This window comes from Gymnodraco acuticeps, unplaced genomic scaffold, assembly GCF_902827175.1.
Source record: "Gymnodraco acuticeps unplaced genomic scaffold, fGymAcu1.1, whole genome shotgun sequence".
NCBI classification, from domain to species: domain Eukaryota; kingdom Metazoa; phylum Chordata; class Actinopteri; order Perciformes; family Bathydraconidae; genus Gymnodraco; species Gymnodraco acuticeps.
In genome coordinates this window covers 420,843-492,931 of record NW_022991091.1, presented here as the reverse complement: position 1 = coordinate 492,931, position 72,089 = coordinate 420,843, and the positions used below count along the sequence as shown (strand labels likewise).

General features: G+C 41.1%; 3 protein-coding genes across 4 annotated transcripts in view; 2 read left to right on the top strand and 1 right to left on the bottom strand.

The window, feature by feature from the left end:
- Positions 1-11,589: 11,589 nt before the first annotated feature.
- On the top strand, positions 11,590-14,365 carry vgll3 (vestigial-like family member 3). Its single transcript, XM_034236866.1, has 4 exons — positions 11,590-11,898; positions 12,644-12,998; positions 13,124-13,660; positions 13,773-14,365. The coding sequence occupies exons 1-4, from the start codon at positions 11,794-11,796 to the stop codon at positions 13,811-13,813; spliced, it is 1,038 nt and encodes a 345-aa protein (XP_034092757.1). The 5' UTR covers positions 11,590-11,793; the 3' UTR covers positions 13,814-14,365.
- Positions 14,366-33,949: 19,584 nt separating this feature from the next.
- On the top strand, positions 33,950-59,809 carry LOC117560109 (coiled-coil domain-containing protein 138-like). 2 transcript variants are annotated; one of them, XM_034236882.1, is made up of 14 exons: positions 33,950-34,098; positions 34,626-34,665; positions 35,009-35,114; positions 35,211-35,311; positions 35,645-35,808; positions 40,440-40,559; positions 41,384-41,461; positions 41,666-41,776; positions 42,347-42,499; positions 42,626-42,742; positions 46,396-46,582; positions 49,827-50,000; positions 52,622-52,760; positions 58,780-59,809. In XM_034236882.1, the coding sequence occupies exons 1-14, from the start codon at positions 34,018-34,020 to the stop codon at positions 58,904-58,906; spliced, it is 1,698 nt and encodes a 565-aa protein (XP_034092773.1). In that variant the 5' UTR covers positions 33,950-34,017; the 3' UTR covers positions 58,907-59,809. The 2 variants fall into 2 exon arrangements, with proteins under 2 accessions (XP_034092773.1, XP_034092774.1); XM_034236883.1 differs by having other exon boundaries at positions 58,731-58,909.
- A 9,296-nt stretch (positions 59,810-69,105) lies between these two features.
- Positions 69,106-72,089, bottom strand: part of edar (ectodysplasin A receptor) — a 39,580-nt gene continuing 36,596 nt past the window's right edge. Inside the window, 1 exon segment of the mRNA XM_034236928.1 lies at positions 69,106-71,889. Coding sequence (XP_034092819.1) covers positions 71,504-71,889 — 386 coding nt within the window. The 3' untranslated portion in view covers positions 69,106-71,503.

Genomic DNA, 72,089 nt, shown 5'->3' with positions numbered 1-72,089 from the left:
GACTTTTTATTTAACACATTCTAAACGCTGTAATCAATACTTCAAAAATACAGGAAATACGTCACAGCAGTTTGGTTTCCGGTCGTGCAACATCATATCATCTCGCTGCTAAATTCACCTCTATAGTAAATGGTATATTAGCCTCATGCTAACCGGAGATGACGGATTTTCAGAATAAAGCTTAACAACTGGTTGTGCACAAGAACTTCTGGTTTTTCAGTATAAATCAGCATTTAAACTGACGGTATGTTTAAGGTACATTATGCTATCAAAACATTGATTTTAATTTCTAACACAACTGATCACTGAGGTGAGTTGGGTCGAGTGGCGGGGGAAGCCTCTGGATAGACCTGGTAAGCCCAAACGTGTAGTTCGGGTGAATTGGGAATGTCTGGAGGAGGCCCAAGTTCAGGAGGCCTTCAACTCACACCTCCGGCGGAGCTTTTCGGGCATTCCTGTGGAGGTTGGGGACATTGAACCAGAGTGGTCGGTGTTCAAAGCCTCTATTGCCGAAGCCGCGGCGGGGAGCTGTGGTCTCAAGGTCTTAGGTGCCTCAAGGGGCGGTAACCCTCGAACCTCCTGGTGGACACCGGTGGTCAGGGAAGCCGTCCGACTGAAGAAGGAGGCCTTCAGGGATTTGTTATCCCGGGGGACTCCCGAGGCAGTTGCAAGGTACCGACAGGCCCGAAGAGCAGCAGCCTCAGCCGTGGCCGAGGCAAAGCAGCGGGTGTGGGAGAAGTTCGGAGAAGACATGGTGAAGGACTTTCGGGCGGCACCAAAGTTGTTCTGGAAAACTGTCCGACACCTCAGGAGGGGGAAGCAGGGAACCATCCAAAGTTTGGGGCTCTCTGCTGGAACTGCTACCCCCGCGACCCGACCACAGATAAGCGAGAGAAGATGGATAAAATACATGATAAAAATAAACTTTGTTCAAAACTTTTTAATTTGAAACTCAAGCCAGTAAATATTTGTTCACTCTATTTTACCTTGAATAATGGCAAAATATCTCATCAGATTCCACCCCCACCAAAGAGACAATCCTGACTTTATGATGTCTCATTTTCATAGTAATAGACGGCAAATATATGCCTCTCATGTCATAAAAAACACGGATTCCATGTTTGTTTGTTTTTTCATTTGCAATAGAAAGAAAGAAAGCCCCCTCAGGATACATACATCATTCCCCATATGTATCGAGCGTAAATCCAGAATCATAATAGGAAATAAGAAATGACTGTATGCTGATTTCTTCCGTATGACCCTGACATGTAAGCATGCTGAAATATGTTTGTATGCAAACACAGAGAGATGAGGGGCTGTGGTGGGAGGCACGGGACTTATTCTTCTTCTTCTCTCTGATGGATGGATACTTCACTGATACCCAGATGGAGAGAGATAGATGGAAGGAGGCAGGGAGGACACAAAGAGTATCGGGGGGATTAAAGGAAGAGGAGAATAGAGGGCAAATTCTCAGAGATAGTGGGGATAACAATCAAAGATATGGTAAACAACGACAGGGGATAGGTTGGTTTACACTTTACAGGATGGTCAAAAAGTCTGGGATAAAGAAAAACCATGATCCAACAAAATACTTTGGACTCTGCCACCATGCAGATACATTGTTTATTGTCTCATTAAAGTTAGAATTCTCATTTAAATAATCTTTTTTTCTATTTCTCTATTTCTTGGCCACAGTTACCTGGCCAATATGTTTTGGTCAATAGACCATTTAGGAAATAATCAAGCATATAACCATATAACCACTATGATATCAATAATGTTGGTTTTGGCACGGATCAGACAAAGGAAAGGCTGCTATTTATTGAGCTTTAGAGGTGTTGGTAGGCAGATTATTTAAATGTTTACCTTCAAACAGAGCCATGCTTCCAGTCTTTATGCTAAACTAATTTACTACTTCCCTGTTAGTGCAAAACGGTTCCTTTCAAAAGTACGAGCTAATCCGATTCAGACATTTTTAAATCATGCCGTTTGTTAGGTTTTAGTAGAACTGCCCAAAACCACATTTTGATCAGTTTGGGAAGAATTTTAATAAATATGGAAGACAGCAGGTGTCTGAAATAGCGGGAAGCGGAGGATGGTTTCAAGGAAGCATAGGAAGCAGTGTGATAGCAGCGGGGGAGGATGGGAGTTTGGGATGGGTCTAATAAATCGAGTGAGTGACTCCACTCGTTTCTGCCCGTGGGATGAATTTAGTTGCGCTCACCGGCGCAGTGCAGCATCAGGGAATTATGGGTAATGAGGGATTATTCTCCCCTGTAGTCTTTGCTCATCATCATTGCCACTCACAACCTCCCCAGTCTCCCACAAAGCACACACACACAACTCACACACAGACACTCTCCGAATATGAGGCAGATTTAGGATGTAGATGCAGGTGTGGATTATAAATATGAACATGAAGCAGACACACAAACGGGCTCGCACATCTTGCAGATGCTGTTGGTTTTGTGAGTAAGGTCAAACAGCGAGGTGTTAATGTTTAAATCTGCTGCTGGCGCCAATTTTGGGATGTCACACTCAGCGAGGCACACACACGGTTCAATGACACCCTGTTTTACCCACAGGTCCTTTTTGCCTGAGGAGGCCAATCTGTCTGAGGGTAGATCCTACATGCATCAAACCAGAACCCTCTTCACCCTTCTCTTTTTTCTGTCTCCCTCTGTCTCTCCAGTCCGGGGTCCTCCTCGCCCCGGGGCCAGGCTGTGACCAGGAGGAGTGGGCTGGATGTCCCAGCAGGGGCCGCGGCGCAGACACATTAGCATGAGGGAATTAGAGTTATTACAAGTGGAAGGGCAACAGAGGACAAGTGTAGAGGAGGTGTGTGAAGTTGTGTGAGGGACAAAACAGACAAAGTAGCAAGCTGCTGTTTGGCAAGTTGTAGAAGCCTATGTATTTGTGAGGATTATACAAATGTAGATGGTGTTGTTGTTTTGCATTGTCTCTAAAGTGAAGAAACTGCATAGTCAATTGTATTAAATTGAAATGGATCTTGTCCCAGATTCTATTAGTTTTTTAGACGTATCACAAATCAGTTGGTAAATCAGCATGAGCAGTGTGAAACAAAAAGCCATTATTGACTTTTGAACGAAAACAAGTACAATTTTGCACATGGAAACAACTACCCCTATTTTAAGCCAAAGCATGAACTGTATTTTTATAAACCTGACTATGTAGCTTTCATCCATTTCTATCCAAAGGTAGTTAATGTGAGTTTACCTGTTTGATTCAACTGTGTGTATTTAATAAAGAAATCTTAAAATAAGAGGATTCTTCCTTTACTTGTCGATAACACATTGGGCATGTTTCTCTGGGCTTTGAATATTTTATTTTCCAAAACTTCTTTACAGAAAAATGCACATCCAGAATAGGATTTTTGTTACCTTTAGGAAAAATGTGTAGTCTTCGGTGGTATTGTTTTGGAGATCTTTCGTTTCAGTTATTTATTGCCGAAAGAGAAGGGAATATGCATTAGCTCTGACTTTTTAGTTGTTGTATATTTTGAATTAAGTATTAATCTCTTACCATTAACAGTCATATAGGAGGGAAATCAGCAGTTTTATGAATGTGGAAACAGGTTGGAACGCTAAGTTGCATTATGGAGGGGGGCCCCCAAAGCAAAAATCCCTCCCAGGCCCCAAAAAGGCTAAGAGTGCCTATGTCCCACATTTTTTAAGGTGCAAACACAGCAAAATAATCTTCCTGTCTTTCTCCATTTACTCCTTTGTGTTTTGCATTCAATATGCGTCTTTTTGTAATACCTCTGCTGAGCATTTCATTTGTCACAGATAATATGAATTGTTCTACATTTAACTGGTATGGAAATACATTCTTAATTTCACACATATCCAGAGTATGAAGCTAAATGTCCTGCATATGCAGTATATGTTTTCCAATTAGCTGTGGATTTTTCAAATTAACATTTAAATCCATGTCCAGCTTTTGTTTAAGAGGAAATGTCAGTTTGACCCTCTACGGGTGACACACATCTGTCAAGTGGATTCAACGTGACCCTGTCTTTGAGTCTGCATCATCCCATTAACTTCTGCTGGGTAGTCTGTATCTTTATACGTGAGTTTAAAATGCAGAATAGACCAAGTAATTATCTGCTATTTAAGCAAGGTCAGCATTGTGACTCTGAGGAAACCCAACTGGTCACTTTGTGCCACACACACACACACACACACACACACACACACACACACACACACACACACACACACACACACACACACACACACACACACACACACACACACACACACACAAGCATGCTTTTGTCTTGTCTTTGCAATTAAAACTCCCATTTCCATTTCTAAAATGTGCAATAATGGCTAGCGCGATTAAAAATGATTGTGTGAGATCACTGAGATAATGAAAAGGAGAAGCGTGGCGCGTTGTTTGACAAAAAAAAGCCCTTGTAACTGTTTTTCCTTTGGCTTAACATGGAAATTCCATTTTCATTAACTTTTTCTTATTAGAAAACACATGGATGTAATGATCCCACCAAGTTGTTTTGTGTCCCATTTAAACTGAATTAAACATCAAGACTCATGTTGTAGTTTGGAATTAGAGGCAAGTCTTATGTATTTTTTTTCCTGAATGTGGCAATGAATACACATCTATTGATATTGCATCACTCCATGTACTTGAATATGCACTAATAGCCCTTTAATGAGACTCTAATGTTGGCACTCCTCCCCCACCTCTCACACACTAAAGTAGCAAATGCATGAAATGATCCACTTAATGTACCGGCAGTGTACGTTGGAATTAATGAAAGAGTTTGACCAGTATGTCAGTTATTTAATAGGGCAGATAATGGCTTTTTAAATATATTTTCTTTGGCCTTATCAGAGATTTCTGACAATATACCATAAAATAAGCAGTTGTACACTATGTAAAACATAATCATCCACAATTTTAAACCTGTCACCAAAACCCTTACATACTGATATTGTATTTTGTAGGACTTCCAAGAATATGTTAACAATGATGTGAAATTATGTCGTGGAATTTGCTACCTAAAGAGGCTGTGGTAATTTGTTTGCCTGCACAGGAGCCATGTCATCCTCATCATCCCCCTCATCATCATCATCATCATCATCATCATCATCATCATCATCATCATCATCATCATCATCATCATCATCATCATCATCATTGTCTTCAGGTGGACTCAGGCAGGTGTGCGTTTCTATGGACTCTCCCCAGGGCAACCGCACAGCAAAACTCATGATGCTGCAGTCTGCCTAATGTGAGATATAATCATGAACGGCACTCAGCGTTATCTCACACCTGCCTAATCAGGAAGGTGTGAGGTTGAAAATGGTAGATAATTTTATTTGGCAAGATGCCACATCATTTGCAGTAAAGGTGTTTGACGAAAAGCATTTATGTTTGGTGATGTCGTTTTGTCTCAAAACTTAGAGGGTTGAACTTTCCGTTACCTCTGAGACTAAAATCTGGGACACAACACTTTTTTTTTGGTTTCTTGGGATGTACCCCCGAAACCCCCTCCTTCCCAGAGCAGAATGTCCCTCTAAAATGTGTCTGTGATCTAAAGTAGTGGAAGTTTATTAGGCATGATAAGTTTCTTTAGATCTAAAGCACTGGAGGTGCCCCTCGTTCTTTGAAGGGTTTTTTTACAGCCGGAAAAGCAAACAATTCTCAAACTCCACTTTAATTTCAGTCCCTTTCCCTTCTCCTCCCTCCGTTTCCCCCTCTAAAACATCCACTAATAATCATCTCTGTGCCTCATTAAGAAGCGGAGGAGCAGGGAGGCACAGGCTGCTCCAGATGTTTGGTGGAAAACCCCTGAGGTCCAGCGTCAGTGTCAGAGAGCTTGTGTGTATCCGTCTGTTGTAATATGCATTATCATGTGTGCATGATTGAGTGTGTGTGTGTGTGTGTGTGTGTGTGTGTGTGTGTGTGTGTGTGTGTGTGTGTGTGTGTGTGTGTGTGTGTGTGTGGTGTGTGTGTGTGTGTGTGTGTGTGTGTGTGTGTGTGTGTGTGTGTGTGTGTGAGACACCGCTTTAAATCTGTATGCGTTTGATACTTCCTGCACTGTCTTCAGGCATCTCTGTGAGTGTTCCACTGCCCCACTTCCACAGCAGGCGGAGGCAGCGAGGGACGAGATATCCTCCATGAAAACACTAGATGGAGATAAGACTAACTCTGCTTCCCTGCACAGTGTTATTATCTGTCTCTTTGTCTGCTGCTGCTGTCACCATGAGCGATCTGTCTGTCAAGATAGGGAGGTGGCAGTAACATTTCAATGAGTTATGGGGCTGATATTGACAGTTTGGTAAAATATATCCCAGTCACTTTTCTCCAACTTTGTTCTGATAGGTTTGGAATAGTTTATTAGTTGATCTGTAAATTGACCATGTATTGGCATAATTTTTCTCTTTATACAATTCCAATTCTAGGACACAACATACATTTTTGACAATCAAGACATTTAAAAAGAAACACAAAATACAATCTTCTTAAACCCGTATCTAAAAAGGTTTTGTTAATACTAATTGGCACATGTTCTTATCATGGATCTTGATGGGTACAGCTGCGCTCCTCTGACATAAGCAAAACTCCATGTTTTTTGTAATTCCTGTATAAGTGCTTTTCTTTCAAAATGCTGCCCCACTTCCATAATAGTCTTATCGCATCATCAGCTTGCAACTGAATAATTCACGCTCCCTTTTGTGAAATCAAAGCGAATGAAACATGAGAAAAATGGTGAGATGTTACTCACTTGCCACAGTCTTCGAAGTCTCATCAGATGTGGCACCTGGCAACCAGAATGCAGCGTTGAAGCAGGAAATAAATTATGAATTTTCCTGTTGTCTTTCCTAAACATTTACCTCTCAACAGATCCCAACGTTGGGGAAATGAACTCTGAAGAAAGTTAGACTGAGAGGAGAAAAATGTATCACAAAGTGGGGGCAAAGTATTTCTCTCATTCAGACGCAAGCAAATCTACAAATTAAGAAATCCTTTTTGGCCTCTTTGTTATTTGGGTGTTTTCAGTTGATTCGGCAAGTTGTTGGAAGGGAAAAATGGGTTTAGTTTTTCCATAAGTCTTGATGTTGAAGTATTCCAACTCAACTTTATGCTGAAAAAAAGGACTAAATTAGCACATTTTAGTGGCCATGAATCCTTTTTCACTCAAGAAATGTGGATTTGACACCATATTAAAAGTACAGGTGTTAAAAAAAATCAATTAATGATGGCTGAATTCCATTTAGCTCTTCAGTGTCAGTGTTGTGCATGCTTGTTCACTGTCAGGATTTACTGGGACACCTGAATGGAACAAAGCCATCATTAACGTTATTAGTAACACCTGTGCATTTACTAACACCAGCTAAAAGGCCTATTAGTGTGACTGCATGATGGATTGGTGGGTAGGTCCGGAAATGGGAGGGGTGATTTTCACTTTGTTTGGTATAGCTCTATTCATGTATGATCTAATTATCTTTTTATAAAAACACACTTTACCCCTCTGCAACAAATCGTCGAGTAAGTTTCTCCGGGTTAGTTCTTGCAATTGACTGAATATGAGACAGACGAAAGGTGAGCTCCTCTACATAACAGAAAGCCAAATCTAGGTGAACAAGCAGCAAAGAAGCTCGACTTCACAAGAAGGAGAATAATTGGTGAAACCGTGTGTTTAAAATGAAATTGGCTCTCCTATTTAAATATTTAAAACCACTTTGGAGTTTTTATGTCAGCCCTTTTAATGACCTGTTCTTCTTTGGCTTGACATTTTTGTCAGTGTAATTTGTTACTGCGGTTGAATGGAATTACCCTGTATTTTTCTCTGGACTGAAGATCTCTGGCCAGTGAAAAAAGTCCCAGAGCCAAGATGGGAAGTAGAATCACTTTCTCTGAGAGGCAACCATGGACTGCTCAAGAAGGGCAAATATGGTGAGAGTGGTGCTTGTGGTTAAGGGCCCCTTAGGGTTGATAGGAAAAAGAAACCTCTGCACTGAAGTCTGGGAGCTGGCAGGAAACGGCAGTATGATAACAACAAGCTGTGCATTTCTCCTCACCACATCTTGTTGGCAGGCAGAGAAGAGAGCTAACACACTGCTGGCAGGGGTGACAATTAAGTTTGATGCCGCCTTCCAGACCCGCTTTAACCAAAGCACTCAAGGATGATATAGGGCTAAAGACATTCAGTGCTATACGTTATTATTGTCAATGTCGAGCTTATACTCATTCCAAAATAAAGTTGTTATTATAACTCTGTGGCAATCTTAATGTCAATAGAGTGCCACAGTGACGCACCCTAAAACCCGGAAGTAAGTTAGCATTTTACCATCTGATCGATAGATTTATGATTAGAAAATTATAGAAGTAGGGTAGACATGTGGATATTATCTGGCTGAACAAAATGTGATCTGTCTCTTCAATTTGTGTCAACCGCAGACCTTATTTCGAGCTATTTTCCAAAATCCTATGGAGAAATTGCATTGCTTTTTGTCGAAGGAACCGGAAGGAGTTTACTTCCGGGTTTTAGGACGCGTCACTGTGGCACTCTATTGGCATTTTTTAAATCTGCAGTAAATTGAGTATGTTCTCATTAAACTGGAGAGAAAGGAAAAAGCTGGTAAACAAGACAGTGTCTACAGCCATATTGGCACATTCTGTATCCTCTATCAAATACCAACATCGTAGACTTTAATGTACTTTAAGTAGACATTTATGGTCATAGTAAATCAAGAGTACATTGCATTACTGAACAATAAAACTGTCCTGGGAATCACTTCTTGTTTACTACACATTGGGAAAACATGATCTTTTATAAGAAATGATTCAAAATCTCTATACATACATGCCATTTCTATAGCAACACGTTTGGAATTTGTGACACAAAATGTTCATCCTTTATTCGATGGACATGCGATTATTTGAACAATATATAACACAGTGTCCCTGCCCATTACTCTAATTGAAACCCTGAAACCCCAGCAAATAAATTCCCTAAAGATCAACGTCTCCTAATTAGGCTAATTTGCTTCTATTACAGAGAATATTATGGATGTGAGGTTTACACCAGGTCAGACTGACAGACATGTCATGTCCCTGTCCTCGCCAACAGGTGGCAGCAAACTGCTCAACTCAGTCAGCCAGGGAGCATCATTGAAAGAGGGATAAGCTGATAAGGAGCCGTCACCACTATACATGGCAGTAATCAGGGGGTCCTGGCAGCTGAATGTGAAGGATATAACCAGGGGTGCACATAACTTTTTTGCCCTGGTTCTCAAAGGAGCACCTGGAGATGTTGCTTGGTGCTCATCCTTAAAATGAAATAAACCGTAACTTTTGAGGGGGTCTTTACTTTATTTGCCAGGCACACGGCACTGAACACACATGCAGAGGTGAACACAGAACACACATGCAGAGGTGAACACAGAACACACATGCAGAGGTGAACACAGAACACACATGCAGAGGTGAACACAAGACAACATTAGCACAACCAGTAATCCTACAAGCTGTCATCACTACCCTCCTGACTGTCAGACATGGTAGCTGATGATGTAGGCCTACTACTTTCTCTCTGGTTGAGTCTGATTAGCTTCTTGCATCCACAAGTCAACAGCTGGGTTTGGGTCGAAAGTCTCTGTTGTCATCTTAGAAAAGTGGATGTAATCAAATAAGTATGTGAACATAACCAATAACCTACCATAGCCAATAACAAATTAATGTAACTTATTGTATTTGTGTTGTTCATTCATATCTTATTTTACCTTAACATTTATTTATGCATTTTTTTTTATCTCTCCAGTTTTATCGGATATTTTTGGTTACTGTCCTATAGTATACATTTGAATGATTTCAAACCTGTTTATCCCAATAATTATAAAAGAGTGCCTTGGAAATATGTGTTTACATAAATTGTGACCAAACCGTTTGAACTTAGACTAAGAGTCCTTACCTCACTGAGCTGTAGTTAACTTATCAGCCTCTCAGTCTGACTGGAGAGGACTCTCCCTCCACATTATTGTAGAAACATCTTCTTCTTAAATCCGTTAGAGCAGCTAGCACGGCACCAGATTCTAATAACAACAGCGCTGGTACCGGTGCACCCTCCCTCTCTCCCTCGCTCACTCGCATTTTTGCTGTGAGCTGCGGGCGACAGAAAAGCCAACATCCCCCATTTTCATCACTTACAGCGCCCATCGTACAGGGCAAATTAAACGTGTAACCGGGGTGAAAAGGGTGTTACATTTACTTAATTATGAATGTTGTTACATCAAGGCCGAAAATTAGGATGAGCCCCAACGGTCAAAATGTTTGTTTCCCTCCCAGAACTGCCAGCGCAGCACCTCCCCAGATCTGGCGCCCTAGGCGAACATCTAGCCAGCGCTACGGGCCGGCCCTGAGTTCATATCATGGTTCATATGCAACTCTCTCTCTTCTCTCTCTCTCTCCTCTATTTTCTCTTTTCTCTTCTCCCTCTCTCAATGTTGGTTTCAAATGACCCGGTGCTCTTTTTTTGGTGGAGGTGCGCATGCGCACCAGTTATGTGCAGCCCTGGATATAACACTGCAACTTCTACTGTTTGATTTCAATTAGAGGACTTTGTTGCATGTTATGCTCCTTTGTCTCCCCTCTTTAACTCCATCTGCTAATAAAGGTGAAAATGCACATATATAAACAGTAGTATACATTATTAATACAATGTTGCTTTTACTGTAGGCATTTCTTCAGTTATATGTCTAAAGCTTAAAAAAAGATGTGATTTCTTCTTTTGAAGGTTACAGACCGAAATGCATCTGACCCTTAAAAGCACCTGTTGATCAAAGATGACCTGCAGATGACATTGTGTATAGGCTAGGGTTTATACAGGGTTTATACAATCTGCTCCTAACATTTTAAAGTAGCCAATACGTTTACAGTAAGGTGATAGGACAGTAGCATACAGAGTAGGGGAGTGGGGGATTTAGGCGTGAATTCTACAAGGGAGAGGCTGGTGGATAATTTAAAGCCATTTTGTCAGTATTTCAAATGATTATCAGAAAACTAAATCGACAAAGGATTCATTTTGTTCCTTCTCGAAGCGGCATTCATGATGGTATATCAAATGTGCAATCCATGTAATTGAGCTGAATTAAACTATTTAAAACACTTTAATGTGTCTGTTACATTCTTTCTATGGAGAGGGACTCTTTACCTAAGCTATTCCAAAATCCCAGCCCTAAACTTTGGCATGCTGAGGTCAGAGGTGGCTGAACTGTGAGATCTTTATATGACCCACAGTAGCATATGAGTGCAATAAACTTTTATGAATGACAGGGAATATAACCATCAATGCAGAGTTATGGTGCCTTGCTAAACTCCCATGTACTCCATGCAGGCCCTTCCCCGGTGGGCGTGAGTAACTGGCCCCAGCCCTCTCTAAATATAACTCCCCTCCAAAACAGAAAGAGAGAGAAGGAGGGAAAGGATTACTCATCCAATCAGAAGCGATCTGAAAACTTGTCAGAGAAGAGTTTTTTTTTATTTTCTTTTTTAGGATACTGTGTGTGTCTCATACCGTTTTGATCACTTTTGTGGCCCCGGGTGGTGCTGGTGGAGCGCGCAGCAGGAGGTGCATTGTCTGTATGCAAACTGGACGACATGGCTATTGTATGCGTGTGGGCATATATGGAGGCATCGATGGCTCGGAGGATACAGCCCGTCTGAAGTCTCAGGAGTAGAGAGTCGCCCTTTGGCTGTCACAGCGCGTTTCTCTGTTTCCATCATTACCCGCTCGGGTCCGTCGTTATGAGTTGCCTGGATGTGATGTACCACCAAAGCTATGGAGCGCACTTCCTCCCTGCAGCGGCGTACAAGGCGACGTACTACAACCACCATCACCAGCAACAACAGGTGAGACATGACTTAATTGCTAGGGTGACACAACTATCACAAAGAGTTATTATTATATCTTTTCAGGATAGGCCATTTTAATGTATCATGGAAGTTTGAATTATCTGTCCAAAACAAAAGTTATTTATAACACTAATTAAAAAAAAAAGTTCTACAGAACCATTAAGTGTAAGTCAACTTTAGGATGCTTTAAAGTTTTAGTTTTCACAAAAAATATCACTTTCCTTTAATTTTTACTCCATGATGCCTGACCTCTCTTCAGGACACCACTTTAAACTTTCTTTACAATTCACACACACACCTATTCATTTAAATATAAGGGCTTTCAATGATTAAATTCCAGGCTGATGCTCGGTATTCGCCTCAGGTCAGGCGTGATGACACGGATCTATTAATCCTGTGGTCAGATGGTGATGTAATGACAGCCGGTCAGTCACTCAGGAATGTGGATGAGGCACACTGAGCTTTACAAATAGTTGGAATGCAGTATGGGAAAAAGGAAACTCATTTTCACACAGCTCTCAGGCTGCTTACCAGATAAAATCATTACTGGTATGATACTATTAAACAGTTTATTTATAGTGTTTGGAAAACAGAAGCCATACCATGTGTAAGAAAATGTGGTTCTTTATTATGCCTATTTAATAAACACATATCAATTGGTTGCTCTTAAAAAGTATGCAGTCTCTATTCTATTGAAAAGTAATGGATCTGTGTGTTAATCTCTCTGTGTTTCTTTCTCCAGAGGAGGTTGAGTGTTTACAGTAAGATGCAGGAGTGTATGGAGCAGCAGCAGCAGCAGCAAGGAGGAGGAAGAGTGATGCTTTCCAGAGATCAGGGCCTCCGGCAGGGTCTTGCAGCACCAGGGACTGAATCCATCCGTAGATCCATGTCCGATTCTGAGCTGAAGGATGGTCCTCAACCAGCAGAGGCAGAGTACTTGAGCTCCCGGTGTGTTTTGTTCACCTACTTCCAAGGGGACATCGGGGACGTGGTAGATGAGCACTTCTCCCGCGCTCTCAGCCAGTCAAGCACCTTCAACAGCGAAACCAAACCAATCAGAGTGACTCAGCCTTCAGCCACAGGAGGCTTATGGAAAGGTAAGAGGGCAACACATTTTAAACTTTCTCAAAGAGCTGCTGCCCTTAGTTAACCATTATTAAAGATCTGAAAACATTGGAGATGTTTTTTTGGCAGCATGTTGAATACTTTGTGTGTGTTTCAGATGGTGGGTCTCTCTCTGAGGGGCAGAGCAGCTCAGTTTGGAACAGCACGTATCCATCCCAGGCCAGTCCTTCCCTCCCCTCTGTCTCGGTGTCAGTCCACCCGGACTTCTCCCCCAGCCCGGTGTCCTTCAACCACCCAGATGGAGCTCTCTGGGCCGACCATGTTCTCTCCCAGGCCGGCCTTCCCCCTCCGGCTACCCTCCCTGAGAGCTGGACCTACAGCCTAAATCCCCAGAGCCAAAGTGGCTACCCCAATGTCCACAACGTCTATCACCCTCATCCCCACATCCACACCCGGCACCACCACCCCATGCTCCACCCATACCCCACCCACACAGCCTTGGATCCCAGGTTTAATCCGCTGCTGCTGCCCGCTGTTAGGAACCAGAACCAGCCGAGCACCAGCACAGCGAGTTCCCCGCACAGTGAGGGGGTGAAGACGGAGATGCAGCCCAGCAGCAGCAGCCCCGTCCCGGCTACCTCTGTGACCTGGTCCCCGTCCTCCCTCCATGGGTCCCTGGACGGGTATGACTCAGGTAAATGCAATACAAATTCTACACCGGATTGACTTCTAAGAATTTGTCAAACTGTGTTCTAACTCAATTAGTCAGCCTAAAAATTAATGTCCGTATTTTTCTTCTTCTGCAGCTCTTGATCAAACCAAGGCAAAGTCGTCAGTTTGGTTCTAACGGATGTACGGACAATAAGAAGGATTATCAATTTAAACCAAAAAGGACCTATTATGTGGCTCTATCAATGTATGGCTGCAACACCAGCACTGTAATGTAAGATGTAGAAAGAAGGCTTTCTGTAGCTAAGACTATGAATCCTGCACTGTCCACACAACGTATTATGGAGATGAACTCAGACTTTGGACTAAATTGACAGTGATCTACTGCTCTGGCTGCAGGTCAAGGCCCTGGAAGAACAATTTAAACAGACTACTAGCTTTAAGAATGGAAGGATTCTTCTTCCCTAAAGGCACAAAACACAATTTTGCTTTCGTTCAATGTGAGACCAAATGGTTCTGTTTCAAGAGCTTGGGTTTGATCCACATTGTGTTTTGTACAGTAAATGTTATTGATGGGTTGTTGTGTACAGTTTTGCCATGCTAAGTTGTTTTTGCTGGATGACTCTTGCTAAAATTCTTGCCTGAATGCTACTTTGCTATTTTTGCCTTAAGAGATTGTGAAGTGTAAATATTGGTACAGTTTGTTTAAGTAATAAATTGTTGAACTGAATTTTTTGACTGGAGGTTCTTTTTCAGACCTACATTTACCCATTGAGCCCACAATATGCTGAATTCATGCACAAATATTTACCTCCAAGTAAAACTGACTTTTTCTAGAGAGGGCATTGAACAAATCACTCAACATTAACAAGTAATAATGTGTAAAATTCATTTAAATTCCTGCTCCTAAAAGACATAGATGTGTAATGCAACTCTTCACACATAACTATCCTATTACATCTCATGCAATGATTGGTGCTTTTTCTCTTGTACACTTAAGAAAAACATTGCAACCTATTATAGCCTTTTAAGCCTATTTAACCTCAGTTCCAAGGACCCTTTTCATTCTCCGAATAAATTCAAATGCTAGAATATTACATGTCAGATGGAGACAGACTCTTATCTAAGCTTAGAAATGTGAGAAGGCTGACAGAAACAGCAGAAAAATGAATGTGATATTGGACCAAACCAGAATATGTAATACTTCAACATTATTTTATTGTTATCTACAGCAAAGGTGAAGATTTGTCCCAATTATTCCAAACATTCTACAATAAATGGTGACTTTTTTATTTTTAACATCATATCTAAAACCCAACTGACCTGGGGCTCTTGTTTCAAATTTAGATAGTATCTATTGTTGCAGTGCTCAATATTAGCATTAATGTTTCAGGTACTAACAAGGCTCAACCAGACAGGAGCTGAGTTGTTGTCCACAGAAGGAGGGTTACATTCCAGAGAGTTACTGTAAGATACCATGACATGTATGTTGTCCCTTTCCACAAAACACAAGCATGAAAACACACACACTCCAGACTGAGAAGTACACACCAAAGAATGCATTTCCTGTCTGGACAGGAAGTTTGTCAGAAGTTAGCAGACTACTCATACACTCAGGAAAATCTAAGACAGATTTCAGGTAGCACATTTCATTTTTGGTTAAGTCATGAATATCACATGCATTAAAAAGAAATCAATGCATTGAGACACATAGATGATATTGAGTTTTCCTCTTAAATAATTTGAGAAATGTTCATTGGTATGAGCCTGAAAAAAACTGATACAAAATATACATTTGGTTGAGCGTCAGGTTCAGCATTATTTGTGTGTGTGTGTGTGCGTGTGAGTGGTCTGACCAGGTGGTTTGATAAGCAGCAGCCCACTAACATTCCTGCCTCCTCTCCCACGTTGCTATTCTCCGCAAAACAGCAGGACTTCAAATCTGGACCACGGCAGCTGCGTTTCCATCCAAAGTATCATCCACAGTAATCATGATGCATCAAAGTGGAAAACATCAGTGAAAAAAGATTATTAACTCTAAGAATTGATGATATTTCTCTGATCAATAAAGCAAGCTGCAATTTACTCAGACAGGCTAGAGAGGTTTTTGTTTTTTTATAATAATGATGTAATCTATAAATGTACTTAGAAATGCATTTTTCATGCAGCTATCGAAAGGATTGATTCAATCTTAATTCGCAAAAGTGATATGTTGGACATGCTCAGAGAGACAGTTGTAGCCTCTACTCAATATGTCTGAAAATGTAACTCCAATAAACAGTAATACATTCAGTTTAATTCAAAATGTGGAAATGCCTAACTAATTGTATGAATATAAATTGATTGACAGCACTCATGCATTTAACACAAAAGTCTAGCAACAACCTCGTGAAAAAAGACAATTAGGCAACCCAAGAGTTGTGTTTGTTATGTTGGGACAAATGTTTCAAATTTTAAATCTTAATTTAAACAGAACTGATATCATGCAATCAACCAGATCAAAGACAATTAGAATAAGCATTGACATGAGTTTTTTTATTTTATTTACTGTTCCATCTTTTACTGATTGCCACCCAGAATGCAACGATGCTACTAAACCCTTCCCATAAAATCATCTATTTTTGGTTTGATCTCTCCTGTTGTGGAGATATATCTACATGTGCCCTGTTTGTTTTCATTGCAGCAGTAAAACAATAGGATGTGATTTACATGAATGGAATTTATTCAGAAAACCTGTCAGCAACACATATTTTCATAATTTTGTATCATGATTAATGTGAAGTTCTCTGTTAAATCAGGGTAACAGGCAATGGAAGAGAATAAAAAACATGGAGAGATTCAAGGAAGATTGTTCAGCTCAGTATGTCCTCTTCTCCAGAGCTCTTAATTAGCATTAGCATGTAGCTTCTGCATCAGTATGTAGTGCACTTTTATGCTAACAGGCCTCCCACTGGCAGCATTGGAGCATCACCACAGGCACTTCCACTGCAGGAAGAACACTTAGATACAGCAAGACAGAGCTGGAAGCTATCTAAAAGTGAATTAATATGTAAATTGTAAAAATTTAAGAAATGGCAGAGATTTAGGAAATGTTGCATGTGTAGTTTAGCTTTCCATTAAAGTGCAAATAGCCGATAATAAGGACCTTCAAATAAATGATTGCTGATATTGACCAAAAATATGCAATCGTATCACATAAACGTATTAATAATGTATGCCATGTTCATTTTTAAAGGACCTAACAAGTTGCAAACACACACACACACACACACACACACACACACACACACACACCACACACACACACACACACACACACACACACACACACACACACACACACACACACACACACACACACACACACACACACACACACACACAAACCCTGTTTCACAAAAGTCACCAAATGAGAAAAGGGTGAACCAGGCTTTGGGTCCTCCTCTCCTCTTTGCCATGATTGCCTCTTTGGAACCAATATATTTTTCCTTTTTGTTACAGAGAATGCATTAATTTCAAGAAATGAGCGGAGATTCTTGTATTTCTTTTTTTATTTCCCTGGAATTAAAATCTTCTTCTGACCCGATAAGCTCTGGTTGGACCTCTCATGATCCCGGCTCAGACTGAACTTCCTCTCATTGCTGCGCTCCAAACCCCAGCCTGGTACTTATCCTTTTAATTGACTATTAAATGTTGTATTACTTTCCCTTTTTTCAAAATGTGTAATTGCTTACTCTTTCAGAAGAAGTGCATAGAAAGGCTCGATGGGAGGAAAGTTAAGTGTTTTCCAGTCCTTCATTCATTGCATAATAGAAGTTAAATATCTGAAAAAGCCTCTTAAACTCAGCCTGCTGCACTCTCCTGTTATTGGCTAAAACTGTTTCTGATTGAATGTCGTTATTTGCCTCAGCCTCATCTGGAAATTCTGTATATCACTATGTTGTTATTATCAATACGGTCAGTATGATGTTTATTGTTAGTTGCAGTAAGTTACAGTTTCTGTTTTTAGTGCAAAAGTAGACTAGTGACGGTTACGTTGTTAAAGTGCCTGAGAAATAACCAATTCTGACGAAAATGCAATTTCCTCACACATTGCTTTGGTAAGGCCTCATTGGAATATCGAAAGTTATTTTAGCCAGTCACTGAAATGAACTGAACTGATCTGAAACTACTGCTTAGGAAACAGCACGAGGACGAGAGACAAATGCTGGGAGTCGTAATCCTAGAAGAAGAGATGAAAAGAAAGAGCGGGAGAAGGAGGGAAAGCTGATCAGTCATAACACGGCCCAGCCTCACATTCCAGAGTAATTGAGCGGATGATTAGTCTCACAATCAGCAACACAACACCAGCTGTCTGAACACAAAACTATATAAATACAGAGATCAGGACGGAGAGGAGAGGAGAGGAGAGGAGAGGAGAGGAGAGGAGAGAGGAGAGGAGAGGAGAGGAGAGGAGAGGAGAGGAGAGGAGAGGAGAGGAGAGGAGAGGAGAGGAGAGGCGAGGGAGAGGCAGAGGAGAGGAGAGGAGAGGAAGAGGAAGAGGAAGAGGAAGAGAAAGATCCATAAAGCAATCATAATCTCTCCTCCTCTCACTTCCTTTTCCTTCTTTTTTCCCATCAAACATCTTATTCCATGAACCAGCTTCATGCCTTCAAATAACTGGGGTAATTAGAGATAATTTGCCCTCCTTGTGCGAAGTACTAGGGGCATTAAGGGTATTAGTGAAAGGCTCAGCTTTCACCACTCTGTTTGTGTCAACAGGGCAGCCTAATGAAGCATGCAGGGAGAGTTGGGGAACACTTGTCCTGCTGATTGTGCTTGATTCCTGGATTCTTCTTTGATAAATGATACCTAGTTAGAAAATGACTAAGAACACCCAAGGAGAAGAAAATCGAGTGAAACTGTGGTGTTAGTATAAGAACAATTATATTTGTGTTATCTATGTAGTGTAATAATCATAATTTCTTCTTTAATTTTACTACCAATTATGTAACATGCAATGGACGCTCACACTGGATGGAATTACATCTCATTTAGATTCTATGAAGCTACCTTAGACAAAGAATAGGAGGATAGGACAACTGGAAAATGTTAATGGTGGTGAATTTGTTGGTGAATTTACATAAAATATTTAGTCTGTATCACTCTTTATTTATGTTTAATGAGTTTTATGAGTTTTGAACTCTTGAGATAAATATATTTTTTTAGGCTGCTCAATGCTTCGCTTTGTTCTCCACCAAGTTGCTAATGCCATTTCTATAAAACTGTTGGATTGGAGGCCAAAAGTTCAACACCCAATGGATATGTAATGACAATTTTGACGAGACATATATTAGATTTTTTCAAATTCTTCACAAAATATTGGAAAGCAATTTTGAATTATGGTTTATATTTATGTAAGGATGATTTTAATATGATGTTATATGCATAGTTTTATACCCATTGCCTCAAAGATATATACTACCTCAAGATACCCCTGCAGTAGATTCAAGATTTGAATCGTGATCTGAATCTTGAATCAGTAAAGATAACTGAATATAAAAAGTACCAAACAGTGTTGGTTTGGATGAGACAGCCCTGCCTGCTGTGTGTTTCTCTCACTCAGAGAGGAATGCGCTGAACAATTCCCTGAGTGTGTCTTCACTTTTATCACTTCAAGATGTTTAATTACAACTGAAGGCAAAAAAATAGGCATTTGTAACAGTTTCAACAGGGCTGGTGTTTATGTATGTAGGCCCATAAGGCAGGAGGAAGGGAATATTTGCACAGGTCCATGATCCAGAGCGTGGCAAGGATGAGCTCCAACAGCCAAGCGCAGACTGTTAAATCAAAATTCAATACACACTTACACCACGGGACTAGATCAACATTTACACTTGTTTACAACATACAGCGAGAACATCCACCCATAACACAGGCCGGCTACATTCCTCCGCCTGCCCACACACAGAGCGGCCGGCCAGGATACATAAGAATGCCATTCCTCGCCAGATTTCAGAAGATCTTTCATTTGAATTTTCCTTAACCAACGTCTGACTCCAAATATCGCCACAGGAGAAGGTTGGACACTCAAATTGTAAAATGCTGATGTGAAACTGTTATTAAAGAAGACGGGTTGGGTTACGGGAAACACAGACGAACACACAGAGATGAGTAACTTTATACTTTTTCCTTGCTCTTTTTTGTCTAAACTCCATCTGAGGGAAAGGCCCTCCATTCATAAGCATAACAGGAACAACCTACTGCTACAGCAGCAGCAGCAGCAGCAGCAGCAGCAGCAGCAGCAGCAGTAGGTTGTTCCTGTCAGCTCCGCTCTGGGTAACGTGCCAGTAACCACAGAGGCCAGTACATAGCTGGCCAGTACATAGCTGTCATTCCTCTGCTCACTGAAAGTACATTTAGCAACCAACACCTGTTTCCCCTGCTCAGTCTCCACTGCTCTGCCACAGCTCGACCTGCATCATGGAGCAGGGATTCAACTCTTATGAAATATTCAATATCACTATTTCTGGAATGTAGCTTATAAACCATTTTTAGTTCACACTCTGTAGTAGTTAGCCCACTCCAAGCCAGCAACAACAAATCCAACAACATTTCAACCATTTTAAGATGTTAAAGGTTTCCCTAGAAAGATTCTTAGTGGCTCTATAACATATGTTAATGTAGGTATAAGGGGCTATAATGAAGAGGGAAATAGTCAATATTGAATTACTTGCTACTTGTTGTGAATCAACAGCATTTCCATTCAAAGGCAGGGATACTGTCAGTATGTAACTACAGAACAGATTGCAATTAACATATTTATGTCATCATTACAATTACAAAAAAGGTTGAGACACTTTCAACTATTTAAAATTATTCCATAACACAGTGTTTTATCTGACGTCATCTGCTGGCAAAAACTAATATTAACATTGTAAAAACAGAGTCACTTCCACTGGTATGGGGGGAATGTGCACTATTTACTGTAAGAGGTAGACTGACTTTCCAGCATCCACTTCCTTTGGCTTGCATCAGCTGATTACCAGTGTAATTTGGATAAAAGTACAGAAGCTTTTAATTTTCAGTGTCTTTCATTATTTGATCTGGTTTTCGGCGCGTGACAGTGTTTGCTAACGCTTACAAATCAAGTCAAGCCATTGTGCTGTAAAAAGGCAAACTAACATTATTATTGTCGTGAAAAGAGAGAGCTTTTGGTGATGGTGATGGTGATAGAACTTAATTTACAATAAACAGTGCAATTTCAATTAGAATGCGTAAAATGCCAAGAATTCCTCTGTAAATCCTTAGATTGTGGTTTTTCAGTGCTAAATGGTTTGAAAAGGAGCAGCGGGGAATCTCTGCCTCTGCCACCTGCCTGTCAATCATCCCGGCCTGTGTTATGTGACCCTACCTGTTCTTACTGTCCCATGCTTCCCATAATGACCATACCACACATACCAGAGCCACAGAGGGGCATTCCTGGACCATTGAGTCAGATCATTGTTGTTGTTTTTACTTTACAACTGTTACTAAGAGCAAGTTTCCATTGAGGATAAAAACAACTAAAGGATAGTTTCCTGAAGGAAATCTGGTGTCACAAGCTGTGCAGCATTGAAAATCGCAGATGGGACCTTTACAGATAATCGACAGTAAGGGGTTGTGTGTAAAGTAAACCACAGCTGGACTGATGTTGAGTTTAACACTAACATTTTCACATTCATTTTTTAGAGCCACTTGGACTAAAAGTTATTCATTTCAGTCATGCATGACAAGGAAAACATATCAACTTTAAATAAGGTGACTGGTGACTGGGTTTGTCTAATGATAAATACCGAACATACAGATTAAACTGAAATCGTGTGGGTGTGCGTTTGTGTGTGTGTTTGTGTGTGTGTGTGTGTGTGTGTGTGTGTGTGTGTGTGTGTGTGTGTGTGTGTGTGTGTGTGTGTGTGTGTGTGTGTGTGTGTGTGTGTGTGTGTGTGTGTGTGTGTGTGTGTGTGTGTGTGTGTAATCATGTCAGGAGAGAGTGTAATCTCAGGGATAACATGGTGCTTATCCAGCTGATCCCCCAACTCCCGGGCTTTTGACAGGTTGACATCCATCAGTCTTCACATTAACTTTGCCTAATTGGCAGGTAATTCCCTCTCCCCTACTGTCCCTCCTTTGTCCTTGTACTCAGCCCCTACTGTCTAGGTCTTTATCCCCCAATCTAACCAGGCACCCTGCAGACAGTCAACCCCCCAGCAGGGCTTCTTGTCCAGGCTCAGAGTCCTGGTAGGCCCTGTCACAGTAACATGGGGAAGTGAAGTTGGTACTTCCTCTGTGATGGTGACCCCCATGCTGGGAAGATCTCTACGTGGCTGACAGGAGGGCCGGCCCCAAATAATTTCAACTTGTCAGCATCTGATGCCCACCCACCCCTTTCCAAACACAGATTTCTCACACTACATTATCTAATATCTTTTACTTTGTAAGGACATTCACGAAAAATCCTTATTTTGTCTCGGTCTGACTTGAAGAGTAATCAATTATGTCAGTATGGAATAATAAATGTTGGCATTAAGATAAAAAACTTTTAAAAAATATAGCAAGAACCAAAAACAGATTTTGTTCTGCTAAATAAGCACAAAAAGCTATGTTTTTATTTCCTGCTGCCACATTACACAACACCCGATACATTCAAAGCTTATCCCGATTCCTTAATGCCATACTGTTAAATCTCAAACATAAAAGTTGCACATTTCAGCTGTACTGTAACTCTCGACATTGATTGACAGGTGTTTGCAGAGTCACTATTTAAAGTCAGACATGGGACATACGGAAGTCCCTCCCTCCTGTCATGTCCACCTTCCCATGAGTCCATTGTGGCTGAGGTGGAGGTGGCAGGAGCAGTCAGGAGCTTGTCGGAGCAACAGGAACACACTCTCCCTCTCTCTCTCACACACACAGACAGGAACAACCCTCATACACTCTCACTGTCAACCCCCCAGTGAGTGTGTCAGCTGTCATTAACTTCCCTGACTTCCAGTGAGCAGGGAGCTTCCCCTCGCTCCCACCCCCTCACAGGTGACTCTCACTGGGGGCTCCATGCTGGGAATGCCAGCCTCTCTGCAGGAAGTCTCCATCCTATCAACACGTTTGTCTCTCTGTGTGTGTGTGTGTGTGTGTGTGTGTGTGTGTGTGTGTGTGTGTGTGTGTGTGTGTGTGTGTGTGTGTGTGTGTGTGTGTGTGTGTGTGTGTGTTTGTGAGTGGAGTATTTTCTGTTTAAACTGTTGTTTTTCAAAGTTGTATTTGCATGTACTGTATATGTATTGTTGATAAGCAAAAATGAAGAGCATAGAGAAGATTTACATGTTACGTTTTTTATCTGTGAGTGTGTGTGTGTGTGTGTGTGTGTGTGTGTGTGGTGTGTGTGTGTGTGTGTGTGTGTGTGTGTGTGTGTGTGTGTGTGTGTGTGTGTGTGTGTGTGTGTGTGTGTGTGTGGTGGCAGGGAGCATGTGCAGAATGCGTGTGTGTGATATAAAGGCTCTCTCCTCACGCCACAATGGTGTCTTTGACAGGCGGGAGAAGGGAAGGCTTTGTTTGGTGACACCACACAGTGTTGTGAATGCCCGACATAGCTGCCATTCCTCTCTCTATGCCCTCCGCCAGGCTACTGGCTTATCAGGGATTCCTCTCCTTTCTATCTGCCCACGCACACCCCTCACTATGTGTGCGTCTGTATGTGTAAGTGAGGGAAAGAGTTTGTCAAGCAGAGTTGCTAACACCAAGGAAAATGCAAATGAGCTTTGGAGGAGAATAGACCCTCTGTTTGGATACATATTTCTGCCCAAGTGGACCACTTTGGCTGCCACATGTTTTAAACAATTTCAAGTAGCTGGCTAGAATTTGATTAGATGTTACAATGAAACACACTAAAACAAACTTCGTTTCAAGGCAATCTTTAGGATTGTGAAGATGAGGAAAATAATGACAATATTGCAATCCGATTTTCCTGAATCAGGCCACACAAGAACACAACATATAGTTAAAATATCAACACACAAAATGAAGTTGAAATACATGTTTAATATTTTTAAAATAGAGTCTGAAAGACTTGGGTATATTAGGCCGATATATTTGTTGTTAACTATATCTTCCACTAGTGTCAAACTTTTATCTGGTTAACCACTTTATGAGTTGACTCAACGTAAAACCTTCTTTCTCCTGCATTTTATCAGTCACTTAACACAACAGACGTACACATTTGTTTCCCAATTTTAAATTAGTAACATATAAAAGCAAACCTGAAAAGTAAATCAATCCAGGACCAAACAAGTGCATCTTTTCATTTAAATGTAAAATGCCACGAAATGTATGCTTTTATTCTTTGCAGAGAAAGTAAAATGCGAGCAGCACTCACTGCAGATCACCAGTTCTCCATATTTAATATTTACAGAGACTGACCCCATGAGGACAATTTACATAATCTGTAACACTGAAGCCAAAGAAAACATTTCAACTTTGGACAACTAAGAAAAACAATGTTCAATGTATTATCAACTTTTCTTCAATTCTCACTTTCTACGATATCTGTGGTCTTAAGTATTGCAAATAACTATGGTTTAACTGTGGTTAGGATTAAGAAGCTACACTGCATGGTTAAGATTAATGAAAAAGTGAAGTTAAATTGCCTGATCTGGTTACATTTGATTGGAATTGTGTCTCGAAATGTGCCTTGAGCCATGAATGATGGTTAGACAGACAACCTTCTATTCAGCATGCCAACCATTGCCAGAATGTTTTACTTCTGGGACATATCAACCTCCTTGGATGGTGGGTGGCCATGGCTGCTGCCGTATTTTGGCAAACTTAATAATTTAGTTAAAGACATGAATGCCAGTTCATGAAACCAGATTTTGAGCTGTGATTGGAGAAACATTGCTGATTATGCAAGCTAACTCCTCAGGCAGGATGTTTCAGAGTTCATGTGTTTTTCCCCCATCTTCCATCCTCCACTCTCATCATTCTGTTTATCTCATAGTTACACTGTGAACAAGTATGTTGGGGAGAAGCTCATTCATCTCTCTGGTCTCAGTAATCAAACAGGTCCTTCCAACTAGCATTTGCCAAAAGGCCTGATACCCGACTTAAAGTAGGTATGGTGCCCACATGTGATCAACACATGGACACACACACTGTTTCACAGATGTTTCTCTGTGTGTTCAATGCCAGGGTGTTGTTATGTGTTTGATGTGTATAAGCTTTGATGGGCCTTACAGAGGCTTGGCAGCAACAACCCATCAGCACTTTAAGGCTGGAGTGCAGGACATTTACATAAATTAATGCTCATTACGTTCGAGCCCTTTCTGATTAAGCCAATCATTTCCAGGGAAAGCTCCCTGCATTTCACAGTTCCGCACTCCAGCTTTTAGACCAATATGTGTTGGTTTGTCCAAAATTGTCCTTAAGATCCTTCATTATCATATATAATATTAGCATGAATGATGGTGGTTTTGCCACCTGATCCGACCCTTGTTTGTGTGTTTTTCCACATTGTGCAACCCATACTGTCCATTCAAATCCATGTTCAAAGACAAAAAAGGCACCTAAATGTAAACGGTACAAGTGCACCATGTGAAACTACAGATTTGTAGTTTCCATTTCTGATGGACAAACAACTGAAGAGCGGTGGGTTGGGTGTCAGCTTATCTCCATCTGGTGGTGAGACAGATCAGATTGAAGGGGAGGCTGTAAGAGAGGCTTGGTACACCCAAAACATGTGTCTTAGCTGGAAACAGCTGCAGGGGACTCTGGAAATACTTCACCCCTTAACTTTGTTTGGAGTCAGAAGGTAATGGCTGGTGCAGAGTGTCAAGGTGAAGAATTTAGCCCTCTAAGAAGTTGTAATTCAAGCATCCTCAGACTAGAAAGGAACATGACCAACAGGCCAGAGAGGTTGTGGACTCAGAAGTACTTAAACAAAAGCAGGAATTTGGACATTAAAAAGATTAGGAAACACAATTGGTTGGTCATTAGGAAATGGCAGTCAAAGTCAAACATTATGCTTCATAGTCCTGAGGCAAAGAGAAGGATGGAGGATTGTTGGAAGTCGGAGTCTATCTCCATGTGAGCAGTTGTCCAGACCAAAATAGTACAGCGTTAAAGAATGCAGCATTGGTCTGGGTGTGTTGCTTGTAAGTATAGATCATGGTTTAGATGCAATACAATCCAAGAAGTCCAGAATGAGCCATGGACAAATTGAAGGCTTTTCAGACAACAACACACTAAAGAGCAGCCTTATGACACAGGATTTGACAACCCTGAAAAGTAATTTCTGAAAAGTTTTGATGGAGGAGGATTTGACCCAAATACAAGAATCAGTGCAGTAGGGGAATGTCAGGAATTAACTGAGACCCAACTGTTGTAATGGAAAAGAATGGCAGTGTCTGAGATGAAAGGAAATGTTAGAAACTGCCAGGCATGGAAAATGGGCAAATAAATGCATGTGTTGACATGAGAACAATGGCCATAATCTTTCTATCTTCTGTCTTAACAATTGAAAGGTAGCAGTCATTTGCCATTGACCTTATAAAGTCATGTACTAGGAAAGAGCAGTTCTTCTATTTATTAGTTTTCCGCAAGAGATCGCCACCCTGTAAAAGCAACAATGGTCAACCTTGAAACCTTAGAAACAAGTTTAGTAGAGGCTGTATTGTTTGCTTCAGTTCTCGTGTTGGTCCAATCCCTGGTTTTAGAGATCACTGAAACATGCCAGCCGTTTTTTGTCACAATAACTTTGATTCCAATAATTATAATGCATGGTTTTTTCGAAACAAGTAAGCATATTGAAAAAAAACATTGTTTTCTGGAAGGTAGATTTGTATTGGAGCTGTTTAAATGAAATTAATCAGGAGTCAAACTAGAAAGCTTTGAGATCGACAATATAAAATGTAATACGGTCCAAAATGGTTATTGGTGCATTTGTTATACCGCTGCATAATCAAATCAAATGTCTTAACCTTTCTTTTTATATTCTTGACATACAAATATGACAGCAATATCTCATATTTCTTCTGTGATTCTGAAATCACAAGGAGACAGTAAGGGTTTGAGGCCATAAAATGCCCATTCAATCATTCCCAATCCCTGATTTCACCATCCTTCCGCATTTCCTTTTTTTTTTATTTCAAACGCACAAAAGAATAACATCTCCTTACTCTAGAGCCCTTCTAAGTAGTTGCCAGTTTTTCTGCTGGGATGTGGGAGGTTTGAGTTATTCTTGCCACTTTCCTAACACTGTGCCTTTAGGGAACAATTAGGTTCCTTTTATGTTGTTGTAGCTTGTTTCATCACACTCCTCTGCTGGTCCTCCTTTTTTTTTACTGAAATACACACACACACACACACACACACACACACACACACACACACACACACACACACACACACACACACACACACACACACATACACACAAGCAAATGATAATATGAACACATATGGTCCATTAACTCTAGCAGTCTCCGAGGAGCCTCCTGCAGTTGAATGGCAACCATTCCATCAGACTCATCAGCACTGCTGTGGGAATAATAATAAAAAAGAAAAATAATTTGCTTTTCTATTGGCCTCCTTTTCTCTTTCTCAAAACACACACACACACACTCACACACACACACACACACACACACACACACACACACACACACACACACACACACACACACACAAACACACACACAAACCGCACACCCACACGATTTCAGTTGAATCTGTATGTTCGGTATTTGCTTGCATCTGTTCTTTACATATGTTGTGCGTGTGCACCTGCGGCTGTGTGTGGGTTGTCTTTGTACAGTATTTATTTTATAGCCAAATGTTTAATGTATGTGCAATGCTGTATTTGCAGGTTTTGGGGTGTAACAGCAACACGGAATGCAGTGAAAAAATGTTGTAAGCGTGGCCATCCATGTTTGTGCATGCATGTGCGAGTGTGTTTTGTTGTGTATCTGCAGAGTTGCTGCTCCCACGTCCCTGAGAATGAGGCCAATCAGATCGGACAGACAGTTTATTTCCAAACACTAGCGTCTGGCCTGCTGCCTCACACACATTCCAATACTTCCAGACAGACTTTCAGAAGCGGGAATTAAAAGGCATCTGAGTTGTTAAAACATGACATTCCCAAAAAAGGGCTGCTAGGCCTCGAGACTACCCAGAAACATCCCACATGACTCAACGCTGCAGGAATGACAGCACCGCCAGGGTCGCTGATGAAGGTCCGTTCATAGATATAGTCTCTCCATTACTGTCTCTATTTTTGTCCTTCATCATGCTCTTTCAAAATGTCTGCTTTTGTTTTTAACTTGTATTTTTCATGGGGGAAGAGCAAATATTGCTATTTTGACTCCCAATTCAGATCAGATCATAATCATTTGGAGCTGACATGTATATCATACACTGTTTTCTGCTGATATGGGGATCTAATGCATTGTGGGTGATCAATCAGTGTCCATTCATCATGGAGTACGGGAGGACCTAGTTTTGTGAGACTTTCTTGTGAGATTCCATACAAATATGAATAAAAAGGTATATTTTATAGATGAATTATATCCTGAAGATGCTTTCTGACAATTTAAAGATGTTTAATGTCAGCGTATGTAAAATATTAGTGACCATTTGGGCCTTCAAAAACCTCAATGATATACACGCACACACTCTGAGGAATTTTGTGTGTATTGTGAGTGGGAGTTGAGGTCAAACATCCCTATCAGAGACTGTGTTAATGTATTCTACTCCTATAGAGGCTGACTGGAGCGGCTATCTGTTTAACAGTGACTCAATTCATCCAACTAGCATAGGGGGCAACTAGCATAAAAAATGGGGGCTTTGACGAAACCAAAGTGACCGTTACAGAGTGTTAAAGGGGTTGATCAACTTCCTGTCATGTCCGGTGGTTCCTCGAGGGGTTGCACATACATCCTTTCACAATTGGGGTCAACTAAAGTACCATGATAAGAAACAATCTACAGAAACAGGAAACTGGTTTTATTCATAAAAGTCTATTGTGTTATTATCAAAGTGTGTAGGTTGGCACATGTAGCCAGTAATCAATGCCCAATATAGCATGGTATTTGACATTAAAAAAGGATAGTTTCACTTTTGTTTCAAACTTTATGACTCTAATATTGTATTCGCAAACTGAGATACAGTAACATTCAATATCAAGCTTCCTCCATTAATAAGGCATAATAGCATTCATCTGGGCCAACCCTCTCCCAAATGACAAATAGAAGAACTGCACATAATGTTGTACAGTACACTAATATTATATCTTACATAAATTACATCTAATATAAGTATCATTTTGCCAAATATAAGAACATTTTTATTTAGATTTAAAACCTCTTCTTAAATAGATGTGAAATGTATTTCAGACTTGCTGCATATTTTTCCAAGAGGGAAAAGTGGAGAAAAAAAGAGTATAATTGAACATTCAACCAAATGACAATGCAGACACTCGAGACTCCACAGTCTATTTAACACAATGTCTTGTTGTTTTGAAGTGATCATTTTAATTGGTAATGTGATGCTTCAGTTAACCTTTGCATTTAACTTCCTAGCAAATGAGCAAAAAGCAGAAATTGAAAAATGGAATACTGGCAGGAACAAGAAAGAAACCTCTAATGTAATCATACTAACAGCTAGTGAAAACACTACCATTTCTTCCATGAAGTGCCATGGCTGCATGGAAGAGAACAGAGTGTTCAATGCAAGACCTTTTTCCATAAGCACCTGTCCTTTTTACAAGGCCAACAAAAAAGAAAATCTGGTGCTTGTTCGTACAAAAGCATGTAGCTTTTTTGAAGAGTATCGCCAGGAGAAAAACACAAGACAATAAAACACATTCTCAACACTCTGCCACTTATCTCATGTATTCTCACCTACTATTATCAGTAATTCACATTTATATTCCAGCTCCAGAATAATCAATTTAATCTAAAAGTCTGATTAAACTATGAATCAATTGAATGATTAAAATATTTTCATACGATACAATAAAAATAAGTGGGTTTCAAGGGGTTTCACAGGAAGAGGATTTACTTTACCGTCAGTTTCCCAACGGCCTTATACAGTATGTTAAGGGTAAACATTAAAATATTCATGTATCAATTAAATCTGTAGAAATTAACCTAATAAATATAACCGGTCAAAGCTATTACGAGCTCTTAAACACCAGGAGTTATTAAGCTGATAAATCCTGCGGGGCTTTGGTAATGTGCGGTTCTGATTAATACTAATCTCTAGTGCTGAACGGGTTAACTAGTTTCAGTACGTCCTCTGTGTTCTGCGACTAATGTTAGTACAAGAAAATTATAAACTACATTAGGAACAACATAAACAATTAAACACGTTGCTTTAGTTTGTGTCACAGTACACTGTGATATCATTAAGCCTCTTGTATGGACTAATTGTGTTTAACACTTCATGCTTTGATTACAATAATTATCTTTAATTGCTCTTTAAATGAACCCAATGATACCTCAATTAATAATAAGCATCAATGGAAAAGCCTCTGAAGTGGTAATGATGCCTCTATAACATTTCATCAAACTGTGTATCATTCTAACCCTTGTGGTAAAAAAAGCTTTGAATATAAATGCCTTTTTAAAAACTCGAGTGTATGCATTTAAAACTTTGATTTAGTTGTTTGATGGTAGTACCCTTATTGAAACCCATTTGATAGTGAATATTAAGTAACAATCTTGTCTTTTAAAAAGGTCAGTTCACCTTTATCATTATTTTCAATGCGAATACTTTTTACTACGCTGTTGACAGAGAAGACCATTGATTATCTTGAGTAATTACCATGAGATTGTTCCACACATTTCAGCACACATTTCACAATTGGATCAAGACACAGACACATAGAACCTTGAATAGACCTGATCTGAGGCACTTATATTCATCTATCCTTTTACTTTTTACTCCATTGAAGAAAAGAGTAATTGTTCCTTTTACATTGGTTAGTTCCATGCTTAGTTTGAATTCAGTCATTCACACAATAACACAAACAAACTACTAGAATGAGGCAGAGGCAGAGTAGCATCTCCAGTTTTCTGTTAGGTACAAAATAAATAAAAATAAAATGTCAATGGATTCAGATTGCTTTGCACAAAGCATAGAAAAACTGCTTCAGTCCACAGGCAGAACGAGCTGTTGGCAAGGTAATGCAATAACATATTAAAGTAATACGCTTATTTATCAGGTTGACCTTTTTCAAGGTGTCCTAAATAGCTGCTCCGCCATCCTCAGCAGTACATTGCTCAGCGTCTGCTCAGGTACTGTTTTCCCAAAAGGGCCTGTCGACCACCATCTCCCCTAGGTTACAAACCCACAATGGATTAGTCCCTCAGACAACCTCACTTCAAAATATACAAACTATTCCAGTAATTCTACCAAAGTGCCTCTGAGCAAAACACTGCAGTCCTGCTCCCAGCATAGAGGGTTACTGCTCTTGACTGACCCTTGACATTTTGGAAAATATAAACATATATAACTGTCTCGCTATGAAACCAGAACCTTTTCCTTAATTCATAACAATATTCATTAGGCCAATAATGCCCCATTGCATCGATCTATCCCTTAGGTATCTATTAAGCTTTTATATTTGAACATGCATACCCCTATGATGTTTCAAATATATACTTTTAATATGGAAAAGCCCGTAAAAGTGCCTTGCATGCCCAGGGACACAGTGTCTTGTCCGGACTCTGAGGCAGTGTAATTGCTCCGGGGGCCCCAACCTAACCCCAGACCCGTCTTTACAGCTCGCATTAGCATACATAATACTGCTCTGTGGACTCAAAGAGTCATGCCAATTGAAATGCAATCATTTTCACAGCGGAGTGCTGCCATCACCACTTTAATTGAGTGTGAGAGCGCTTGCATGTGTGTGTGCATGGCTTTGTATCATGAGACAGGGGATAATTGCTTTTGCAATACAACATAGCAATATGTTGTTAATTCAATGATAGGACTTGATTGCTTTTGTCTAGTCGTATTCCCTGGGCTGGCTCATGTGTTTGTGATGTTTGTCAGAAAACAGAAGGTGAGACGATAACTGCTGGCCACATCCCAGTAGACTGTCTGCACTGTATTTGTATGGACACACACAGAGACAGTACACAGACAAACACAATAATTAATCAGAGCTGCATGCTAAAAACAAGGGGTCTATAAAACTCTGCTAAAATAAACATGAGAATTGCACTTGCTATGAATGTCCGACTGTTCAATGACAACCCACCCCAATTATCATACCCTAGGTTTAGGATTGCTTTTGTCAAATTACAAAATGGTAAAACAGAGACTAGGATGTGTGTGTGTGTGTGTCATGGATCCTCTTTATGTTATGTGTGATGTGTTATATGAGTGCAGTTTTAGTGGCTGCAGAGCAACAGGATAGACAAAAATATAGTACACCCTTACACTTACACAAAGACAGGTTGTGTACTCACTACACTATAATAATGTAATATTGAATAAATGGCCTTGAACCTTAACCTTGACTGACTATTCGAACAATACCCTAACTTCTGACCTGATTATTATTCCTACTTACACTAACACACACACATGTGCATGCACACACAAACAGAGTCCAGCTGATTGTCCAACATTGTCTCCTTTTGACACAAATGGATTGTAAAGCACTGGATGAGGAGCTTACTGTATTGTGACTAATTTACATTAAAGAGCAGTTATTTCCATATAAAGTGGACAAAGCAAATAGCTCTCTAATGAAGATCAGTGTTAGTTTTGTTCGTGGCTAATTTCTCTCAGCGTCAGAGGAAGAGCCTGCAGGGACAAAGTGATTGAATTATGGGAATGTGTTTTAATGGCAGAGGCTGCTAATTAGCCAAATAGAGAAAGAGGACATTAATCTTTAAGCCTATTGTAGACTATTCAAGTCTAGAGCAAACTTGGCACTGCTTGCCAAACATAATGGCCAAATGTTAAACGCTTTGGGCAAGAAAGGTACTCAGGAGCATCAAGGTTAATCTCTGGATATCCCCGACAAGGACTTTCATATTCTTATTTTATACGTGTAGCTCCTCACAATGTCTTACTGATAATTGAGCTTTTCTGAGTTAAGTGGTAAACCATTCTAATGTTTGATTGTGTTTTATTTTCAGAGGTTGCTGTTGTGACATCAGAAGTCCTGTAATATGCTTGTGTGCATGGTCTTTACAATCTTTCGTTAATTAAAAATAATGCCTTCCCAAGGTGAATATACCATACTAGAGTTTTGTTACGATGTATGAGACACATATTTAATCAGGACAGGTACACATAGGAAATATCTGGATTAGTGAAATGTTTATGGAATATATCATTTATTAAACATCTTGCAGGTTGATATTAAACTGCAGATATCTAATGGACTGACTCCAAGTTTCAGTTTTAGGTTGAAGACTAGTGGTATAATGTTTTTGGCCAAAAACAAGCAAGCAAAGCACACTCAGTGAGAACCTGATCCTTCAGTCGTTGACGAGGCGCTGCCACTCTCTGGTTGAATGGTGTAACTACAATGTGGCTAGACCAGTGAGGCACTCAATCTATCAACCTCAGAAAAAAAGGAGTTTGCCTGAGGACATCAAAAGCTGAAATGAGTTGAAATTTGATCATTTATCAAAACTAGACAAATTAAAAACCTTGATTGACTTAAAAAAAAAGTCAAATCAGATCACTTATTTTTAACAAATGCAGTGCATGTCACCAGTAGGCTACTTGGGAAACAAAGCAGATATAAGGAGTAGATAATACTACATTTCTATGTTGTAAATGTAGTTGCCTACTCATGTCCTACATTCCTAACACAAATATTTTTGAAAAACTAGGCAAATGTAAGCTGCATTGTAGAGGATAGGAGTAAGTAACATAATGTTCCTCATTTGTTATTGTGATTATTTGTCATACTCAGTAAAGCACTTTGGGCTGCGTCAAGCATGAAAGGTGCTATATAAATAAAGTGTATTATTATTATCAATATCATTATTATATACCAAAGTAATAGGAGGAAATTATTAAAAATTCAGGGAATATCTCAGACCTTGAGAAGACACTGTAGGCTAGGAAGTGCAAACTGTGAATTGAGAAATGCTTAGTATTTCCATCATGGTTAATAAGTAAACGTCTGAGTCTAGTAGAGAAATACCGGAAGTTCGGTAATTGGAATTTCAAAATAATAGTTACATCAAGAAACAGGCCCATCCAGCTTCATTACACTGGTTTGATTTGAAAGGTACAACCGGAAGTTGATTTCATTTTGTGACGTTTGACAACATTCTTTCTTTTCTTGACAAAAAAAGAAAAACCGTACACATTGGTTTATCGATAGTGTAGCTACACACAGGAGCTATGAACCTACAGTTTATAGACACCGAGGTTGCTGATACAGTCGAGCAGCTTAAGCAGAAATATTTGGAGAGGAGGAAGCAGGTTTGAGTTTAACAACAACTTTAAGTCACACACTCATTCAGCTCGTTTGCAAACTTCAAATGATTTGAAGTTAAACAGCGCATTAGCTAGCATGACCAATATCCTTGTGTAGTGTCCATAGACTGTATATATAGGTAGTGTCACGTTAAATAACACTAACTGAGCTAAAATAGTTAGCTTGTGAAAAAACATGTCCACCGTTACTAACGCTAAATAAGCAACATATTAATATCAACCTTATAACAAATTACGTTCAAATATGTTTACTGTATTAAAAACTTCAGTTAGCCTATATATGTTTTAAACGAAGTTCTTTTATGAATTTTAATTGAACCAACCTGTTGCAGTGCTCGCTTGTTGTCATGACGTCAGATGAACGTTGAATGCCCGCCTGAATGAGCCACTGAAGACTTTTACAAGTTGAATGTGGTCTATAAGCTATCTGTATGTTGGAATAGGCATCATGCTAGCAATGTCAATCGCAGATTCCTTTCCCTTAAACATGTCTTTGTCCTGATTTGTTTTAGTTTCCATCACCAGAAGACATTTCAATTGGAAGAAGTGAAGGTAAGAGCACTTCACACAGGGCCTCCACTTGCTCAGATAACAGGTTATTGATCTGGTTATAGCAATGCTCTAACATGATACAGTTATTGATATTCACTAATGTAGCAGTATAGAAGTGATGAGAGGATATGACTGTATTCGTTATTGCTCCACCCCTCTATTCCATATTGTCTTTTGCTGTGTATTGAGATTTTGGAAGGTACATTGATCTTAACAATAATAGGCTTTGTTTTAACTGAGTCTAATTCAAATCACACTCGTTGGTTTGATCCACATCTGCTTCATAATATCTACCAAACATTAACCTAATATGCATAACATTGCTTTATGTTAACTATTTCAGAGGCAGTACGGCAGAATATGTTGACCAAGCGGCCAAGCAAAGAGTTGAAAAGCTACAGCAAGGCTTTATATGAGCTGTTCGAAGCAGTTTCTAATAATCCTGACCAGTAAGTCAAAAGAGATTAATCCTACAAATACCATCTCTCATATTTTAGTTTTAGTATTATGCCTTGATCAAAACGTTTTGCTATTTTGTATCTAAGGTTTGGCAGTGATCGTGGTCTGCATGGCAGTAATCAGGACCTGAGGGGGGTCTCTGCAGGTTCCCCGCTTCAGTACTCCCAGGCGCTGTTTACAGAAACAGGTGCGTGTGTCACAGCAGTTTGCCAGTCAACAGTGTTTTATTCATAGCAAACTCAAAGTAGCAGCTGCTGAATTAAATTCAGGGTTAACATTTTCTTAGGAAAATCTTTTGAATCCACATTAATGTGATGGCAGATTTAAAGTGAAGGACTTTGCAAGATAATGAATCCTAAAATTGGCCTCACTGATTAGTCCATGTACTTCACTACTGAGTTCTTACAAATACGAATCACTTACTTTCCTAATATTGCTGAAAGATAATCGGATTTCTCCTTTTGGTCTGATAATGACATTGACTTTGACATACCTCTATTATTCCTCTATATTTGTCCAGATGTGACTCTGCCTTCCTCTCTGGATGAGAGCCCCGGAGCCCAGGACAATACGAAAGATGGGGAGATGTGGAGAATTCACAGACTTCTTGACATGAGATGTTCCTCTTCCTTAGTGCTAGAAAACGTGTACCAGGAGATGATGACCATCTATGAACAACTAAAGGTGAAGAACATAATCATTATAATGACAGTGTATCAGTAAATGTGGATGGGAGAACTACGACACAGAAAATGTGAATTTACCGTTTCCTAGTGTGTCTTAAAGAGATACCTACAGAAGTGTGTACCATCTTAAATTGCAGATAATGTTATATTACATGATATTTTGTGAATTTGTTGTGCAATTTCCCATTATTCTATATTTTTGGATGGATTTGGCAACTTTTTATTGGAGATATAGACATACATATGGTAAGATTAGTGTTTGTATGTTTGTTTGTATACAGGCAGAGCGACTAGGCCAGCAGAGGTGGGAGAGTGAGCTGCAGGAGCAAGAGAGAGAGCTGCAGGGGCGAGAGAGAGAGCTGCAGGAGAGGGAGAGAGAGCTGCATGAGCGAGAGAGAGAGAGCTGCAGGAGAGGGAGAGAGAGCTGCATGAGCGAGAGAGAGAGCTGCAGGAGCAAGAGAGAGAGCTGCAGGGGCGAGAGAGAGCTGCAGGAGCGAGAGAGAGAGCTGCAGGAGAAGGAGAGAGAGCTGCAGGAGCGAGAGAGAGAGCTGGAGGAGAGGGAGAAAGAGCTGGAGGAGAGGGAGAGAGAGCTGGAGGAGAGGGAGAGAGAGCTGCAGGAGCAAGAGAGAGAGCTGGAGGAGAGGGAGAGAGAGCTGGAGGAGAGGGAGAGAGAGCTGCAGGAGCGAGAGAGAGAGCTGCAGGAGCGAGAGAGAGAGCTGCAGGAGCGAGAGAGAGAGCTGCAGGAGCGAGAGAGAGAGCTGCAGGAGCGAGAGAGGAGGCTGAGTCAGCAGGAAGAGGAGACTGCGAGGAGGCTGGTCAGGATGGAGGAGATGCTACACTCTAACACAGTGATTCTCAAACCTTTTTCAATAATGTACCCCCTTTGAAAAAAAAATTCAGCCAAGTACCCCCTGATCAGCGCAAAAACAATTGTTAGGGACAAAATGCTTAAAGAGGTACAGTGCAGTGCTGCACCATCAGTGTCTGATTTATTAAAACAACAACCTTGTAACTGAGAAACACTTAAATACTAAATTTCAAATGTTTACAATCCATCACTAAATTCATGGCAAACCAATTTTAACATCATGCAATAACACTAAGACAACATTAGTTGCATTGAACTGATCTTTTTAATAAGTTGTTCAATTTAGTGAGAATCATGGGCTTGTGCTTCACTGAGGATCTTTGTCATTCTGACAGGGAGGCAAACTGCAGTTATTACACTTCGTGTTTTGAAATATGTGTAACTCTGTTCATATAAAACCCACACTGCTCAAACTTCCTTACTTTTCCTAAAATTGGTATATTTATCTTATCTTTTTTTTTCATTAACATAAAATAAATCTCACGTACCCCTAGGGGTCCGCGTACCCCCATTTGAGAACCACTGCTCTAACACACCAGCTGTAGAGGAGGTCAGTAACACACACGTTCAACACAAGGGACGGGTTATATGTTTCTTCACCATCTCCGTTCAACTACAGCTGGGCCATATTTATTTATTTTTATTATTTATTCTACTATTTCAACAATGTAGACAGTTTATACATCTTAAAAACAAACAACATTAGTAGAAGCGGGGGGGGGGCAGAAAGCAAAGCTTATACAGAAGTAGCTCTCCCGTTAGTCATCCTGTTGCAGGATAAAGTCAATAAAAGATACTCACACAGATAAACAGAATTCTATATATACATACACATACATATGTACACACATACATTCACCCATTTCCAGGGTGAAAATAAAAGAATAAAGTCAAACATACAAAATAAATGCCTATAAGTCCATGTTCAGATACCAAGACAGTTTCATTTCTCATCCTATTTTGATGTAAACTGATAATTAAGATAATTATGATAATAGTCATTATCATTCTTATAGTATTTATAATTATGATTATCATTATTGTTATTAGGGCCCGAGCACGGAGTGCTAGGACCCAACGGCGTCCTAGCACGAAGTGCGAGGAACCTATTGTTCTTCGTGGTATTATTATTTTTCTGCTGGCGTTTCCTGTTTTTGAGGCCTTTAGGACGCTTCAAAAGTTGTATAATTTTGCATGGACGCCAGGACTGGTGAAAAATACAATATTCTGGAGTCAATGGGTTAAATATTCCAACCTGCTCACTAGCGCCACCTATCAAAAGCCCATTTCCGAATAAATGTACAAAGTCGCACCGTAACTCCAAATGACCTGACATTTTGCACACATATCCGGGTGGACCTGCTCTACAAATAATCCTCTTGAAACCCTACGCTCCGCCGACATTTTTTTTTTATTAGCATAATATTCAAAACAGTGAAATATTCACTTAAATTTCAATTTTCAGTTTTTCAACACCAAACTTCGTATACAGCATTGATGGAGGGTCAGACACATTGCCATAGAAAATGAGCATGTTAAGACGATAAATATTGCCGCCATGAATCAAAACGTACTCGCGAAAAAGCGGGGCTTAGAAAGAAATGCTCATAACTCATCAACAATGTATCCATATATCACAGATTTTGGTGGATAGGTTCAGTCTGTCTTGGGGAATAGGAACACCAAAGCATTTTCATTTTGGAATATAGGGGACGCCAAAAACACCACCAATGTATAACTCAAGAGCGGATGGACGAATTTTTTGTAATTTTTTTTACACATACTCTGGGGGTGACTACGAACTGAGATTTTAAGTGTCGCAACAAATGCAGAATGTGGGTGTGGCCTATACATTTTTCTTAAATTGCGATAGCATAAAATGAGCTTCGGACGCAAAACTTGGGACACACGTCAGAGCCCACGTCCTTTTCGAGAATGTAAAAAAAAAACGTAACTTTTCCAAAAAACTGCTCACTAGCGCCCCCTATTGTGTGGTAGTCACATATAGTTTCTCAGAACTTCATTGATTTTGGCACAGACATTCCTCATGGAATTCCGGACATATTTGTAAATAGCTTCCATTAGCCCCGCCCCCCAGGAAGTCGGCCATTTAGAATTTTTTTAGTTTTTCATGCATTTTAAGCACATTCTTGCAAACTCCTCCTAGGGGAATGATCGGAAAAATTCCAGTCCAGGACAAGTTCATCCCCTATCCAATATGATGCTAAATAGCGAAGACACATTTTGATAGCTCAATCGTGGAGGTCGTAAGCTAACAGCGAATACACCACTTTTGCCGAATTATATTTCGCAAATTACTCCAAACTACTCGCACATAGGTTTTCCAATATTCACGAAACGCGGTATACACATTGCTCTTATGAACCTGGACATATTTCAAATTGCCTTCCATTAGCCCCGCCCCCCAAAAACGTGGCAATTTTCAAATATGTGCATTTCTCATGCATTTTAAGCACATTTTTGCAAACTCCTCCTAGGGAAATGTTCGGAGAAATTCCAATCCAGGACAAGTTAAGCGCATATCCAATGTCATGCTACATTGAGAAGGAATAGTGCTTCGCTCAAACGGGGAGCTCGTAGGCTAACGGAGAATGTACAATTTTTTACCAATTATATGTCAGATAAGCTACTGAGACCTGCCTGTCTGCCTGGCACATCAACTCTCACACACACAAACACACACACACACACACACAAACACACGCACACACGCACCCACTGTTAGTCCAACAACGCCCTTTGCTGGCGGCATATTCATTACAACAGACACCTATACACTCCCTAACCCTAACCCTAACCCTACTGTTTATTTGTAGATATCTCCTAAAGCCTACAAATAAAGTGTGAAATGTAGGCCTGTTACATATATTATTGAGCCATATCATAGACACTGTTCTGCTTTTTGCACTGACCTCAGCAGCTGTTCTCACTGTAAACATTGCCTCACAATGAAAGCCGTTGTATTAAAAAAGAAATAGCCTAACAACAGGGGAGATGTGATTAGTGAGTAAACAAACGGTAAAGGGCAGAATGACTCGCGCGCGGCTGCTTGACGCCGGGACGACCGGAGGCCCTCCCCGACAGGCGCACAGACGCGAGGGCCCGCTCATCAATGCGCGCACATCTGCGACCGCAGTTTTAATTATCATTGTCATATAATCATATACACTTTTTGTATCTATTTTTAAGTTAATCCAAAGACACAATGACCGGATAAAGATAAAAAAAAATAAACAAAGAACAAAAAACATTGGAAGCCAAAATAACCATTGCATTATATTTTAATATCATTTAATTAGTCTTGCTATCTATAATTGAAAGAAAGACAAACCTCAAAACAACGTGTGCGCTAGATAAAAAACAAAAACTCAGGTCCCATACACACATCCATGTTCATACGCTACACACACAAGCCCAGGAGAGGTTGTCTGTGAGAGGGGGAAAGCTGTCTTGGAAGGTGGATAGCCACAGCAAGCTTGTCCTCGCCTTAAAATGTATTATTCCGGCTGGATCTATGACTCTTTCATTTTTATGAAGCAAATCAAACTAAACTTGTATCATTTCTGTCATGGTTAGTAAGGAGTTGCGCATCACATGAGAGGAAAAAGCAATCAACTGACCAATAATAGATTTTGAATAGCACACTCAAGTCCATGTAATGATTCACTAATCAGCTCAGGCATTGTTGCTGTGATTGCACTGTGCATAAATGAAACGGTTTGTATGGATGTGTCACACAGAAACACCAGCAAGAGCTGAGCAAGCTGCAGGAAGCTCTCCGAGAGAGGAGCAAGGAGAGCAGGAGGCTCAAGGCCAGCTTCGACTCCATCAAGGGGCTGAACGACAGCATGAGGAAACAGGTGAGAAGTGACACATTTAGACCATGATTGTCTGTTTGTTTTTTGTTGAAAACATTAAGGTTTCATAAAGTCCTATTTAATGCTGAAAGGAAATTGACATCAGGGGCTGAAATGTTTACCATGAATACCATGGATAAACTCATGGCTAAATTCATGGTCAAATGTTTGGACCGACAGACTTTTGAGTTTTTTCATTTGATTAAAAGCTCATGATGCAATGATGTAATGTAAAGCGCTTTGAGCACTTGGAAGAGTGCTAAAATAAATGCAATGAACTATTATTATTGTATTATTATGATGGGTCTTGATTTTATGATTTTGTTTAAATGTGCAGGCTTTCTGATCAGTATGGTCGAAAATGTTTTAAAACAAGTTTTGCTTTCAGAAAAATATCAAAAGCCTGCATAATCTGTCAACAGCCAGTCCATTTTTTACTCTATTTTCCATTTATTTCCTTAATTATGTCACCAACAGTCAAATCTTTACTTAATAACAGTTGAAGAAACAGAGGTTCATACCCGACAGTTAGTGCCTTAGGCCACACGAGGGCGCTATGACCTAACTCCTCTCAGAGTTTGAATGATACAACAGTGGTTTAAAATCTGCCAATGATACAACAGTGGTTTAAAATCTGCCAATCTGCATTGTTTTCTTGGTATTAGTGTTAGTTTGGACCTTGAAGTGCTTTTGTTTTTTTGGATTAAGCCCTCTTGGCTCAAAAAGTGAGCTGATTTGTAGGCATTGTTATGAAACAAATTAAGAAATGTGTTTCTAGACTGGTTCTTGCATTGCAAAATTACATTTACTTTTCTTTAACCCAACAGTTGAATGAGATCATTGAACAGAATAAAAAGTTGGAGAGCCAATCCAAGAGGGTGCATGCTAGACTTGAGAACCTACAGGTAAATCTGACAAATGTGTGTTTTCAAAACAGTTTTCTTTGGAAAGCACTTCTAACATACAATTTTAAATGTATCATGATGATCTTAACCATGTGCTCCCTTAATTGAAAGCATGTATTTCCTGTAGCATGGACATATAATTGCATTTAAAGATTTCAAAAATACATATGGTTTCAAGATCAATAATAATATTTTTCTTTTCAGAGGAAATATGAGCACAGCATTGCATTGAAAGGCTGTCAGAAAGTGAGCACAGAGATGATTAAACCATCCCAAAAGGAGAAAACGGCTGCCTGTGGAAAATCAAACAACAAGGTAGTTCAACAACAGCGTGTTTAGACACACACAAACACAAATCACACACAAACTGGAAATAGTACAACTGCCTTTTCCACAAGCTGCACTCACCCTGCCAGCTGACATGATAAATCATAGTTTAAAATGTGGTTCTCATCACACAACTGCTGTTAATGAAGATGAATTGCCAGTGGATACAGTTGAGGTTGGAGCTCTGTCGATACAGCTTCATTTATCATTTTGAAAATGATCTTTCATTTCATTACAAAACATTGTTCAGCTTTTGATAAGCATCTTCAGACTCCCCAGTGGAACCACAGTCTTGATGTGATTTTCACACTGTTCTGGATACACCTGTAGCTGAACTTAAAATAGATACATTTTTCTAGTCCTGTTTCCTTAAATCTTGACTTCTTCTGTGCTCATTGTGACTTCATGCATGACATTTTGTAGAATCCATATCAAGACATATATGACAGATAAAAAGGGTTTAATAAAATTAGCAACTATAACCATAAAAAGTCATAATTTGGTGACAACGTTCCTGGTTTAGTAATTGAACCTTGTTTTGTACACTCATTCCCTTAGGGCAGCTCTAGTCCCACCTCTCTAAAGCTCCAGGCCCTTCTCCTGGACTGGGTGCTTAATGAACAGACGCTCTCATCAGCAGCAGGAAACAAAGAGAAGGGTCTCGGCCACTGTCTGCCTCCAGAGATCGTACTCAACGAGAGATGCCTGAAGGTGGAATTTTACCTTTAGCTTTACTGTGGTCTTTGAACTTTATTACAACTGTATTGCATATTTTTTATGTCCTGACCACAAAAGAGCATTAGAGATGTTTTGTCACAGTCAACTTTGGTTCCTTAGGTGCTGCCATTATTAGCAGATCAGCTTCATCACACTCCTTCATCGGAACCAGACCTCCTTCTAAGCCTTCTTCGACTCATCCTCTGGGCTTTGAGACAGATGGACAGCAGCACACAGGTACAGTGTTTCCCCAATATACAAATAGCGGCGCTGCAGCCAGGTACCAAAAAAAAAGATATATTTTTTTGTATTAAAAAAAGCTAAAAAGCACCCGTTTTGATTGTTTGTTATGTGGATTTGTAGTATTTGTGTTACTGTATGTTCAATAAAGGTGTATTTAGCTAAATCTTGAGACATTGCCACAGTGTACAATTTGTTGCGTTGTTAATGAGCAGTGTTGTGCTAGTTACTGAAAACCAGTAACTAGTTACCATTACTAGTTACTTCATGTCAAAAGTAACTCAGTTACTTTACTAGTCACTTACACCCAAAAGTAATGCGTTACTGTGAAAAGTAACGCATAACGTTTTGGTTACTTGAAAAAAGGGCTCCCATTAATGCCCTTATAGCCTTCATTTCAGTACTGTTATTGCATTGGAGAATAATACAATCTGTTGATCAACTTGACATGCATTATATGCAATCTGGATTGCATCGATATTAGCTGGCTTTCCATTTTTGTATATTCTTTCTCCAGGTAGTTGGAAAAAGTTTTCCGTCCCATATGCCGTGTGCCGCCCGGACATGCTATCATGCTAACTAGCTCCCTGAAAGCGGGTGACTCCACTGTAGCAATAGCCTGCATGTGTTCTCCAACATACCGTGCAATGGCTTTATCGACTTTTCCCTGGATAACAGTCCTTTGGTTAAAATCCAGCCGCTGTTGCTTAGGTGGAGGTGGAGTGGCGTCGGTTGAGTCTCTGTGGTCTTAGCTACTAGCTTCGTCCCAGCATGTTGTTTTTGCAGATGTTTTAAGAGATTTGAATGACTGGTTTGGGCAGTAGATAGGCTCTTTGACCCGACAAGACACAACTTACATTTAACTAAAACGTTCTTTTCTTTGTGCTCGACAAAAGTGAAATAGTGAGAATATCTCCAGGTGGAGAAACTAGACTTGAGCTCCGCCGCCGCCATGATAGTCTTGTTAGTAAACAACACAAACACGCCCACAGCCCGTCTCTGCATGTGACACAGGAAGTATCAAAGTACATTTACTCAAGTACTGTAAGTACAGTTCTCATCTATGTTCGCCTGGCTGTTGACTATATAAAAAAACTAACGCAGTAACGGAGTAACGCACCATGTAGTAACGGTAACTGAGTTACTGCATTTAAAAAGTAATGCGTTAGAGTACTAGTTACTGCCAAAAATAACGGCGTTACAGTAACGTTAGTCCCAACACTGTTAATGAGTGAGACACATCGGAGTTGAGGATCTGTGGGGTTTATTCTCCCAATAATATAATTTACAATTTAAGCATTTAGCAGACGCCTTATTCCAAAGCCACTTACAATGACATTCTCCCGGGAGTAACTGAGTGCCTTACTCAAAGGCACACTAGTGGTGGTGTTCCAGGCGGGATTTGAACTTGCAACCTTCCGATCATCAGCCCACCTCTTTATCCATTAGACCCCCAAACAAATAAAAATAAAAATAATAATTTTAAGTTTTTCTTTATGAGATCTATTTGTGGCGGACGATATTTAATTGTGGCGGCCCGCCACAAATAGATCAATGTATGGGAAACACTGCTGTATGTACTAAGCCTCAAGATCCTTTCTTGTGCTGGCAGACACATAGAAACATATTGGCGGGGCGCACTTCGCACGTGCACACACAGAACAATTCCACGCGCTCCATGCTCACATTTAGCTGGGCCTTAGCACCGCTGCTATGACTCCATCCTAGGGGAAACACTGGGGTAATTATTAAATATGATCAATCTTTCCGGTAAACTTGCCTGCTGCAAAACTAAGTTAAAGGATTGAAGAATATAAAGTACAACAACAATAATAATTGGACATGTGGAGTTTGTTGGCTTATTGTTTTTATAGATTTCACTGAAGAATGTCTGGATTTTACACATAGTAAACATTGTGACGCCTATTAAAATATGACCTAGCTAGATAATAAGTACCACCTTAACCCATAAACTGGAATATGTGCTGCTATGTTATTTATTAGTAAAATAGTTGCAACAACAAAAAGACACATTTTTACTTATTATTTAGGTTGTTGTCTTATAAATAAAATAATCAACCGTTTCCCGGAAAATCGAATAGTCTACAGCGAAAGGGAGCATAAAATGAAAAGAAAACCAATGTCTTCTTTAAAGAAACAGATTATCCAGGCTATAAATCCTGTGGCCTTCACCTTTCCTTAGTTTCTTGGCATTTGGCCTTGCAGGAGAAGAGTGTAATTCTACAGAAAGCTGCTGGGTCCCTTTCACCACATCCTCGCTGCAGAAACCCAACGCACAGTTTTCCTTCAGACCTTCTAGAGACATTACTACACATAGCAGAGGTACACGTCCACTTGAAGCAGGGGATATCCACTCTAACACCACATCTCGCCTCACAGCACGACAGCTCTTATGTTTGGAGGTCCTGTCGAGTTTCATCTTGTGTTCAGATGAGGAGCGTGGTTATCTGAAGTCCCCTGCCTGTCTCTGTGCGTTCAACACAGTCTAGACATGAGGGGAAACAGCCTGTCCCTGTGTGTGTGGCTGTAATAAGGGCCATGAGTCCCTCGAGAGCCCCCCCATGACAAATACTGTAGGCGTTTGTGGCTGAAGGGGTGAGGCATGATAGGACAATTCTGCCCTATTATCCCCTCCCACTATCTTATTGTGAAGGCTAAATATGAGCCTGTGTTGACCCTTACCTTCAGCGCACTGTTTTCCAGCTTTCCAAACCTGGCTATTATCCTATAGCCCCCCCCAAATACTCTACCCAGTGCTTCCGACTTCCAAGCTTCAGTCCTCAGCAGGGAGCTTGGCCCCCTCCCATGTTTGTTTGTCAGACCATGTCATATCTGTACAGTGACATGCTTGATGTTAAACTGGAATCACATGCTCCCTTATTGCTGCAACATGTGTTCACTCTTTAAGACAAAAACCCAACACTGTTGGGCCAAAATGCATTCATGGAATATTTAAAAATCTTAGACTTCCTATACAGTTGTTGGACACTTTGAGGAGAGAGAAGACAGAAAGGGATGTGTGTGTAGATACTTCCAGCTGTTCACTGTTTTGGAGATACATAGATTTTGCATAGTAACTGTTGGGGAAATATTTTCCAAGGCCCATAACTTTGACCCAGTTTATCAGTTCAAACTGTCCTGACTGAGCACACGCACCTCGTAACCTTGGCTGCTGTGCTCTTAGTGTTCTGTCTCCCTGTTCCTGCCTGTTGGCGTCAGCTGATAGAGGTGTTATGATTCTATCTTGTTCTCTCTGAACTAGCTAAATACATGGGTCTGGGGTAGAGTTCTTCAGATTTGACGTGGCAACTCTACCGTGAAGTCAAAACCTCTGGCTCTTGGACTTGTGATGTGAATTCTCCGGCCGAAGCTCCAAATAAACCATCAGTGTTTGACATCAAAGCTCCTGCTCTTCCCTTGTCTCTTTCCTGAGTCGGTGACTCCTCCTGCATTGTTACACAGACGTTTCCCTTACAACTGTGATGATTTATTGGCTCCATTAGTTCTTCGGGGAAGTCTGAGAAGAAGCCCAGTGTTGGATGAAAATTACTCTTGGCAGATGATTTTATATAACAAAAGTAACTGAGTGCAGATGCAGTCATGCATTGTGTGTGTGTGTGTTTCCACAGCATGTAGCACTCTCTGCCACTCTGCGGCGGATAGGAGAGGAAGTATCAAAGACCCCGGCTCAGATAGCGGTGCTTCAGTCTGAAGATCCAGAGCGGCCCCCCTGCAGGAGCTGGCCCCTGTACCGCAGCCCCCAGCCTCACACACGCATCCTCTCCAACCTCATCATCCTCCACACCGTCACGCAAGGTAACGGTACCAAACACAAAAATCCATCTAAAGCTAAAATGCAAACAAATGTTTATTTAGGGTCATAATGCAGGAAATAGGGTCAGAATAATGCATCAGGTAGAGCTAGCTACTATTATGATCTTTATTGATACATACAGTATGTCGATGGCTTATTTTCATAAAGGAATAGAGCTTTGTGTCAGAACAATTTGGAAATTTGACAATTTCCTAGAGCCCAAGGTGACATCCCCTGAACTGTCCAAGACCTAAAGATGTTTATATATAAACATATTATTAGTTAATTAATATTATTAATTTTAAATGATTCGCCCCCCCCCATTCTTTCGGAAGAGAAGGACGCTTTTTTAGCTTCAAAGATGAGATCTGAATTTCTAAGGGGCATGCTTAATTGCTGTGTTGAAACCAAGAACTTATACCTGTTTTAATTATATTTGCTGTTATAACAGACTTAATTTAAGAGATAGAAAATGATAATGAATGTATTAAAGGTGGGGTAGGTAATTTTGGAGAAACCAGCTCGAGTGCGCTAGAATTAAAAAAATACACAGCCGGAAAAAATCTGCCACTTCCTTACAGAGCCCCTCCTCCAACACACACGAACGCGCACATGACCAATGAGGGCACGAGATAAGTTTGTGCACAGATGGAAGGCTGACAGGCAGGTAGGCCATCCAGTTACTTTAGCCGGGCCGGCTAAAATGATTGGTCGTGCTTTTTACAGCGCTACGGCTTCCACAGATGACATTTTTTTATGGATTTTTTGTCAAATCATTTAAGATATTCATTGCTATCGGGATGTTAAGAGCATTCCATGGAATATAACAAAAAGTGTATCTCGAGCCGGTTTCTATAACTTACCTACCCCACCTTTAAGTATTTAAAAATGAATCGTTAATAGTGTCTGTGATCAATGTATGTAATGATGTAAATACCCAATCTCATACATTCAATTGTATATGTACAATTTCAATAATCATAAAAAGAGAAGAGACTTTAAGGAAAAACATGATATGCTTTCCTTCTCTATGCTACGTTTTCTTTATTCTGGATAAAGGCCTTTAAAATAATGTGAAATAAGTTATTTTCATTATTTGTCTTTAGTAAGATAACACTTACTTTATATTAATAATAATTTGATTAATAAAAAAAGCAGGTTATAAAAGAAACATGATCCGACCTACAAAACGTGTGTGTGAATCTGCTGTTAATTATCACTTCCCACTCTGCTCACACCCACCTGTGTAGGTGTGAACGCACAGAAAGAGCAGGGTGTTAGACATGTAAGTGCTGCTTACACATACTTCACAGGCTGTGTAAACATCTCACTCCACATTTTAATCAAAATCTTCCCATCAAAGCTAACACAAGTACATATTTCAGTATAAGTGCAGAGCAAGTGTACCTTGTTGCAGTGCACACCATCTGTAATCTGGGCAAATACATGTTTTGAATCGCACAAGCCAGTTCTGTCAGTCCACCACTGTCTCAACAACAATTGAATGGATAGCCATGACTTCCTGGACATGCATACATTGTTCCCAGTGGATATTTCTATAACTGTCTTGACTCCTTTTGGATGGATTGCAATACATTTTGATACAGATACTCAAGGTCTCCAGAGGATGTATCCTATTGACTAGGTGTCACCGGCAGATTGTTATTTTTGAATTTAAGAAAAACATAGTATGGGAAGAGTCTACAAAACTGGGACAAACACTCATGCTCCCCAGAAGATTCATTGTAATCAAACTCCCATATTTGGAACTTGGTCATGTCTATTTTACGGCTTTTTTGTCTTCTGGAAAACATGAAGCTCACAAAGCTTCTCGCTACTATATTTACCAAATGTTGCCCCCTTGCCTTCCACACTATACATCTTAGTGCCCTCAGTGGGTGCAGCCGACATACCCGCTGATATTTTGATGAAACTCTTCTGAACTGACCCTCCATCTGCTCGTAATGCTTGAAGGGTCTTCAGTATGTCTTTTAAGAGACTATTTTCTGTCAGTCTGCTCACCAGGTTCTCTTTCTCCTCTTCTGTGGATTGACAGGAAACTAGATTCAGTTTAATGGAGAGATGTTTCTTCCCTTTCATATTTGATGGGATCTTACAGATAATGGGTACCATTCTGAGATGGAGCTAACCAAAATCAGCCCAGCATAAAATAGACAAAGCTTTTATCCCATGTGAGGTTGTATAAATCCAACCCTTTCGGACATTTGAAAAGCATTTTCGGAGAACTTCAGAAACCCTCAGAAGTATATGAGGTGATCACAGATCGTATATTTGAAGATGACAGGCAAAGAGGATTCTGGACGCCAAAAGTGAATGTAGAAGGATGGCAAGCATTAAGGCAAATGTACAGTGGTGGAGTGTAAGAAAGAAAGAAAGGAAAGAGCCTTGGATATTAGGGATAAGATGGTGAAAGGGTAGATGGAAGATAATTGTGCTGTTGCAGCTACACACCAACAAAAACAAAGATTCAAAGATTAGATAAGTGTTGCAATGATTACTTGATTAGTCCATCAAAATCCACCGTGGATTACACATTTCCCTTTGTTGTCGGGTCTGACATTTGACATCTCATGGAGGAGTTCCTCTCTCATGGTCGGACAAGACTTTAATTTATAATGAATGATGTCGTCACACTTAGTACCGACTGACCTTTACCCAAACTCTCTTGGTGTTTTTTTTCCTGGTGCGGTCAGACCATATAAACATCATGGTCCCTGGTAGACCCCCGCACATATAACAGCACAGACTATAACAACCCTTGTTGTGCAATTTTTTTTGAACTTTTTCTTTTTTATCTTTAATATCTTTTAATGCATGCTTCTTGGGTAATATTAAGCTGTCTTTGGCTCTTTTCCTGCTGTAACAAATGCAAAAATCCCCTCTGTGGGACGAATAAAGGGATTCTGATTCTGGTGTCCTCTCATTGTGCTTGGCTTCATACTGTCGTTTATTAGCTATTCACCACACATTACATTCGGGCCAAGAAATGCCCTTTCTGTCAAAAGAGACGGGAAAAGAGAGTTATTGTTTAAACAGCTTTTTATATAGAAATAACATAATTTAGCTTGTTTTCTAAATGTAGCACTCTATTACTTGCCAATTCATCAACCATCTTTTTCAGCTGAAAGTCGAGCAGTTAATATAAGGTTGATAGGATCTAAAAACCTAATTTAAGATCTAATCAAGTATGTCTGATAGTAAATATTCCTCTCTCTCTGTCTGCAGCTGATGTGCTAGCCCAGGCTCTGGACAGTCTGCGCACCGAGCTGATGTCTGAGGAGAGCCGAGGCCTCTTCCTCCACTCTGGAGGCGTGCGTGTGCTGCTGTCGATGCTCCGGGCCGGCCGTGGAGGGCTTCACACACCTGTAGACATCCTCATGCAGCTTGCTGAACAATCCCGTAAGTAGATGTTTCAAATTCAAAGCAAATCACTGCCTACTATGCGATTGTTGATACAAATCCACACAACAGTGATAAAGAAACCGAAACCCTCCAGTGCAGGGCAGACTTGACAGTACAGAAATGACTTTTTAGCAGTAGCTTAGTTTTAACATCTCCGTCTTTGAGAATAATTTTGATTCATAGCAGACATCTCAATTGAGTCAAAGGTATGGCTAAATCTCTCCGATGTTTCCGGTTAGGCTAACCATCTTGATGCGCATTGGTGCAAAAGATAGTTCCAGCATTTCTCAGAGATTGGATACTGTGAATATGCTTCCAGCCCGTTTTTACTATTTAAAACCTCATCATATTAAAAATAATCACAGTGGAGTATTTTTGAAATACTTTAAACATGTCTGAGTGTGAACTTGTACACTTCCTTAGGAAACGGCCTGTAGTTGCCGTGGCCTCGAAGCTGCTGTGATCCCTCTTCTAGCCCCGAGATTTACAGACAGTTTTTTGTACGACTATTAACTTTGATTTATACCAGCTCCTCCTTCAGATTGACTCCATATCATCCCCATATAAAAACCACATGTGAAAGGTAACGGTTTGTCTGAGCTCACATCAATCATCGCTGGTCAGGCAAAAAAAGGTTTAGAAGCTGTCAATAAACCTCGGACCTCCACCGCCTCCCGGCCTTTTTTATAGAAAGACAAAAGACGAGAGCACAGCTGCAGGAGGTTCGCGCGGGTTATGAGCCGCATCATTTAGGGTTGCTACGGTAATACGCAGCAGAACCACATGCTGGAGGTGACTTTGGCCGGAGCCGTGTGTGTGTGTGTGTGTGTGTGTGTGTGTGTGTGTGTGTGTGTGTGTGTGTGTGTGTGTGTGTGTGTGTGTGTGTGTGTGTGTGTGTGTGTGTGTGTGTGTGTGTGTGTGTGTGTGTGTGTGTGTGTGTGTGTGTGTGTACCTACAGTTGTGTGTTTTAAGGAGCTGTAAGTCTGGCTAATTAGTGCATTTTACAAGCAGTAATGAGGAGAAACGGGGAAAGGGTGAGGCAGAGGGGGAGAAAGGTTTGCACCTGAAGGTTGCCCATAAAAGAAAACAAAACAAAAAGGTTAAGTTGTACACATAACACATGCACACACACACATGCAGGACTTCTGTGGTCACACTGACAACTTGTATGCACTTCAGTCACATAGCAGTTACACAACACATCTCACAAACTGGCTCTGAAGGATGTCTGGCAAACAGTGGGTACATTAACTACCACACTGCTGCATGCAGTATATTTAACTGTCATGGAAACATATGAATGTGCTTGGTGAGTGTTTGTGTTCTTTCCACGCTGGCCACAGTAATGAAGTGTTTGTTATTTGTTTTCATAGCTTTGCAGTTAAAAAGCCCTCCCTGACCTGTTAAACTACTTTAGGCAAGGACTGTTTACCCATATGTTTCCCCCTATGCTGTAAACCTAAAAAACCACAGGTAATATGTCTGTTTGTGATGTGTGAGTGTGTGTCCATCTCCATCTGTATCTGTGTATCCACATAAATGTAGAATGTAGCACAGAATAATAAGATAAAGCGCCATCAGAGGAAGCAGTATGAGCAAAGGTGCTGCACACATTTGTTGGATTCAATATCGCTGCTAATGAAACAAATAATACAACCTATATGACAATAACCACATGAGTTTTGAAAAGATTCTCACTCAGGTCTGGAAGATTTAAAAACATTAGAGAAAGTTGTTGCAAAGAACGTTATTATTAAAATACACTATTAGCAGATATTTCCCTAAATATTCACTAGTCAGGAAGTTTTAGTTAAAGATGCAAAATAAATAAGAAACAGTTCAAGACGAGGTGAAAGGATGTTATAACTGAAACTGACCAAACTATCCTTTCCTGCCTCATCTTTCATATCAGATTATATCCTTCCTTATCTGAACCTGATCCCATTCTTCTCCGTCCAATCCTGCGCTGTGATTTGATGCCAGCAGAACTTCTGTACCAGCTTAAAAAAAAGTCCCTCTGTGGCTCAGATTGTATTCTCTTACCCCGGTGCGTGGTGGACTACAGTGGAGAGTTAGTTTGAAAAGCAGCAGGAATGTGACTTTAGCAGAAACAAATGTTTGTTTACCAGGAATCCCAAATTGAAGGCCTTCATGAGGTCCACATTTGCTTTTATTAAAAAATGTGCAGCTCCCATCTGTGTGGATAGATGCTGTTGTCCTTTCACTGTTTCATCTCCCTGTGTGTGTGTGTGTGTGTGTGTGTGTGTGTGTGTGTGTGTGTGTGTGTGTGTGTGTGTGTGTGTGTGTGTGTGTGTGTGTGTGTGTGTGTGTGTGTGTGTGTGTGTGTGTGTGTGTGTGTGTGTGTGTGTGTGTGTGTGTGTGTCATCACAGAGTCTCTCTCACCAGCATCTGTGTCCCTGTTCCTGTCCAACTCACTCGATCGTTAAAAGTGTTTTCATGGTTTGCTTTGGCATCCCTGTATTTTCACTGCTACAGTATGTAAATCTGAAGTTGATAATTTCCGTCTTCTCAGAAGTTTTACCATAAAATGTAAATGTGTTGTTCGTTAGAGAAATTGTTTTGATGGTTTCTTTCTTTGCTTCTTTATGTGCTTGTAGGCTACTTAAATCCCTTCCTTGAGGCGTGTAGCTGTGAAGAGTTTTTTCGAATGGCCGCCCAGCTTCTCAAAAACCCTCGTCTGGAGCTCCCGACGCTGGAGAAGCTCTCCGTCCTTCTGCAGAAGCTCTCCACCATCAGGTAGACACACTCATCTGCATACTGTAGATACAACACTCTGAACATGGGCATCTACAGTATACTCCTGAGGAGGATGAACTAAATGCAGGTTTTATTTCTATTTGACGTGTCGACATAGACTGATCCTTATCTGACCTACATAACCTGGGTCATACATTTGACCTCCCTTATGATCATGAAACCTATATTCCCTTACTTTCTACTCTTTGCCATAGATAAAAACAATGGTTCCCTATCTTTCTTGTGATTCCTAAAAAGCCTAAAAGCCTTTCAAGAAAAAAGCAAAGAAAAAACATAAAGTTCTGCACCATGTTTTTTTTTTTCAATGTTCTACCCTGTTGATTATCTCATGACCCCTCACATTTGTGGCCCCTTGTGAGTGTTACACTCCCCAGCTTGTGAATCTGAGGTTACCTACTGTAACCCCAGATTCTATGAGTAAATAGCGCAGCCCTCTAAGGCTATCGCTATTGGGTAATCCCAATAATCCCCCCACTACAAGTGTTTCAGTGCTGCGCCCCTGCGCAGCACTGAAACACTTGTAGTCCACGCCCACCCGCAAGGTGGGCCCCACCCTCGGGCTCCCTTCCGGTATAAATAGGAAGGAGGCCCGGCAATCTGCTCCCATACTAAATAACTTTTCTTCAGCTATTCGTAGAGCCAGTGGGGCCCAGCACTTAGAGGGCTGCGCCATTTACGCATAGAAGCTGGGGTTACAGTAGGCTCTAAGGCTATCGCTATTGGGTTAAGGGCGAAGCATGATGTAGTCTGCGCCCCACTGGGTCCGCCCGGCACTAGAAGCACAGACACACCTGCTCAATAACACCCCCCTGCCTGTTGTGCCATGCATAATGGCGCATCACCGTCCCTGGAACATAGCAAAACATGCCTATCTTCCCTGACGGGGTGAAGGCTGGGAACAATACGTACCGGCCGCTGTGAGAAAGTAGAGACGAAGGTCCCACCTTGCCCAGCGATCATAGAGGGGGAACAGCCGCTCTCTGCGTGTCAGACAGGTAGGAGAGCGCCCAGCTGGATCCCTGACGTCACTCACTCTGACCAGGCACTCCGTACAAAGTGTGTCAGAGGAAAAAGGAACATCCCTCCTATAAGAGGGAAAAAGGGCCGCTCTCCGCGTGCCGATAGGCAGGAGAGAGGCGCACAGCTGGCTCCCTGACGTCACTCACTCTGACAGGACACCCAGTACAGGGTGTGTCAGAGAGGAATGGGAGACCTCCCTCAAATAAAATTGAATACATGAATAGGGGGAAGACCTTAATGCAGCAGTGCAAATGTCTTCCACTGACATTCCTCCGTGCCAAGCCGTGGAGGAGGAAATTCCTCTGGTGGAGTGCTCATTGATGTTCTCCGGGGGATCCACCCCAGAGGAGACATATGCCTGTGACACAGCCTCACACAGCCAGTATGACAGGCGCTGTGCAGACAGAGATTGCCCGATCGAGCGCTCTCTATAGTGCACAAACAGGCGCTGAGAACGGTGACAGGCCGCTGTGCGCGCCACATAGCAAGACAGCGCGCTTACAGGACAGAGGAGATGAGACGTGGCTTCATCCTCCGACCTGTAAGGAGGGGGGAATAAGCCAGCCAGGGTGATCACTCTTGACCTAAAAGAGTTGTGATGACCTTAGGCATGAAGCCAGGTTAGGCGTAAAACAGATGAACTGCCATCTCCTTGGATCCGGAGACATGACGGAGCCACAGAGAGAGCAGACAAATCACTCACCCTTTTCTCTGTTAGAGCCAAAAGTAGTACTACTTTGGCTGATAACAGTTTAAGGGGAACCTGATCAGGTTCAAATGGGGCTTTGCTTTAGTAACACCAAAGCCAAATCCCACTGAGGAGCCAGTGTGCGTGACACAGGTCTGAGTCTCCATACTCCTCGCATACAACGGCTGCTGCGCTCTGCGAGCCCTTCTGTTAATTTCTGATGGAGAGCAACGTGTGTGCGTGCCCAGAACAGCAGCCGCCTGGCTGCGTTCAGAAGCTGCGCAGAACGTACTCCTCCCTGGCGATAGCCGTGGCCTGTTGTCTGTGCAAATCAACACATGTTTGATTGTACAGCAACGGGGCGACTCCCCCGTTCTTTTCCGAGATTTAGAAAAATAGCGGGAGTAAAAACCGCGCAAGACACTGTTCATGGGATGACAGGAGTGTTTCTTGTATCCCATGGAACTGCCGGGGGGAGAGGCTTCTCTGTGATGTGCCGTAATGGTCGTCATGGTGACGAGCCACGCCATCGCTGCCGCTGCCCGTGAGGCAAAAGGGCTGCGAGGGAGTTTCCACACGCTGCATTTCACTCCGTCTCTCATCATGAGGCGTACCCAGAGGATGAGTGGTGTGTGCAGTGCTGTCCACACGAGGCGTTATAACGGTGCTCGTGGATTTATTATGACCGTGTGTAGGAGGCATATCTGGGACAGAGGAATGCCGCGAGCCCTGCAGTTTATAAACCAATAGGTTAAAAACAGCAGGCTTCTGCAGCGAATGAACCACCTCTGGAGTGTCCCTCTGTTGGAAGAGACCCAAGGGGATTATCACGTGACCAGCTGACGCCAACGCCGAGCAGCTGCGTCACGGAGAGGGCTGTGTGGGTTCCTCCACTCGCTGCCGCGAGAGCCGCGCTCTGCTGGCTGAGTTTAATTCCACTCCCAGATAAACGTTTGTCTGAGAGGGAAGAGGACAGCTCTACTTCCAATTTATTATGAAACCCAGGCTTTGACAGATGTGATACGAGATGTACCGTATGTAAAGCGACTTCCTCCCTGGAGCGAGCCAGCAAATAGCAGGTCGTCCAGAGGAAAACACACTCTCATCCCTCCTCTGTGTAGTGGCTCCAGCCTTCTCTACACAAAAATGCGAGGAGCCAGGAAATATCCAAACGGCAGACAATTGTCTGGTCTGATATTCCCTGAAATGAGAATACGCAGGAATTTCCTGTGTTTTGGGATGAGGGGTACGTGGAAGTATGCATCCTTCAGGTGGAAGTGAACCAGTCGTCCTGGTGAACACATTCCAGCACCTGTTTGATCGTCAGCATGTGGAATACCGACAGATCGAGGATGTCTCATTGCCCCAGTCTTTTTCGGGATTAGAAAAATAACGGGAGTGAAAACCCCTGATTTTCCTCCCTTTGAGGAACCCTGGAAATATCCTCTTTCAACAGGAGTTCCAGCAGCTCGGATTGGAGCACAAGACATAGCTTCTGGGAGGACAGGAGTGTTTCCTGTATCCCATCCCATTGAACTGTGGGGGGGGGGGGGGGGAGAGGCGAACTGCAGGGTGTATCCTCTGCTGATCAGCCTGCTCATCCATCTGTCCATCAGACCCACGCGCTGCCACTCTGAGAAAAACTCTGAGAGCGGGCGCACACGCTCGAGATGTGTTTTTTTGGTCGTCATGGTGACGAGCCACGCCAGAGCCCCTGCCGCCGCTGCCCGTGAGGCAACCCAAGGTGGGCTTGGACCGAAAGGGCTGTGCGGGGGCCTCCACACGCTGCGTCTCACTCCGACTCTCATCATGAGGCGCGTACACGCTCAGGGGATGGATGGAGGTGTGTGCAGTGCTGCCCACATGAGGCGTTATAACGGCGCTCATGGGTTTATTAAGGCCGTGTGTACAAGGCGTATCTCGGACAGAGGAATGCCGCGAGCTCTGTAGTTTATTAACCAACAGGTTAAAACCAGGCTTTAGCAACGAGCCCTGCTGGCTATTAACCGACAGGTTATAGGCAGCTGGTTTACACAGGGCGTGAGGCAACCCCAGGTGGGCTTGGACCGAAAGGGCTGCGCGGGGGCCTCCACACGCTGCGTCTCACTCCGACTCTAATCATGAGGCGTGTACACGCTCATGGGATGGATGGAGGTGTGTGCAGTGCTGCCCACATGAGGCGTTATAACGGCGCTCATGGGTTTATTATGACCGTGTGTAGGAGGCGTATCTCGGACAGAGGAATGCCGCGAGCTCTGCAGGTTATTAACCGAGGTTAAAACCGGCAGGCTTCTGCAGCGAGCCCTGCTGTCTACTTAATCAACAGATTAGTGGCAGCCGGCTTAATTAACGAGCTCTGCAGTTTGGAGCCAGCTGTACATGCTGGCGAATGCCATCCGCCTGTTCCGTGGCCGTCTTCATGGACTCCACCATGGCGTGGAACTGGGGTCCGAACAGCCCGTCCGGGCTGATTGGAGCGTCCTGTAGCACTTTTCTGGCCGTCTCCGTAACAGACGCCTGCTTCAGCCAGAGGTGGCGCTGGATCTGTGTCACCCACGCGGAAATCCTCGCCTGGAAGACAGCAATGGACGCGCACAGAATGAGCGCCATGCTGGCCGCCTTGCTGATTTCCTCTGCCTCGGTGGTGGACCGCTCTACCAGTGTCACCACCGAGTTGGAGAGCAGCACGATGTTATTCGCCGCCGCGCTGTGGTGACGGAGAGGGGGAAAGCATGTTCGGCCGCCAAGCTGGCACCCTGCTCCGACTCTGTCTCCCCCGTCCGGAGGAGAGGAGGGAGGGGAGAACCGAACGGTGAACCGTGGAGGGAGGCGGGGCAGGAGTTGCTTTTCTTCGGACTCCTGCCCGGCACTCGGCCCCAGGGACACGAGGCCCCGTCCGCGGGCTCGTAAGCCTGGACAGGCCAATCGTCCTCCTCGGCCACAGCAGCAAGAGCGTCCGCTCTCCGCTTCCTGTCGCCCGAGGGGAGACGGGCGCAGTGTGTGCATGCTACCTGCTGGTTTAGAGCCGCGTACGCGCGCTCTGACCCCAGGCAGGATTCGCATTCTGTGTGCTGGTCATAACTCATTATGAACCCAGAGCCACATGAGGAACAATCACGGACGCAGTTGTTGCTCATGATGATTCTCAATTTGCTGTGCTTCAGTAACTGTGCTGGTTTTCTGAAGAAAAGAGGGAGCAGATTGTCGGGCCTCCTTCCTATTTATACCGGAAGGGAGCCCGAGGGTGGGGCCCACCTTGCGGGTGGGCGTGGACTACAAGTGTTTCAGTGCTGCGCGGGGGCGCAGGGGGATTACCCAATAGCGATAGCCTTAGAGGGCGAAGCCATATACGAAATAGAACCATATGATTGTTATGTCAGCACAATCTTTCAGTTTGTTGTGGTCATAAGAAATCCACACCTTCACCATTTCCAACAATCTTTATCGTGAATCTAGCAATGCAAATGTTGCTCTTATAAACTATGAAGAAAGTCCGTTGACCTCTTTGGTCCAGATTTGAATATCTCAACAATGGGATCGACATATAATCCTATACAGACCATAACAGGTTTAATTATGATGAGTACTAATAATAACGCTAGTGATTCCTCTTCCTGTGTTTGACATCCATTTAACCCAATCAGTTGCACACATATCAACTCAAAGCAACTTAAGTATAACTCTAGCATTGTTATTACTGGATTTTGTCAGACATTACAATGATAAACAATCTTTTCTTTTCACTAAAATAATAAAAAAAGTCCTCCATTTGTTGAAGGTCTTGCTGTTGGTCAAAGCTGGTGAGCAGCTTGTCTCTTAAATGTGAAAAGCTGGTCAACCTTCAAGGTCAGCCCTCATTAAGTGAGCCTGGGCCAAAATTCTTCCTCACATCTGGGCTCACCCCCTTCACTATAATCAGCAGCAAGACGCAGGAATAGGTTGGGTTTTAAGGAGTTGTAGCATTTATTCACAGACAAATAGATTGAACAAATGCTGCATTTCTACATTAAAATATTTGAAATTGCTTACCTCATACTCACTGAGCTCTCTATCTATTTAGCCTAGCACCTGTAGCATTGAATGTGTACGAACTAGGTGCTCTTGAGCGGAAATGATCAATAGTCACTTGAAAAAAAAGGCGTATTTTAAAGATGATGATATGTATCGATGCTTTTGAGAATTTGTAATCGTTTAATAGATCTGTATCGCTCTTGCTGACTCATGGGACTATGTTTTCACAGACTGTCTTTGGACTGACGGGTTGTTGCGTATTTCTTTGATTTTGTCCAGGAAGAACCGCCGTCTGTTTGAGCGGTCCTCCCTCCACCTCCAAATACAAGAGCTCAATCACAAAGCCAACCACACACACAACTTCCTCTGCATCAACCTCAGGTCCATCCTCCACAACCTCCAATAACACACACACACACACACACACACACACACACACACACACACACACACACACACACACACACACACACACACACACACACACACACACACACACACACACACACACACACACACACACACACACACACACACACGTGTTTTATGCTCTAGTATTGGCCTTAACAACCCAGGCCTCCCAGTGAGGATGAAGGTGACTCTCTTTGTGTTTCAGTACTTCAGCATGTTTCTCGGTCTTATTGTTTTTCTATCCCACAATGCTAATCTGATGTCTTGTCCTCTGTTCCTTCTGTGATTGTCATGCTTGCCAGCGAACTTAATGGGTGTCTGATGTGCTCAGAGGAAGAGAGGCGGTGACTGGGAAGCTTTTTAATGACAATAAACAAAAACAACTGAAGGACATTAAGACGGGACTGCATATGAAATGCTGGGATCCATGTGTTTTTTATAAACGTGTCTTATTTGTTTATTCCAGAGCATGGGTGGGTTAGTGGGAGTAATGGGCTCAGTATGGGACACACTGGTGGTGTTGGGTGATGGAGGAGATTGGACGGACTGGAACAATTACGGACGATATTAAAAACGTTCTCGGAAGTGTTCCAATTTAAAAAGAGTGCATCCAATTTTTTTTAAGGCCACTACAGCATCTGAATTCCTGAATTAACGGCGGGCTTGGAAGGGCTCAGTCATCTGTGTGAAATTAACATTGTATAAAAATGTATTTATTTTGTGAAAGCGCAAATTGTCAACCCTACCATATAGTCTAGAAAATTAGTTTTTTGGGCCAAAGATATTGTGATGTTATCTCCATATTGTCCCGCCCTAGCTACAGCCAATGATTTTCATGGTCAGTTAAGCTGTCAATTATGTTCTTGCATAATCAATGAATTTCTTGTTTTACATTAAGTCAGAAATAACATAGCAATAGCATTTTGAATGATATTAAATCAATCAAATTAAAAAGCATTGTTTATTAATTGACATAATATTGTTACACTCAACCTTTTTTTTAGTGGGAATGCTGATACAGCATTCCCACTAACTGTTATTCTACGCACGAAAAGTTTATTATTATTATTCCGCCGACTTATTTTGGCCCTCTTCTCCTCCCGCATTGAACATCGTAGAAACTCCGTTCAAACATCAAAACGTTCAGCTCAGTCGGGAATCAATGGCTATTACTTTTCTCATTCATAACTTTCATAATTCCAGAGATACATCCCATAATACATCCCATTTTTAACCATTGAAGTCAATGGAGAAATTCTTCAACTTCAACAAATCTTCATGCGACTTCAACTGCTAACTGTTCATTCATACTTTCACTCAGAAACCTCATTCTAACTTTAAAATGTTACACATCTTTCTGACATTATTCGTCTAAAACAACTTTTAAATCTGATTCTTACTTTTAGAGATATTACACATTGTTCAGACCTTGTTTTAGAGGTTTTCTTCAGATTTTAACATTAACTAGAGTAAGTGAAGTCACAGCTTCTACAGCAGGTAGGAAATCTTGAAATTTGCCTTCATATATATTTTTTTTATTTCCCAAACCCTACATTCCTGAGACATAATTTTTCATGACAAACGTAGGAAAACATCTCGTAGCTTGAAAAATGACAAATAATTAAGCAAAACAATTCAACAAAATGCCTCTTGAGGGCATGAAGTGACAAAAACGTTCAACATGCCTCCATTAAAGCCCATTGTAATTTCAGGCAGATACTTCCTCACGGTAGCAGCCGCACACCTTTAGTTAGTTAAACTGCCAAAAAGGCCACATTATTAACCCGAAACTACACAAAAATTACACTTCAGATACTCAACTTCCTTGACATGCTTCACGTTTTGAAATTTCACAGATATCTGTTACGGTTCTTCCACAAAACGTTCACATGTAAGAGGTTCATCTCTCATTCAGAACAATGGAAACCTGTGATCTCTGCACACCTCGTTAGCTCAAATATAAACACCTGTGTAATGGAACACGATGATGTCATCACTCCAACTGACATGCAGCAGACTTCAACAGTCCAGCCGTGAAGACATCTTCGGGACAGTTTTGAGATTTCTTCAAATGCCGTTGCCATGGCAACACAATGCTCGCCTTGAAACACGGTTTTCTCATAACTTCAGTGAAAATACTCCAAACAGCTCAGAACTTCACAGGTTTGATAACGATGCAGCCATCAACGCATCTAAGCGTAGTATGGGGTGTCATCAAATGCCCGGGCGATGCCTGTGCCCTGTGGATCAGAGCGATTGCTCTGCTGTGATTGTTCCGTCAGAAATGCCTGTAGGGGCCCGACAGCCTCCTCCTCAGCCGCGGGAGCAAGACAAGCACAGGTAAGCAAGCGGACCAAGCTGTTTTGATATGATTTAACTGAAGTATGTGGTAGTATTTGAAAGGACTTAACATTTACGTGTTTATAGAAAGTACTATTGATAGGTAATTACCATTGTATTAGCCTATTTAAAGTTGACTCGTTACATTTTGTCATGAAAACTAGCGATAGCTAGCTAGTTTGGATAGCGCTAACGTCTTCCCTTCAAGGGGTCTACATCTAGTGTTGCTTCTACAAGCTAGCAGATAGCTGTCACCTTTGAATCTAGTATTTTTCTTGCTAAGCGGTTTTGATATAATACATGACTGACTTATGTGGTTTATGGCTGAACTTAACGTATACGTTAAAGAAACACTATTGCTATTTAGCCATTTGTAAAACGACTGGTGTTGACGTTAGTGCTACACTTTTCAGTCATGTTGATTGACCAGCGTAATTTAACCAAACGGCCTTTGTGCCCTGTCATGTGGCCTTTGTGCCCTTAAAAAAAATGTGAACGGGAAGGCCAAATGGCCTTGCCCCTAAAATGACGAAATTCCAAGCCTGGATCTCACCATAGGCTGTTGCCATGGAAACGCATCACTCGCCATAAAACACATGTCGCTGTGGCTCCAATGGACACGGTCCGGTCGTCCCACAATCTTCACCTGTATATCACCTCTCCATGCCTCAACAGCTCTACGTCAAATCTGAAATTTCACCATATGCCGTTATCCATGGAAACGCATCCCTCGCCATAAAACACGATGTTGTCGTAACGCCTATGAAAAGGGTCAAAACAGCACTCGTTTCCCTCGCCATAAAATATGATGTCACTATAACTCCTATGCAAATGTTCAACAACTTCACATGTGTGCTAACAGTCCAGCCGTGAAGACAAAAAAATGCTCCAAACGGCCCAAAACTTCACAGGTTTGGTAACGATGCAGCCATCAACGCATCTAAGCGTATTATGGGATGTCATCAAATGCCGTTGGCATGGCGGCAGATCATTCGCCATCAAATTAGTTCAAAAGTTTCCAGTTCAAATATTCTGCTGCTTTTCCAAGCCTTTTTACTTTCTTTTCTTCTCTCATCACACATTCAAGCCCCCAGTGTTCATGTATTATTTCAATCTAAATTCTTCACTTTCTTCTTACACATTACATTTCAGCATAGCAGTTTAGCGTCAGCTTTTCAGCATAAAGCATTCCCACTAGCAATTTCTTCAGGAATTGCATTCTCTAGTTTTTAAGTGACATTCATTCCTTAAACGAGCCAAACCAACTTTCTTTTTTTTAGCTTCCTATTTCCCACTGTGAGACAGGCACATGAACGAGCAGTAGCTTATCATTTAGTTAGCTCTTTAATTATATGGAATGTTAATACCTCAAATTACTCTGTTTTCTAACCACTTCTATTATTACGTGCAAGAACAATGTTAAAAGTTTTGTTTATAGGCAAAATGACTGGAAAACAGTTGGATTTGAGATATTTTCATTGCTTCTCTTTTGTGGCTGTATTTTGTTGCATCTGGATGATATCAAATGGAAACATCAGGCTTTATGATCAACATGGAACACATTCTGCACACGCAAACACTCTTCCCCACGCCACCCAGGGTATATGTTCAGGTCTGACTCTCACTCCTCACAAATTCCCGAAAGATAGGCAGATACAGTGTGGTTTATTAAATTACCATGTGAAGATCATCATATTATCATCCGCCGTTTCTGCTGCATCCATCTCTTGTGCCTCGGAGCACGTCAGCTCTCCAGATAAAATATAAATTGATTGAAGACTGTAGCTAAATGTAAAGCAGCCCAACACTTCTTTGGTAAATCTGTATTTTGGAGCTTTTTAGCACAGTGGAAACACATGACACCCGGATAAGTGTTGCTCCGATCAGAGGTTTAACAAATGAATTAAATCAGATTACCAATTAATCTCATCTTGTTATGGGCTGTTCCCTCTCAGCAATGCAGTTTAGATTAATTTAGTGGGGACAAATCCCTGTTTGGCAATCCTGGCTATTAAAATGTCCTAGATTTCTTTTTTTCTTGGATAAATAAAGCAGTTCCTGTGTTAGTATTCTGGCTCAGTGTTGTTTTAAGATGACCTTAAAGTGACACTGCCATTTTCACCATTTGCAAGTCTCAAATATGGCTTTTTGTAGTTTCCTCCTTTAGGGAAAGCTGTGGTCAATTTGAAAGTGTAATTTATATGCCATAATTATACTTTTACTGACAAAAATGCCACACAAACCTGACATCAGGAAGGGCATAACGTTCACAGAAGCAGTATGTTTGCAAACATCTGTATCAAACTGAGCTCATGGGGGCACAGTGAAGATTGAGATTGCAGTTTCTTTAGAACGTATCACACTTTGAATTTATTGTAAGTGACATGAACCTAAACTCAAGGAATCAAAAACTCTTTCCAGCTGCCTTTGGGGGTAAATGTTTGACACTAGATCTTGGGTGGAGTATCACTTTAAAGTGAGATTATTGCCTTTATACCTACTCCAGGAAGTGTCGACGGCTGATTATTTACTTTCATGACTTCAGCTGAGTCTGGTGCTCCATATCCGTGTCTGCTCCGTGTCCAAACACTGCCAGCCTGCCCTGCACAGCATCACCCACACGACTTTAAACACTGATCTTGATTTATGTTTAGGTTTTTTTTTCTCAGTGGACCAAAAACTTTGAAAATTACCGTAAAGAGTGGCCCTGCTCTGGTCTGGCTGGTAAGACTCATTAAAATGTTATTTGGTCGGTGGGAGGGGGCTGGCAGGGGGAAACATTAGCGGTTCCACTTGAGCACACCATAAAGTCAAGTCAATCAGCGATTTGACATGGCAGACCACCAAATGTATATGATTTCCCCCAGCCGCAATATGCATAAATATGCTTCATGACTAATGCAATAAGCACATGGAGGTTCGGGTAATATACCTGACTGTAAATTATCTGGAGAGTGGAAGCAGCTGTCACCAGCTGTTTATGGTGCACAGGCTGATCACACTGGTTTCCAAATTCCTGTTTGTTTTCACTTCTTTTATTCTGCTTTTCTATCATTACCATGGACCAAGACGCTGAAATAAAGTGTCAATCTTGATGTAGTAGAAACCGCTTATGGTGATTAATCGTTTATATAGATCAAAAAGCTTGGCACAAAATCATTCTTATACAAACGCTATTTAAACAACCTGCTTATAGTAATCAAGAATGTTGGTTTGTTTGATACATTACAACATATGGGAATCATGTTGCATTTCATATTTATCTTTGTTCTTGGCATGTATAGCCTACAAATTATTTTCAGGCCTGTTTAAACTTCAGAAATGTACTGAAATCCCCACCAAGCAATGGCTAACTGTTTTAGTCTAAAGTCTAATTCTAATTTGAACTATAACACAATACATTTGATATATCTTAATAAACGGTGCTGTACTATATTGTATTTGAATTATGAATAGCAGTCATTTAATTTGCACAGTAATTAGACAAATATGTTGCTCTTATAGAGATCCATTTGACCCAAACAGACTTCACTATAAGAGGTTTTGACTGTATATGATTTAATACAAATTTCCCATTCATATGTGCCTGCAGTCATTTTTCTAAACACGGTGTGTCCAAATGCTCTATTTTCCTAAAATGTCCTAGAGTTTTCCAAAATCCCAGCTGATTATGGCTGCACATACAGTAGTATATTCACACTGAGTTGCTTTCTTGCGGAGAGTTTGGATATTAGATACTATATATATACTAATATTAGATATTAGATTAGATTACCTTCTAAAATATTTGTATAATTATCTCAACAAGCATACATTGTTTTAGGAGGAGCTAAGGGGTGTAACTATTTATTTATGTAAGTGAATCCTTCCTTCCAGCAGGGGCTTGGCTTTTGTATTCGTCATGCTATGCTACTGTAAGCTTTATGCTAAACATGTCTTGTCTCTTTACTAGCTGTGTAAGATACAGTACTTAATAGACAGTTATCAAATCAAATCAATATTTACTTTTGCCCTACAAAACAAATCCTCAAAGGGCTGAACAAAGCAAACTAAATATGAATATCATAGCACAAAAATTATAGAAAACAAGTTGAACAACAACATAAATAGTGCCATAAAAGCATGTGTATGCAAAACCAGACAGAAGTGATGCTAATGTAGACAGAAATGGCAAAAGTACACACATCCTTTACTCAAGTAGAAGTACAGATACTTGTGTTTAAAAATACTCTGGTAAAAGTAGAAGTACTGACTAAACTTTTTTACTCAAGTAAAAGTAAAAAAGTATGGGCTTCGTACGTACTTGTAGCTGTTTCATAGAGTAACTGGTAACTGGACCTCACTTTATATGAATAGAACATTCTAGATCTTCTATTTCAAATTGTAATCATGTCATTGTTAGCTAATGAATGTTTCAACACTGAACAACAACCATTTAGAACACAAGCAAAGAAAAACAAAGTGGGGAAATAAACGCCTACATTGTAGATTCTAGGGTGACTATACCTCTTCCTTGGAAACAACACAACAATTATTATGGTAATGCTTTAAACAAAACTGAATTGAAGTGAGTTATATGGTGAACTTTATCTAAAATTGTGGGATCAATTAATAAACAACCAAACTCAATAATTGTGTGTGTGTGTTTTTGTCTGTGTGTGTTTGTGTGTGTGCAGAATGAGACAGCAAGTGATGGCATGATTGCCTTCGAAAACCAAACAAATTAACACGAAGTAACAGTATTGCTGAAAACATCAAGCGTAACAATAGTTTCCTGAACCACACATCGCCAGCAATGCCGATCATTTAGAATATCACCCTCATATACTGTATGACCATGGGTGAGGGAGATGAATATCTCTGCTGCTATCAGTATTGTCGCTAACTTCATCACCTGTCTCTGCCTCTTACGCTTCCTCCCTAACATCATCCATTCTCATTGGTCCCTCTTGTTTAGAGAAGACCAGGAAATGATGGATACACGGATCGTGTTAAAATCAATAGGCACGCAATGATTCTAGATAATAATGATCACGCCACCAAACGCAGATTAAAACTAAAGTAACAAGCCTGTTTTGAAAATGTAAGAAGTAGAAAGTACTGGTATTTGTGTTAAAAATGTAAGAAGTAAAAGTAAAAAGTCATCAGAAAAATAAGTAGTGAAGTAAAGTACTGATACCAGAAAAATGTACAGTAACAAAGTATTTGTTCTCCACTACTTCCCACCTCTGAATGTAGATGAGGTGACATGGAAGACAGATGTGAAGTTATGAGAGTGTTATCAATGTAATCATCTAACTCTTAGCTTAGCGTATTTCCAAAAATCACAAATGTATTGTAGCGGTCCAAACAAATACTCTTCCCAAAACATCAAACGCTCAGTCCTACACATTTTCTGCTTCAGGCAAACGATAAATGAATCCGAATCATTCAATGTTGATAGACACTACTTTATCCACTGCAGAATAATTACTTATTTTTCCCTTATGATTTTATTTTTCCGTTGGTGCAGCAGTGCGCTTAAAAAAGAAGCTGGTACCCTATACTGACTATTATACCTGCTGATAAAGGTAGTTGCACTGATGACAGAAACTGTATTTTAATTCCTTCATAACAGCACAGTCGTTTTCAGTAAAATTGCAGCTAAGTCTGATGGAAACAGTTGGAAGTGTAAAGACGGTTCATGCTGCCCTGCAGACAGACACATGTTCTGATCCAAACACATGACCGCAGTCTGTACCTGTTCTCCTGCTGTTTGATGTGTTTCGGCTGTCAAACGGGGATAAGTGTGTGAATGCAGTTGTTGTGTAGAGGGTGGAGGTGTAGCTGACTGGCAGAGGTTTAATTGGCCTCATGGTTGGCACTCCTTGCCCTGAAGTGGCTCTCTATGGCCTCATTCTCCATATTTTTAGTCAAGCCAAGCTTCTTAAAACACAATTTGGGTTAAATTTGGAAACATGATAAGAGTCAGACCTTAATGCTGCCTGAATGCCCCACAGCAGAGTTACCTCCATTTTGAGTGCCAGACAGAACGTTTTAAAAGCCAAGCAAGCTCCTACACACATAATCATTTAAATAAGGCATTAGGGAAATTGGCACAATACATATTAACAGAGTGTAAATCCAATGGCAGGGGGGATATCGTCCACTGGAGTGCTGGGAAAAAAAAACATTTCACAAATGAAAATAAGGTAGCATTGTTTGTTGCAGTTGGTAAACACCCAGCATTCACAGTTGTGTACATGTGTGTGTACTGATATACTCTGGTTAAGGGGTAGAGACAGGACATGATGTGCTCGTAATTTGGTCACAAACACAGCAGCCTGTTGCCGTTTTGTGAATTTGTCTGAGGATTTTAATAGAAGCATCTTTTTTGGGGGGGTGCTTTTTACGGCAGACCAGGGGGTGCATTTCACGACGGGGGTGCATCATTTGACACAACACCGGCCGTGAGAGGCAGACATTTCAAAATCTTGTTGTCTCTCCAGTTGGGTGTTTGTCTTCTTTTTGATGTGTAGCAGCTGCAATAGAAACGTCATCAATACAATAGAGAATGAGAAAAACAAGAGTATCTTCAAATACAGACACTAATATGTCATAAATTATGATTGAGAGTTTCTGCATTTTTTTGGGATTATTTTGCCTATTATATTAAATATAGCTTTGTAAGTGTTGTTGAAAGTTCAATCATCTTGAAAATGTTTTTAAAAATACTTTTAATTCATTTTTCGGTAAATTAAATAATAATACGAAAAAACTTTTGTGGAAAACTAAATGACTACATCAGGACACAAAGGTTATCTTATGCAATTTGAAATTGAGAAGTGGTTTGGCTTTCTGAACCCAACGTGCAGCCGCTGGGCGAGATCAGGGTGGATTTGATTGCTAATGCCTGAATGAAGTTACTCCTTGTGTCCTAAAGTCTTTTTCCAATGAAATTATCTTTAATTTGATGAAACATCTAGTTAATATGTCACATGTAATGATCTATAATTAACTGGGTGTTGAATGGGCTGGAAAATTTTGCGATTAGCAATTTTCCATTTGGTCTGTAAGCCATTAACAGAACTCTGTGTCTGCGGTGATGGTTGACAAATCTTGGATGGACAGATGAAAATAATTGAATCAACTATTTCATTAACCTCTGACATGATGTATTAGTGGCTCATTACTTTTTTGATATATTTCATCAGTGCTATACTGGTGTTTGTAGGAGTGGACAAAATCATTTATTTTTCTGTTTATAATCCTGTGTAGCATTCCATTATCTAATTGTATACACTTTATGTTTTCAAATAATATTTTTTGTCTGTTAAACTAAGAGCATTTCTGGAAAGTTGTATTGCACCCAGAGGCTGTTCGTTTAGATGTATCACATACAATTTAAATGTTATATTGATTCCAATGATTTTGCCAATCCGTCTAGATATCTTGATTTATCGGCATAACTAAGATATTTGAGTCATGCTGACAGTCTGGCTCAATTGACAGCAAAGTCAGTCCACCTTTTATATTCAGACTTCAACAACTTTTGCATTGATTCCAATGGAACCTAAACTCTATGCCATCAACAGGTCAAAGTTTATATCCAAGAAACATCAACATGTTAGCATGCCAACATTGGGGTTCAATTCAAACAACTGATTTGCCTAATAAAGTCTCACAGAGCCAAATGCATGAATGTTAACCCGCAGTCTGTATCAAAGCAAGTTCATATATTTTGACTTCCATACCCTTTAGCGCTGGATGGTCCAATCCAGATTCCCTTTAAATCAGATTTCAACGCAGATGGTTTGTAATAATAAAGATTCAACTCTTCATCAGTCAGTTATTACGATATAAAACTCTGAGCCATTTTTACCATACATCTTTATTAATGTATACATTATGTACAATAATAAGTTATATATACAGTTATATTTTGGTTCTGTAATGAGTTTGCGTGTGTTTCTACACATTTTACTGTCCATTATGTGCCACTGAGGTAAGAGATACATTTTTGGCTTGTGTCAGCAAAGCATACTGTGTGCCTGTATTGTTGCTCTTCTGAAACAGGGGCTTGAGTCCATTTCAATTCAATCCATCGATCATTTGCAAACGTATAAAACATCATAAAAAGAATTGCTCAAACCTGTTTTGAATTAGAAGACAACCCTGCTCCATAAAAGGCAGAATATGTAACCATGAGCTTTGAATCAGAGTTATTAATTGTAAAGAAGTGCTTGGTAAACATGCATATTAATTCATTTAAAGAACCAGAGTCCAGCCCCAGTGTTTGCAATGCAAAATAGGAACAAACGTTCGAACAAGAACATGGCGCTTGTGTTTGGTTTAGCGCAGAGCTATCATGGGACATTATGCAGACAACATCACGCTTCAGATAAAGATCAGCCCTATTCCAGAGAAAGTAATTATTGGCTTTGCTTGTTGGACTTTGGAATTTACTGCTGAGTTTGGATGGTTAACTTCTACAGAAAGCAGGATGATAGCATCTTACTTAATGCATCATCACTATTAATTCAACTCAGATGAGAATTAACGCTCTTAAGTTTAACTTGATGCTGATCTATGCCACCCTCAGTCTCTGTACGTTCAACTCTCGACCGTCTTCCTCTGCTTCGTCGAGGTGTACGACCCGAACAACTGCATATTGTTCTCATTTGCCACATGGGTCCCACAGGGGAGAGGGGAACTTAGATCCTGTGTGAGCATGACTGAGCCGACCACAGAAGCTCAGTAAGGTCAGACGTTATGAGAGGACCGTGTCGCTGCTTCCACCACGACCGGCTGCATTCTTCACCGTTCACAGTGCAGCAACCCCGGGGGCACTTAGTCATGCCTGTCTTGTGGCATCTCTCTTTTTAATGCAGGTTTTTTTACAGCTTTTCCACTGGGCTTTCAGTGGTTAAGTGGCCCTAAATGCTTAATTGGGTGCTGGAAATCACAGGCACTTTGCACCCGCTCTGTAAACCACAACACTTCAGCCTATTAGGGGCCCGGGGAGCCACACGCCAAATAATTAGGACTGGCGGCAGCACTAGACCGCAGAATTGGGGTAAAAGAGGTATAAGGGGGAGAGGAAGAATTATGGGGGGGGGGGGTCACAGACTGGGTCACTGCTGAGGAAGCAGTTGCTGTAAGAGCAGTGTATGCTGACTGGGATAAAGGGAAGTGGATTTGCATTTGGATTAAGACAAAAAACATGGGCAGCATTGTATGGGATTATCACCAACTACACTACCTAAAGTGTTTAAAGCATTTTTTAATTGGTTGAATTTATATGGTAATGAATTAACAGAGTTCAGTTGGTGTTTTTAAATGAAACACCATCACAGAACCAACCTTAAAATTGACATTTAGTTTGAAAGTATCAGCCTAATGTCTATAGAAAATACTGTTCTGTAATATTGAGTAACGTTGACACGGGAGAGTTTCTAAATTCCCAAATGCTCAAACCAAGTTCACCCTCTGAAAGTTGATCTGAGGAATACTCTAGTGTTTCCGGCTCCCCACAATGATTGCATTTTAAGTAGGGAGCTTATACAGTATCTGCTTTCTCTGACTGCATGATGACAGCACAGCCAAAGTTATGAATGTGAACTGATGCTGCGGTCAAACAAGGTCGCTCGAATACAAACGTCTAGTTACATCAGCACTAACCAAAATATATTTTGCTCTGATCTGGAGGTTCAGTCGAAGGACAACTAAGAAGGCATCCTCATTCCTTCCACTTCTGATGCACTTTTATAGCGGTGTTCCTACAGGAAAGGCACTTAGCCGGCAGTAACTGCTCAGTGATATTCATTAGCACATCATTACATATTTTGATGTGATTTGTTTAAAGAGCAAGCTTAATTTTGTATCAAAAATGTGGAAAAAAAGTTGTGATTGTGTTGCGTCCAGCGCACAGTTAATCCAGCTATTTCTTTCCAAACATTCTGTAACATTTATGGAAGACAATATTTTCCAAACTAGAGAGTACAGATTTAGGTCTTTCTCAAACTCTGCATCATTTCAAAAAGACAGAATGGTAAGGCAACACATATCATTTCAGGTGAAAAGCTTCTTGACGGATACAAACCATGATAGGAAGGAAAGGATTGTGCACAGGGAGGTCCACTGACATTCTTCATGTGATGGGGGTCAGGTGTATACTGTATGTGCCGCCTCTTTGTCAGAGCAGTATCTGTCCCTACAAACATGTATACTGTAAGGCATCCAAGTCTTTTAAGTCTCTGCTCAACAACAGTCTTTAGACGCTGGCGCAGCGCTGGGATGGAGACGGGCATGGGGTTGTACAGACCAACTGGCTGTGAAAAGTGCTGTTGCCCTGGCGACCTGCAGCCGCCGCCATCTCCCCGCTGCCCAGCACGTCCGAGCAGAGCGACTCCACGGCGTCCAGCCTCTCGATCTGGACCAGGCGGGTCAGGAGGTCGGGGATGCTGTAGCCCGCCGTGCTCACCCTCTCGAAGAGCTGCAGGCCGTCGCTCATGCCACCGATCTCGTCGCGCTTCAGCCCGAAGCTCTCGGCCAGGTGCCTCCACGTCTTCACCACGGCTGCCTCGCTGCTGTAAGACGAGCTCAGCATGCGGCTGGCCTTCTCCAGACAGTCGAAAGGAAGCTCTGTGGGGCTCAAGCCTGCAGAGGGACAGGAGGGTTAGAGATGTCAGTATTACATGGACAGTCATTTACATCAAGATCCGTCATTTTTAGCCATGCTAGTGGTGTGATGTGAAGGGTATCAATCAGTCAGTTAATAGATGAACCATCTCGATCTAAACTGAATATCAAAACAAATAATGGATGGTTTGCAGTGAAATTTGGCCCAGGTATTCTTA

Bases quoted from the DNA above. Each gene is read 5' to 3' on its own strand.
- vgll3 (XM_034236866.1), top strand. From the start codon at position 11,794: ATGAGTTGCCTGGATGTGATGTACCACCAAAGCTATGGAGCGCACTTC. The intron at 11,899-12,643 runs GTGAGACATGAC...TTCTTTCTCCAG, and splicing joins ACCATCACCAGCAACAACAG to AGGAGGTTGAGTGTTTACAG. The intron at 12,999-13,123 runs GTAAGAGGGCAA...TGTGTGTTTCAG, and splicing joins CACAGGAGGCTTATGGAAAG to ATGGTGGGTCTCTCTCTGAG.
- LOC117560109 (XM_034236882.1), top strand. From the start codon at position 34,018: ATGAACCTACAGTTTATAGACACCGAGGTTGCTGATACAGTCGAGCAG. The intron at 34,666-35,008 runs GTAAGAGCACTT...TAACTATTTCAG, and splicing joins TTCAATTGGAAGAAGTGAAG to AGGCAGTACGGCAGAATATG. The intron at 40,560-41,383 runs GTGAGAAGTGAC...TTAACCCAACAG, and splicing joins ACGACAGCATGAGGAAACAG to TTGAATGAGATCATTGAACA.